Below are 72,089 nucleotides of genomic sequence, written 5' to 3'. Positions count from 1 at the left end.
ATCATGGCCCACAGAGTTTGCTCTTCACAGAGATTAGCGGGGTACATGGCACATGATGAATTATTCATCAATGTTCACTGGCTAACAAAGTTTGCCTTATATAATTACATATTTGCTCTCTACCGGATACAGCTGCTTCTTTAAGACTGAGGTGTAATTTACATGTGCTCTCCCCAAAAGTATTGCATTCAATAATAATCAGTGACAACTACTGATGTATCAAATAAGAAGCCACCACTGATTATATAATCTATTAATTACTTCTGCCCATTTTAAAATTTCTCTATTGCTCGAATCATGTAATATGTGCTTTCTGTTTTCCTCCCAGCTTCTTTCATTCTAACTAGAATTACCAAGATTTTTCCTTGTTGTTTCACAAATAGTATTTTTTCTCTTTATTACTTGCCAATATTTCATCTACAAATAAATCACAGCATCTTTACCCATTTTCTTATAGATGAACGTGCAGGCTATTTTTGAGTTTGGGCTGTTATTAATAAGGCCTCTGGATATTTGGGTACAAGTCTTTTTGGTGACATAGTTTTAAATTTTGATTTTGGAAATATTGGAATTTCTGTTTTTTGGTTTTTGAGGTAGGGTTTTACGCTAGTCCAGGTTGGCCTAGAATTGACTATGTAGTCTCAGGGTGGCCTCGAACTCATGGTGATCCTCCTACCTCTGCCTCCTAAGTGCGGGATTAAAGGCGTGCGCCACCATGCCCAGTGAGAAGTTAAGGTTTAAGAATCTGATAAACTGGGCCTAGCAAGATAGCTCAGTTGGTAAGGCACTTGCCTCACAAGCATAAGGGTCTGAGTTTCTCCCTTCAGTACCATGTAAATTTTGGGCATGGCGGTGCACTGTGGAGGAAGAGACAAGTGGATCTTTGAAGCTCACTGGCCAGCCAGTCTAGCTTAGTTGATGAGCTTTAGGCCAAAGAGAGACTCTTCCTCAAAATGAGGTGGATGGAGTATCTGAGGATAATAACATCTGAGGTTATCTTCTGATCTCTACACGTGTGCACACATGTATGTGCTTTCATACGCTTACCCACATGTGCAACCCCCACATATAAGCATGCACACACACATACGTGTAGGACACACATATACATGCAAAAATAACCTGACAAACCAATGAGTACACTTTCATTCCTACCAGCAATGTTGGAGAATTCATTTTCTTACCATATTCCTCAACTTTTGATATTATTACACTTTGTAATTTAACCATGTTTTTTTTTTTTTTTTACAGTTTGTGTGTGTGTGTGTGTGTGTGTGTGTATGGTTGTGTAGGATGTGTGTGCCAAGGTACATGTGATGGTCGAAAGACAATCTTGGGACATTTTCTCCCTTCTGCCTTCTTTTGGTGACAGTGTCTCAGAGTTGTTGTTGCCGCTTTGTGTGGACCAGTTCTGCTGTTCCTCAGGCTTCCAGATTCTCCTGGTTCCACCTCCCATTGACATATGCACACACGTTGGGATCACAGACACACGAGCCAATTTTCATCCGGGTTTACGTGGGTGTTGGAAACGAAAGTATGCTTGCAGGCAAGCAAGTGCCTTTAACCACTTACCCACCTCCCCAGTCCCTATTTAGATCACTTTCGTAGGTATAAAATAATACTTTGTCCTGACACGTATTTATACTTCGTGGTGCTTGGGACCGAATGTGAACCTTGCTCACGCTTGGCAAACCTTCTACCATTGAGCTACCTCCATCGCCCTTGCTGCAGCTTTGCTTTGCTTATCTGTGATGACTAACGATATTGAAAACAGATGTGCTCACTGGTTGTACTTATAGATTTCTTTTACGAAATAAGATTTCCTATCTTCTATTTAAAAAAAATTAGCTGATCTGTCTTATCATTGATTTGGAAGGATTCTTTGTATATCTTAGATACAAACCCATTATCGGAGGTATGCACTGGTTTGGCTATTCTTTCCTTTTTAAAACTTTTTATGAGCGTATAACGAATTGGGTTTCATTTTAGTGTTTTTCAAGCAAAATTTATTTTTTTGCTGTTTCTCTTCCTCTATCTTGTCTCCCATCCTCCTTCTCCCTTACACCCTCCCCCAATTGTAGCTTCCTTCCCACTTTCAAGTCACATGTGTCCTTCCTCCCACACTTTCTCAACTCCGCTTGTTCCCCTCTCTTGGGTTCATACCTAGTTTCGTAGTCTATGTCCATTCTCACAGCCTCTTATTTACACACGTGCACACATTGAGTTGGAAATAAAAGTTAGGGCCTGCATATGAGAGATAGCATGTGATTTTCATCTTTCCAGGCCTGTGTTACCTCGCTTAGTATACTTACCAGACCCATGCAAGGCAAGCACCTTAACCACTAAGTCATCTCTCCAGCCTCCCCACTTAGTTTTTTACAAAGGCATTAAAAACATATGTTGAAAATAGCATAGCCAGGCTGGAGAGATGGCTTAGTGGTTAAGGCATTTGCCTGCAAAGCCAAAGGACCTTTGTTCAATTCCCCAGGACCTACGTAAGCCAGATGCATAAGGTGGTGCATGCATCTGGAGTTTGTTTGCAGTGGCTGGAGGCCCTGGCATGCTCATTCTCTCTCTCTCTGCCTCTTTTTCTCTCATGCTCTCAAATAAAAAAATAAATTAAATTAAATTAAGGGCCAGGCGTGGTGGCATGTGCCTGTAATCCCAGTACTTGGGAGGCAGAGGTAGGATTTCAGAAAGTTCGAGGCCACCCTGATACTACATAGTGAATTCCAGGTCAGCCTGGGCTAAAGTGAGACCCTACCTCAAAAAAAAAAAAAAAAAAAAAAAACATAGCCTATTCAGAGGTAAAACTCGATATCCACCTACAGAAGAATGCAATTAGATCCATTAGATTCATTTTCTTAATTGAATCTTTTTAAAAATTGTATCCTTTGATATACAGAAAATTTTAAGATTCAAGTTGGACATTGTGGTACACATCTGTATTACTTATACTCAGGAGAAACAGTAGAATTGTAAGTTAGAAGCTAGCTTGGGCTACATAGTAAGACCCTGTCTCAAAAATTTTTTAACTTTATTTTAATGAACACCACATACCATTTTCTTGTTTTCTATTTATTATTTATTTTGCATGTGTGTGATGTGCATGCATGTGTGTGTATATTCTCACGTATGCTGGCACACCTGTGTATGCAAGTATATGTGCATGTGTGTGCCTGTGGAGGCAAGAGGTCACCACCATGTCTTCAATCTCTCTCCACCTTATTCTTTGAGCCTGGGTCTCTTATCAGACCCAGAGCTCATCAATTTTGCTAGCATAGGTAACCAGCAAAGCCCAGGGATCTTCCTGTCTCTGCCTTCCCAGTACTGGGGTTACAAATGTGCACCTCCATGGCAAGCTTTCATACGCGTTCTTGGGATTGGAACTCAGTCCTGATGTGTGCTCTGCAAGCACATTACCCAGCGAGCCCTCACACTGAGGACTGGCTAGAATACGTGCCTACCCTTGGGTTGCAAGCTTATTATTTTATATTTTCTACTAGAGATTTAATTGATATAGATTACATTTTGTTGTGTGAGGTTAAATAAGAGTCAAGTTTTTTCAATATGCATTTTTTATTGTTTTGTGTGGCTCTCCAGTTCTTCCATCCACTTATTAACAAGTCTTCCTTTATTTTCACATTTAATTAAAAAAATCACTTGACTCAAAATTAAAAAAAATATTTTTATTTATTTATTTGTAAGGATTGAGAGAAGAGAATCAGACAGAGAGAATGGGCACGCCAGGGCTTCTAGCCACTGCAAAAACTCCAGATTCATGCACCACTTTGTGCATCTGACTTTACATGGGTACTGGGGAGTGGAACCCTAGTTTAGGCTTAGCACATAAGCACCTTAACCCCTGCCCTTGAATCAAACTTTGATGTGAACCTAAAACTGTTTTAATAAATTCTACTAAGTAAGTTGCTTCTATAAATTAAGTCTAATTTGTGGATTCTGTGCATGTTGATTACTCTGGCTCAGTTTGGAATGAGGAATAAGTCTTTCAACCTTGATTCTTTCTCATGATTAGTTTGGAATTGCCAAGTCAATTTCAAGTTCAACTCACATATTCCTCTTGAAAGTTCTGCTGGAAATTTGAGAGAGCAGCAAAATTCCTCAGCAAGGTGACTGACAAATACTGTGAAATCTGAACGAAACTCTAACCTCGCAAGATGAGAGTAGGATGTTTTGTGAACAGTGGAGAGGCAGTGGCCAGGAGGGTCTGCTGTTACTGGGGAGAGAATGCTGCGCACACAACCCTTGGCTGAGGAAGCACCAGGAGGCCAGCGACAGTTAGTACATTGCTCCCAGTCTCCTAAAGTGCATGTAGCTTCATGATATCTCATTCCAGATAGAGATGACTTGATTTTGCCAGTGGAGCTAATAAAACCTGGGGAAGATTTGAACTAGCCTCCTCTACCAGAGGAGGAGATTGCACAATAGGGAATGCATTTGGGTCAGCGAACCCTGTCATTAGCTAGGGTTGGAGGAAGGCCAAGAGCCACCTGGTCCAAAGTGAGACATGTACGCGCATTTTGAAAATGGTGACTGGGCAGGGAGCATTAGGTACTAAACCTCTGGGCTCTTTAGTTCTGCTGTGCTGGGCACTCGGCGTCATTACCAAGGGACACGGGTGCAGAAGGCGACCTCAGTGCTGTAGCAGCCAGAACCACGTCTGCCAAAGCACGGGCAATTGCTCAGGTGGTCTTCCAGGGGGCAGCACAAGCTGGTCTAGAAGGTCCCTACATACCAGTCTCCACGCTCTATAACTAATGGGAGCTCATGGTAGCCGCTTCTTCCAACAGTTGCTCTGAAGACTTGGCCACCTCATGAACACAGGACCCTGAAGTAGTTGTCGACATCAAAGGACAAACCACTGTGGAGTTATTGCCCCTCCTGCCTAGAATAACTCTGAAAAAAAAAACCAAAGATCCTGACTTGCTTTGCTGAGGATCAAGTATGACTGGCCAGGACCACACTGCTTGCTGGTAGTGAGTTCAAGCCAAACCCTGAAGCCAAATCGTTCGGTGACTGCTGAGTAATGTGTTCTGCTGGTTCCAATTTGGAGATCATCCTGCCTGGCCCCTTCCACCCTCTGAACTGGAAAACTATTTAGTACCGGAATTAAGGTCGCATTTAATGTCAACACCTTACCACCAAATCTGTTCATTGAATGATCTGAATCTATAACATTTTCCCTGTATTCTAAATAAAGAGTGGAAGTAGAAAAAAGTTTGTAAATACTTGTAAAAACACTGATGTGGAAATCGAAGTTTGATATATATATATTTAAAAAAAAAAAAAAGAAACTGGGAGGGGGTTGGAAGTGAACAATGAGACTTGGATATTCCAAGAAGAGGCCAAAAATAGAGATCTTTTTTTTTTTTTCTTTTTTTGTATCTCACTAATTCTTAGGGAAACTGGAAGTATATATGAGGAGCTCGCTTCAGCTTTCTCTGAATGACATGTATATTATTCAACAGTGGAAGCTAAAGGGTTTCTATGATTTCTTTCTATTCATGCAGCAGTTTCCCACCTGTGTACATTCTCGCAGGTATGGATGAGGGTTTGGGTTTCTGGGGCACGGCTCCTTCAGGCAACAGTGTCTAGAGACAGAAAACACACCAGCAGTGGAGGGCTTGCACGAGGTAGCTGAAGCAAGGCTCCCTCCTTCCAGGTGTGCTACTTGATGCATTTTTACAAAGCAACTGCCCCAGAGCTCCTTCTTGTCCTGTAAGAAAGCAAGGCAAAGTCCCCCGTGGTAGCAACTGGTTCCAAAACAGAGTTCCCGCTAACAAAGAGGATCCTAGCAAACTGTGCAACCTCCATTTCCACAGAGGAGTCTTTGCAGGGAATCGAACCTGGGTCCTTTGGCTTTGTGGGCAAGCACCTTAATGGCTAAGGCATCCCTCCAGCTCACCTGTAAGGTTCTATCAATTGCATTAGCCTGTCACTTCTTGATGCATTTTTGAAGGAACTGTGTGACTTCGGAGCTGTGTGACTTTGGAGCTGCTGCTGCAACCCTTCAGAGATTCGAAAGCCTACTCCCTGGGTGAAAACAGCTCACAGACAACACCCACACTCCTGGCTGCAGAAGTGACAAGGCAGTGGGGCTCACACTAGTGGAGGCAGAACTCACTTTGGATTATATCCTTTAAGCCAAGAACAAAAATCTACAAAATGTGACAAACATCAAAATCTGGCAAAACCAAAAACAACAACAACAACAACAACAACAACAACAAACTCCTCAGCTGTACTGTGACCCCTTACAGTAAAGTAATTGTTCAAAGGAAAGTGGTAAAGGGTAGTCACCCGAATAGAAAGGTTGACCTCAGTGCCTCAGGCTGCTTGCTACAGAAACAGAACATGTTTCCCCTGGGAATTTTCTCTCGCTCTTGAGATTTTCCATGTCTTTCCTTTTGCCCTGATTATCCATAATTGACGGCTAGCTTGCAGAGAGAAAAAAATGTAGGAACCATCTGTCATTTCTCCCACTTTCTCTCATCGCTCTCTTGCTACCCACCCTCTTACCTGACACCGGCTCACCAGTTGTATTACAGTATACCCAAAGCCCCTTAGAGGAGAACATCCTGATGCTTGATGGTGTTTCCATTATGTTTGGCGACAGGCTAATGCAATTGGTAGAACCTTACAGGTGAGCTGGAGGGATGCCTTAGCGATTAAGGTGCTTGCCCACAAAGCCAAAGGACCCAGGTTTGATTCCCCAGGACCCATGTGGTTGGAGGCTCTGGAGTGCCTATTCTCTCTCTCTCTCTCCCTCTTTGATTATTTCTTAGATAAATAAATAATTAAAAAAATAATAAAAAACCTTACAGACAACCCTGGAAAGACTGCAGTGTTGCTATGACAAAATACTCTTTCTGTTAATTAAATAAATTTAAAAAGATTAAAAAAGCTCATGGATTTTAATGTTTTTCTGCTTGCTGTGTCATTTCCAAACCAACTAGGAATTACTTTCTAAAGGCTTAACACACCACTTGATTACCTTTGAGCTGCATATAATTTACAATATGATGAATATAATCTTTGGCTTTCACCTCAGTTCACTTCATTTTTGTCTGTTAAAAACCAGTGGATAAGAGGTAAGTTTCAAACATGGTTGTATTATTTTTACCTAAGGAGGATTCAGAAGCAAGGAGGGATTGCCCATTTTAATTCTGATATTTAGGGAAAAAATGAGCATTCAGAAAATAATATCTCAGTCATGTTGAGTTAATTAAATTTGCAGATGTAGTAGTATATTACAATGAAAAAAAAAGTCAAATGCCTTTTAAAGAAGCAAGCATTACATTACTAATAAGCATTTCAATTCAAGCCTGGGCTAGGGCCTTGCAAGGCTCTTGCAGGTTTCCATGGGGATAGTGGAAGAGGTGTGTATGAGCTGGTTATGATCAGATTGGTATGGGCATGAATTCCAGCTCTCTTGTTTACTCAGAATGCAGGCAAGCTTCTTATCCCCTCCTCCGAATTGGAGGTAAGAATCTCTGGTTGTAGGGTTCTGACAGCTGTTTCTGAGTTGTAAATGCATTAGTTTGTGAGCACCTGGCATGTGGTATGTCATATGTTGTCAGAGGACATAAAAATTATTTATTTTTTTATTTATTTGACAGAGAAAGGAGAGAGAGAGAGAGAGAGAGAGAGAGAAAATGGGCGCACTAAGGCCTCCAGCCACTGCAGACGAATTCCAGATGTGTGCACCCCCTTGTGCATTTGGCTAACGTGGGTCCTGGGGAATTGAACCTGGGTCCCTTGGCTTTGCAGACAAATGCCTTAACCACTAAGCCATCCCTCCAGCACTCAGAGGAAATTTCTAAGCGAAAGGTAACAGGGCTGGAGAGAGGACTCAGTGGACAGAGCATTTGCTGTGTGAGTGTGCGGATCCGAGTTTGGACTTCTGATGCCATGGAAGTGCTGGGCAGGTGTGGCAGGCTGCAGGCATTCCCAGTGCTCAGCAGGCAGAGATGGGATCCCTGCATCAAGCCGGCCAGCTAACCTAGCTATGTCAGTGAGCGCTGAGTTCAAGTGAGAGACCCTGCCTCCGTGTGGCGGAAAGTGACTGAGGAAGACACCCAACATCTATCTCTGGCCTCCAAAAGCCGTCATGTGCACACACACCTGCACACATGTGTGCCCACGCACACATGAAAAGACATGCACATTGCACACAACCTACGTGATAGACTCTACGATCCTTAAAATAAAATCCCTTAAAAACAGAGGACTTGGGCTGGAGGGATGGCTTAGTGGTTAAGGCATTTGCCTGCAAAGCCAAAGGACCCAGGTTCAATTCCACAGGAGCCACGTTAGCCAGATGCACAAGGGGGCACACAGATCGTTTGCAGTGGCTGGAGGCCCTGGTGCACCCATTCTCTCTCTCTCTCTCTCCTTCTCTGTCAAATAAATAAATAAATTAAATAAAAACTTTTTTTTAAAAAACAGAGGACTTCTGTTTCTACTTAGCAGAAAATAGGCCCTGGGATCATCCTTAATTGGAGGATTATGGTAGAGAAATGAGTGGGAGAAGTGGAATAGAGAGGAAACCAAACAGGAAGCACAAGGCATTCCCTAAGAGCTCTGATGTAGGTTGTCAAAGAACCCTTTCTCCAAATTCTGATGCAGAGCCAAGTAGACTTTCATGCTCACAGAAGGACACGTGCATCACCTTGTCACAAATCCATGATCATGATAACTGTTGCTAAGTAGGTACTCTGTGAAGAAACTCTTACGCAATAATGATTCCTGTCGAAAAAGCAAAAAGATCTTTGAACGGTTGTTAGCCACTGTGATCGCGAGGTGAGGGGATGTTGCCATTTGCTTGCAAAGTAACAATAAACATAATTTTTTCCTACTCATCTGTTTTGCATGTGCTAAACTGGCATCTGGGAATGTCATTTGGCACAAAATCATTGCACAACATTTCATATGGATTTATGAAAGTATATAAAAATGGATTGCAACACGTGTAGCCAAGGTTGGCATTGACCAGCTGGCCATTAACTAGTCATTATGTGAGAAGCGACAGCAGCTGGTGCCCACTTTGCTCTTCTGCCCTGCTTTCTTCATCTAGGGTTCATCACCAGGCATTTCTTCACCAAGAGAAGCAGCATTCTGACCAAACACATCCTTTAAAATCACTAAACTTGACATGCCCTTGACTCACTCTACTCTCTAGGACCACAACAAGATAACTGAGAGGGTGTATATATATATATATATTTTTTTTTTTTTCCAGGTGAGAAGCTGGAGTGGATGATGCGAACAAATCCATAAAAATATGCCCGCCATGTGTCTCCCCTGAGCATCTGATGTGGCCTGTGAGTGTGGGCACAAAAATAACTAGATACTTAATTACACTTCTAAACTTAGTCCATGAATTTGCATGTGTAAGTAATCAGTGAAGTATTTGCTCAGAAATGTGTTCCATTTCCTGTTTGCTCTAAATCAAATTACTGAGCAGCTAAGATATAGTTCTGAAATACTTTTAAAAAACTTGTTAAGAGCCTCACTATTTTAGCCTGGGATGTTTGTGGCATCTCATGACCCAACGAGGTTAGTTATCATTCTTTTGGAGAAGGCTGCCACTGGCAATCCAGGACATGGCCCAAAGTAGGCCAAGTGACTTGCAGCACAGTTCCTGCCCTGCCCTGCCCTGCCCTGCCCTGCCTTTTCCTTTCCTTTCCTTTCCTTTCCTTTCCTTTCCTTTCCTTTCCTTTCCTTTCCTTTCCTTTCCTTTCCTTTCCTTTCCTTTCCTTTCCTTTCCTTTCCTTTCCTTTCCTCTCCTCTCCTCTCCTCTCCTCTCCTCTCCTCTCCTCTCCTCTCCTCTCCTCTCCTCTCCTCTCCTCTCCTCTCCTCTCCTCTCCTCTCCTTTCTTCTCTTCTCCTCTCCTCTCCTCTCCTTTCCTTCGTCTTTCTTTCTTTCTTTCTTTCTTTCTTTCTTTCTTTCTTTCTTTCTTTCTTTCTTTCTTTCTTTCTTTCCTTCCTTCCTTCCTTCCTTCCTTCCTTCCTTCCTTCCTTCTTTCTTTCTCTCTTTCTTTCTTTTTCTCTCTCTCTCTCTTTCTTTCTCTCTCTCTCTCTCTCTCTCTCTTTCTTCCCTCCCTCACTTTCCACCCACATAGCAACCAGGTCTTACCCATGCTAGTTTTGCTGTCCTATTGCCGACTGCATTAAGTGCACCCTGTAAGGCACACGTGCAGTATGAAGGACTGGGAACAGAGCTTCACACAGCACTGCCTCCAGCTATTTAATCATCCGATCACTCATGCAGACATTTTCCAGTGTCTGTTACATATGCCAGATTGAAAATATGATGAAAACCCTGATTATAAGACGCTGGCAGGTAGACACTGATTAAAAATAAGTAAGACTCGAAGAATTTAAAAATCAAGGTAATGGCCTAGAGTAGGAGACTCATGCAGACACTGACAGAGTGCTGTGACAGGTGCTGCTAATATCAGCAGGCGAGACTTAATTACTGGTCTCAGTTCCTCTCTTGCCCATGCTATGGACTGCTCTTAGATACACACTCGCCCCACGGCCTCGACACCACTCAGACTTTCTCATCGCTATGAACACATTCCTGAGAGAACCAAGGGAGCAAAAATTTATTTAGGCTCATGGTTTCAGAGGTTTCAGTTGATTTTTGCAGAGATGGAATGGCAGAATAGATCAGCTCACATCTTGGTGGTCAGCAAGAATGCCCAACCTAAGGGATCCCTCCCTCTCCCCTTGATTCTATTCCGGACTCTCAGCCTCTGGCTCAGTGGTGCTCACACTCAGGGCAGGTCTTCCTGCTTAGTTGATCCACTCTGGAAACACCTTCACAGACGTATCTAGAAGGGCTGGACTATACTTCTCAATCCAATCAAGTTGACAATAAAAATTAACCATGATTTCTTTATAGAGGGTAGACTGTGACTTGCCTTGATCAGTGGGATACAAGCAGAGGCTTCGGTTCTTGAACCGATGAATCGCCATGCATGGAGTAGGCTCATCCTTGCTGTGCTGCAGTTGGGAGAGTGTGAAATAAATGCCTACTGCTGTATTTCACAGATATTTTATGACAATTTCTAAAACATGGGCTGATTAGTACACTAGGAATAAGGCAAGCAAATGTAGGTGGGGCTCCAAGGCCAAGCTTGAAAGATTTCAAGAAGCTCCTAAGAAATGGTAGTGGCTGCTGCAAGCCTTATAATTGGCCAGTCAGGCCAAATGAGCCAACGGGTGCAACAGTGGCACGTCTGTCATGGTGGAAACCAACTGCCCTCCAATTGGACTGGAGGCCCACTCCATGGGAGGGAATACATCCCTGATACTGAAAACTTAAAACAGGGGTAGTTATGAGCCCTAGGGATGTAACATCTGCTGATGTCTGTATAAGTGTATATACTATGCTTATCAAACTGCCCAGTAAGCACTTCTCTTAATATTTATATCCTTATATTACTGCTACTCTCACTTTGGGAAGAGAATCTTCTCTTTTCAGATGGCAGTGACCTTGGGATGACTCAGAAGGTATCATTGTGCTGGAAAGAAGTGACTAGAGTACCGAGTAACATCTCGATCACACCTTCCAAGGCTCAGGGTCTAATGTGGAAAAGGTGGTGGAAAGAATGTAAGAGACAAAGGAAGGGTAGGACTCCTTACAACGTGCTCCCTCCAGACATAAAATGGCCTGGATATCCGTGACCTCATAGTGCCTGACACTACCTACACAAGACCATCATAAGAGGAGGAAAAGACCATGACATCAAGGTAAAAGAGAGACTGATTGAGATGGGGAGGGGATATGATGGAGAACGGAATTTCAAAGGGGAAAGTGGTGGGTGGGGGGAGGGAGGGTATTACCATGGGATATTTTTTATAATCATGGAAAATGTTAATAAAAATTGAGGAATAAAAAAGAAATGGTAGTGTCTGAGCAGAGACCTGCAGGATCAAGAGGATAAGTTGTGTATGTGCGAGGTATGTTGTGGAGGTCAAGGGAAGAGCAGACAGCAGCAATGAAGATGACAGTGTACCTTGCTCTTTGAGCTCTGTGCAGTGCAGCTTAGCATGGGCAAGTGGAAGAGCTCACAACTGATCATGGGCTTCCGCTCGGAAGAGAGGAAAGCTGGGCTTAGCAGTGTATTGAGGTGGTTTTCACTGGACTCCGGACAACGACGGCTGTGGCCTCACTGAGGGTTTCTTTGTCAGGAGCTTCCCATGGAGAAAAACGACTCTGAGGAAAGCTTCATGTGCGACTTGCCCATTTTGAAAGAAAGCGCCAAGTTGACAAGGATCATATGTGCAAGTCAGGCATGTGGTGTCCATGAAGTTATCCTGTTGTATATGGTATGTTAACTGTACATCAGTGGGGGTGGATGCAACCCAACTTATTTATCAAATAGCATTGCTGGATTTCTTTCTTCTCTGTCATGTTGATGTTTATGTTTATGTGTTTGTAGTTTTGTTCTTCTTCATGATAGAAAACTTCTCTCTTTCTTTCTTTTTTGGTTTATCAAGGTAGGGTCTTGCTGTAGCCCAGGCTGACCTGGAATTCACTATGTAGTCTCAGGGTGGCCTCGAACTCATGGCGATCCTCCTACCTCTGCCTCCTGAGTCCTGGGATGAGACTTTCACTTTTTACAGCCAGAATTGAGACAGCCAGAGCATTTGTTCCTTGTGGGAGTGCGCCAGTCTCTTGTGGAAGAGTACTGTCCACTTCACATCATCCTTAACACACACACACACACACACACACACACACACACACACCCAGTAACAATCCCACGTCTTCTATTTTCATCTAAGATAATATCCTAAATGTTATTACGTGTTGTTTTCATCTTTTATTTTCTTAGTTAAAAAGGATTTTAAGTATAAATAATCAATATTTGTTTAAAAGGAAGGGAATTTTAATAGGGTTTAAATGACCTACTTCTTTTTCTCCTCCTCCTCCTCCTCCTTCTTTTGAGGTAGCTCACTGTAACCCAAGCTATATGAAACTCACTCTGTAGTCACAGGCTGGCCTCAAACTTACTGTCATCCTCCTATCTCTGCCTCCTGAGTGCTGGGAGTAAAGACATATGCTATTACACCTGGTGGCATTATTAAAAAAATAAAAAAGATAATCTGGGGCTGGAAAGATGGCTTAGTGTTTAAGGTGCTTGCCTGTAAAGCCTAAGAACCCAGGTTTGATTCCCCACAACCCATGTAAGCTAGATGTACGTGGTATCACATGTGTCTGGAGTTCATTTTCAGTGGCTAGAAGTCCCGCTGCACCCATGCTTTCTTTCTCCCTTTCTTTCCTCCCTCTCTCCTTCCTTCCCCCTCCCTTTTTCTCTCTCTCATAAATAAACAAATAAAATAAAATAATTTTTTTAAAAAGGAAGGATAATGAATTTAGCTATCCAGGACTTGTCACTTTCTTTGAAAATAGCTAAAAATTTATACAATCTGATGAGAAACCAGAGTATATTGTAATTTTCTTTGAATAACAAGATGGGAGAGAAAAGTTCTAGACTTAGCAAGAGTAGATCACCTCCCCTATATGTTTTTGTACTATATCTGAAATTTATATCATTTGAAATGGTAATAACAAGAGTCATTTCCACCTAGAGTTCATTTTAAAAGTTGAGTTGGTCATGATTCAGAAGCACATTGTTAACACGTAGTTAAGGATATATGCTTTTTCCTGATTGATTTTTTTTGTTCAATTTAGAACAATTTTAACTTCATGTGCTATATATGCTGTCCTAAAATTCGACTGATATTTTGATTCCATACACCTCTGACAAGATTTATAAATTTAAAATTCAGAAGTTCTCTTTTATTCTAACATGTACAAATTGTCAAAAATCACTTTAAAGGGCCAATCATTTTACTATATACTACTGAGCCAGTAATTAAACAAAGAAACCATTTAAATATTTGCCAAGAGCTTTCCCATAAAAAGTGTTCCAGAGTATAAGAAACTATTCAGATCACATAACTGGGAAGTTAAAATTAATGACCAGAAAAATGATTGGCTTTGCCTGCAGCATTTCTCTGGGATAAAAGCTGGTTTGGGGCAGTTTGTGGTCTGAGTTCTAGTCCCCAGTCTGCCGGAATTACACACGTGACCCCGAGGGTAAATCACATACACTTCTGAAGTCTTCAGGCTCCTCATTTGTCAAATTATAGGGTTGCGGTATGTAAGCTTGAAATTTCTGCCTCTTTCCACGTCTAGCGCTTCAAGTCATCATTCAGAAAGTGGTCGGTTGCCATTAGTTCTCTAAATCTACATAGAGGAGGACCAGCGGAAATGAGGCTGACACTTCAGCAAGCTGCTCACAGGTCGAATTGAAAGGAATTTGAACTGTGAGGTTAGCTGCGATGCTGTTACTCTGTCTCCTGCTAGAGGGTCTTGATGATATAAGGGGACAGGGGAGGGGGGACAGCCCAGGCATGAGACTAGAGCTTGGATCCCCAGCACCATGTAAAAGCCAGGTTGCATGTCTGTGATCTGCCCTGCGCACCGAGAGCGAGATGGGAAGTGGAGACAGGAGAATCAAGTCCCAGGCCAGCTAGCCTAGTGATTACAGCAGCAAACAACAAGAGGCTGCCTCAAACGAGGTGCAGGCAGGCAGGAACCAACACCTGAAAGTTGTCCTCTGACCTCCAAGTGCTTGCGATGGCATTCTGCCTGTCTCTTTGCCCTGTCTGTCTGTGCGCCTGGCTGTCTGTCTTTCTTTCTCTTCTCCTTCTCGCTCCCTCCCTGCCTCCTCTCTCTTCCTTTCCTTCTTTACTTCTCTCTCTGTTTCTCTCACACACACACAAAGAGAGAGGTAAAAATGAATTGATAGTATACAGCCTAGATTGGATGACATATAGACCCAGCTGGGTCTGGGGTGAGTTAAAAAGGAGGGCATATTGCTAGAAAAAAAAGTGCCAATTCTACCATTAGGGACCACTTTATGTATTGTCCTTGTTATGACTCCTAGGTTGCTGGGAACTCACTAATTCAAGTGAATTTTGGTGACATATTTTTATCTTAAGAATGAAGGTGTCTCACAGAACAGATATGAAATTGGCCCTCTGGAGAGAGGTTTGCTGTCAGGAAAAGGCAGGAATCTTGAAATGCTCTCTCTCTCTCTCTCTCTTTCTCTTACTTTCTTCTGGTTTTTCTTCTGCAGAATATGCAGCCTCTGGTGAAGTCCTTCTTACCTACCTACAGCCCAACACATAAATAATCTTCTTCAAAGGACTGAAGCATACTGTGTTTTTGTCTAAGGTAGAAGCCGAGATTCCTTGGACATTTTTCCATCTCAGTTTTAAGTTCTTATGAGAGATAACCTGGTTGGCTCATTATGGTCAATGGTTCATTGCTAGTGGGGTCAACTGCAGCCCCAGAGTTCAAGGTCATGTGACCTAGAGAAAGCTGTTGAGCAGGAATTTATACTGTCCGCCCCTGGGGGTAGGGCTCTAGTCATACATACGTGTGTGCAGGATGCTCCATGGAGCTGGGCAGTGATAGGTCTGGAAATAGTTCTTGGATAAGGTGAACCATTGTCAGGTGTAGCTAAAAGATGTTTACTATACCCAGCTAGTTGCTGGAAAACCAACTCCCTCTGCCAAATTCAAGTTCCATCTCATTAACCAGAACTTAGCATCCTTGTTTCCTCTATGAGGGCCAGAAATTCATATCTGACTAATCTGTTCAATCTAAAAGATAAGCCTCACTCTTGACCATTTTGTGTCTTTGTGCTAGGACTGAACATCTAGTGGTAGAAAGGCCAGTCAGTCTCCCATGTTTTCCTTCCTTAGAGATACTCTATGATATAATGGCTCTCAACATCCCTACAGACCTCTTCCCTTCTCTTCTCAATTAGAGGCAAAAATTCCAAGTCTGCATTCTCCTGAGGAGCTGTCGTTTAGAATTCCAGAATTTTCTTGTCTGTACCTCCACAAGCAGCCTCGAATTTGATTTCTGCTAGGGCTGGGGGATGGTTTTCAGAGCAACAATGAGCCACATAGTTCTTCTCCAAAGTACACAGATCCATTGAATGCAAACCAGTCTTACACATTTTTAATTTATTTTCTTTGATTCAGAACTTCTTCATGCAGATTTATGAACACTCAATGTGGAGATCATTTTAGACCGAATTCTGCCTTATTTAACTTGGCCATTCGAGGGACCAAGTCTTTACTCAAGTGGCTATAGTTAAGATATCAAATCTTTGGAAAGCTGAGCGGCCTTTGTTTGGTGCTTGGCATCTGGTGCATGTAAAATGTCCTGGATCGGGTATTTCCTTTCCTTCTAAGTGAGAACACATCTCTTGAGAAGGCTTGGTACAGTCTTGCCAAAGAAGGAAGCAGGAAACTCAAGCCAGCCTGGAGTTTTGTAAGCTATGGAAAACTGGCTAAGCTTACCATGAAAATAATTTGGAAGCATGAAGTGAGTACAGAGGGACCTCTTCCGAGCCTGATTTTTCATTCTAGTTTCAGGAATATGACACGTTAATGCATAGTTGCCAAAATACGACAGTTATGTTTGAATATTATTAAATTCATATGACTCAAGTTTAGAACTGTGATCATCTAAAAAATATTTTAAGTTGATCTTCGTGCTAACTTTGAAAAATAGTGTTTATTATAAAACTAATACTACAAGAAAATGTTAGATACACAGTTTACCTGAGAGATAACTAACAATTTGCTTATGGTAAGTGTATGCATTTCAAGTAGTCCTAGGTTCTTATAAACTAAGTCTAAAACTCACTTAAAAAAAAAACATTTTACAATAGAGTTTTATTGGTGCAAACAGTTATCTCATCCTTTAGTGGGAAGTAGTGAGGCTTACCTGTGTATAAAATAAAGGAAAATGTTGGTCTTATTCTCCAATGTACTTTGGTACTTTAAGCTCCAGAACTGTCAGTTTAGATTTAGTTATCTGGTGATAGCTAACTTTCCTTCTGTCATACCCACATTCTTCCCTTTTTTCAAAGGTTCTTTTATTTTTCAAGTAGAACCTAAGTGGGTCTTTTTATTAACTGGTGTGTGAGTGTGTGTGTGTGTGTGTGTGTGTGTGTGTGTGTGTGTGTTGGGGATTGAATCCAGGGTCCTGAACATGCCAAATAAGCTGCCATTTAGCTACATCTCCAGCCCTTATTACCTGTTTATAAGTGTGTAGTTTAGAAGGCCTCATAGCAGATATTGATGACAATGAGGGAGAAACGATTTGGTGGTGGGCAATAGGAAAATGGTCATCTACCTCAGAATGCCTACTTTGTGCCAAGAAAGCTGTGTCCTCCGTTAAGAATGTAAAAATTAGTAAGACCTTACTGCAGGCAGAGAGTCACAGTCACGGTGTCTTATAGAAGATTGCACTGGATTTTACTGGAACGAGGATTCCAAAATGAGAGGAGCACTAATGCAAATAAAACACCGCGTTACCCGTGGAAGGGGATCTACTGAGTCAGGTGACTTCGCGTGGAGCAGAAGGATCAGAAAGGGATTCTAAACCACAGGAAGCTGTACCAGAGGTTCGTCCTGAGACTCAGAGAGTTAAAGCAAAGACAACAAGAGAAATGACAGACAAAGCTCCCACACATTTGGGTCTGTCCATGGAAGGCCAGCCATGGATGATAAAGGATGCGGATTTCATCTTGTAGCTTGGTGATTGGTAGGTTTGGTTGTTTTATGATTGTTTATTTTAATCAGCATGTTTCCTTTTCATAGAAATCTTTTACCCAAGGGCCAAAGGATAAGAGAGATTGATTTGGGACAGGTCTTCTGAAATAGAAGGAGGGGCATCTGGAGTTCAGTCTTCTTGGCCCCCCAAGATTACCAAGGGAGGTCAACCTGAGGGCTGGGTGAGGAGCGAGATAATGGGGTCACAGAAGTGACTCAGTACTGACATTTCTGAACATCAATCTGTAGCACTGTAGAGCTGAAAAGGAAGAAAGGCTGGAATAAGACTTTTAGTTACTTTTCTCATCACTGTGACCAAATACCTGATAAGCAACTTCAAGGAGGAGAGGGCTGCTGCCTGCGGCTTATGGTTGGAGGGGATACGTGGTGGTGGGCTGCTCCAAGCTGTTGGGGCTTGTGCAGCTATTTCCTCACATCTCTGCCCATCAGGAAGTGGAGATCTGACAGGAAGGAGAACTCTGACAGGAAGTAAGCAAGGCTATGAACCTCAAGGCCTGCTCCCAGTGACCCGCCTCCTCCAGCCAGGCCCTACCTCCTCAAGGTTCCACAAGCTCCCCCAGAACAACGCTGTCAACTGGGACCAGCCAGTCAAACCCCTGAGCCGACAGGGGAAGTTCCATATTCAGACCGTCGTGGGAAGACCCACTTGCAACCTGAGGAACCCCTGGCAATGGTACTTGTAAGGAAGGATGATTTTATGTGTGTGTGTGGGGGGGGGGGGAAGGGAGTAGCCATTGAGGTTGTTTGACAGAGGAGCATCCAGATCCATTTGACAAGTTTCTTCAGATTCTGAGTGGCTTCCTTCTCGTTGAGGGTGGGTGGAAACTTTCTCTTGCCAAAAGGAAATGACACTGTGTTAGTTCCTTCCCTTGTGGCTGTGACAAAGCACCTGGTGGAAAAAAAAAAAAAAAAAAAAGCAACTTACCAGCAGAAGGATTGATTTCGGCTCATCATCTGGGGGGGCCACTCATCACGTGGGGAAGGGGTGGTGGTAAGGAACCTGACACGCCGGCTTGCCTTGTGTGTGCTGTCAGGAAGCAGAACGTGGAGAATGCTGGGGCTCAGTCAACTCTCTCTATCACCTCTTTCCTTGTTTACTTACTCCAGAAACCCTAGCGCATGGAACCATGCTGCCCAGAGTTAAGGTGGATCTTCTCACCTTGGTTTGCCCAATATAACCACCATTACAGGACTGACTTTCAAGCTCTTTCCTCATTTTGGATTTGGGGAAGTTTCTCAAAGGCAAGTTGTATTTTATTTTATTTTATTTTTGTTTATTTATTGAGAGCGACAGAGAGAGAGAGAGAGAGAGAGAGAGAGAGAGAGAGAGTGAAAGAGAGTGAGAGAATGGGTGCACCAAGGCCTCCAGCCACTGCAAACAAACTCCAGAAGCATGTGCCCCTTGTGCATCTGGCTTACGTGGGTTTGGGGAATCGAACCTGGGTCCGTTGGCTTCACAGGCAAACGCCTTAACTGCTAAGCCATTTCTCCAGCCCTCTCAGAGGCAAGTTTGATACGAAATGGGACCTTCTGGCAGTTTTAACTCTTCCATGGGGTCCTCTCTTTGAATCCTCATGTTTAACAAGTCATGAGCGGAAGACAAAACTCTAATGCTGTCACCAAATTTGAGCCACCTCTTTCAGCTGTGCCATACGTATTTCTCAAGAAGCACATATTAGTAAGATGGCTCCGTCACTGAAGTGCTTGTCATGGGAGCAGAAAGACTTGATTTCAGATCCCCAGAGCCCACATGAATTCCAGATTGGCGTGGTGGCCTGTGTGTAATGTCAGCACTTGGGAAACTGAGTCAGGGAATCCCTATAACAAAGACAATTAGCTAGATGAGCCAAATTAGGGAAATGTGGGTCCAACTGAGAACCTGCTTCAGTAAATAAAGCAGAGAGCTAACAAGCAAGGCGTCCAGCTTCAACCGCTGGCTTCCGCACACATGTGCACACACGTGCACACACGTGCATGTACGCCCACTCACACTCGTAGACCCACCCACATGAACACACATAGAAACACGAACACTGCCCACACACGTGTCCACAAAGGAGAGAAAGCCAGTACATAAAAGTAAACGCTATCCTTTTAAAACTATCTGAAAAACTTTCAAATACAGCTTATGAATATAAATTCAAATTTGGTGATAAAGATATGTCAGTAGCTTGACTTTTGGAGCCGCCAAGATAAAGTTCTTTGATGGAAAACATGCACTTAACGTTCACCAGTGAGTCCCTGGAACTCACATTCACAAGAAAATAGGGCCATGTTACTTCCAGAAAACACTGAGCGCTCGCCGTCTCTATTTCTCCTGAAGCATACACCCTTTGAGTTCGACAAGAAAAGGCCCACGTAGGGGCTGTAGAGATGGCTTAGCGGTTAAGTGCTTGCCTGTGAAGCCTAAGGACCTCGGTTCAAGGCTCAATTCCCCAGAACTCGTGTAAGTCAGATGCACAAGGCGCATGCCTCTGCAGTTCATTTACAGTGGCTGGAGACCCTGGAGTGCCCATTCTCTGTCTTGTTATCTGCTTCTTTCTCTCTCTGTCACTCTCAAAAAGTAAATAAAAACCAAAAAAAAAAAAAAAAAAAAAGGGAAAGACTCACATAAAGCAGCTTTTGTTTTCTTATTAGAGGAAGCAATTTTGAAATCATATAGAGGATATTCTGGCACTAAGGAATCCCACTACTTTTCAACAGCCCATTGCTGGTTGGCTGGAATGACTGCCAATGCTTGGGTTATCCTAGCGTGAACAAGGATGCTATTTTGGTCCGTCATAAAGCACTGTGGAATGCAGAGTTTGGACCATTTTATCACATCCACCAGTAACCATGAAATAAATGTTATTTCAGAATGAGGACTGTGGATGCAGAAATACTAAGAACTCACTAAAAAGGTAATTATAGAGATATCCTTAGAGTATAATGAGTGTGCTCACGACCAAAACCTTGCTTCCTCCCTTTTCCCTATAGTGTTGTTTGTGAAGTTTGATGAAAGCCAAGTTAGAGGAGGGAGTGAAGAATCTTACTGCTTTTCTCTTTCTCTCTTCAAACCATGGTGACCAGGGAGTACAGAATACTCCATCATGGGTAATGCTAAATAACCAACCAAACTTCCTTCCTTCCTTCCCTTTTCCCTCCCTCCCTTCCTTCCTTCTTTCCTTGCTTCTTTTCTTGCTTTTTCCCTCCCTCCCTCCCTCCCTTCCTTCTCCTTCCTTCCTCCCTCCCTCCCTCCCTTCTTCCCTCCCTCCCTGTCTCTCTCTTTATTCCTTTTTCTCTTTCCCCTCCCTCCCTTCTTCCCTTCCTCCCTCCCTCCCTCTCTCCCTTCTTTCTTTCTATTTTGAGAGAGAAAGAGAGAAAGAGGGAGGGAGGGAGAGAGAGAGAGAGAGAAAGAGAGAGAGAGAATGGGCACACCAGGGCCTTCAGCTTCTGTGATCGAACTCCAGATGCATGCATTCCCTTGTACCCATGTGTGACGTTGCATGCTTGCGTCACTGTGTCTGGCTTACATGGGACTTAGAGATACAAACAGGAGCTCTTAAGCTTTGCAGGCAAGCACCTTAACTGCTAAGCCATCTCTCCAGCCCAGAAACAACGTTTTTTTTTTTTTTTTTTTTTTTTTTTTTTTTAAGACAAAGTAAGAGCCTTGTTTACCCAGAAGAAGTCACCTGGAGAACTCCATGATTAAAGGTAATTAAATTCCTTCATGAGAGCTGAGCAAATATTTTACTTTTCTCTGGAGAACACAGCCATGTTAAAAGAATCAATTAAAATGCTTTTATCTGTGGCAGCACAGTCCCCAGAGAGGGAGGGACTTCCCAAGGCGACCCTCACAGCTACCTGATGCTGTGCATCTGGCTCAGGACATCCCTTTGTATGCACACTCAACCTTTGATCTTCCTCTGGACTTGAAGGAGCCTTTTTTTTTTTTTTTTTTTTTTTTGGCAAGAATCTCTAGGGTACTCTCCATTCATTCAGTCAAGTGCTTGTAAAATACTATAACTTACCCAACATTAAACTTTACTCTTATCTCATCGAACCATTAATCTTAGTGAGTGAGCCACTTTGCTGTACTTAAAAAAGTAGAAATATTCTAATGGCAAAGAGTATCGGACTAGGGCTGGAGAGACAGCTTTGTGGTTAAGGCACTTGCCTGAGGAGCCTAAGGAACCAGGTTCAATTCCCCAACACTCATGTAAGCCAGATGCACAAGGTGGTGCATGCACCTGGAGTTTGTTTGCAGTGGCTAGGGGTCCTGGTGTGCCCATTTTTTCTCTCTCCCACCTTCTCTATCTGCATCTATTTCAAATAAATAAAATAGTTTTTTTTTGTTTGTTTTTGTTTTTGTTTTTGTGAGGGGGAGATAAACTCCCCTGCTCCTGGTAGATCTGCCATACATTGTCAAACTATCTGAACTCCTACCATTAGAGACTCATTCCTTACATTTGACATTGTCCTTCCTCTTTCAACTGTGAATCATTCTGGAAGGCAGGGCACAGCAAATCCCTGCAGACCCTAGTTTAATCTTTAAAGAAATTATAAAGCCTGAAAACAGTAGAGTTGGTGAGGATGTGTGCAGTGTGGTTAAGAGTTTAAACTCATATAGATACTTTCTAAGACAGTGCAGGAAATTCTACTTCTGGCCAAGATAGAGAAATTAACTGCCTAAAGTAACAGAAAAGGCTGATAAATCAGATATAATTGTGTTTTAGGATGTGGAATATCAGATATTGGACAATAGAGAAGAAAAGCCTTCCATTTATCCCAAGAAGTAACTTCAGAGAGATTCCCAATAATAGCCCAGGAGGGTGTTGTGATATAGTTGCTGTATTCTGAGTCTTATAAGTTAGTGCTTAACTCATGATTCTCGAAACTCTGCTTTGACATCACTAGTGCCATCATGAGCTTTCTTGCATAATAAATACATCATGGAACTGAGCCCAGTGACTGGGGATCAAATTGACAACCATGTGCCAACATGCAAATGAGATCATTGATGGTTGGGACTCCCCCCACCCCAACTCAAAAATTTCACCTGGAAGATGAAATGATACGCCTCCAGCAACTATAATCACCTGTTCTTTTGTACCGCCATTTGAAATACATCTTGCCACAACTCTACTCTGGCGCATTCCCTACTAAAAGGCAGCAGCCTCCAGAAACCTCGCCAGAGTGAACCGTCCTTCGACAGAGTTCTGGACCCATTCAAGTGCACCTCAAAAGATTTCTCTCCTGGGCCTTTCGTGGTAGCTGCTAAGGTCACAAAGTGTTTGGTTTGTTAGGAGCACTCTGTGGCTAGGTATTTTTTGCCTATGTTTTAAAATATTCCTTTTGCTTATTTTTTACCTGTTCTGCATTATAAGAAGTCATTTCATTTGGAGACGTTTTTGCCTTACTTTTCTTGTTTTATTACTTTTCCTGTTGCTATGACAAAACACCCGGCAGAGACAAGAAAAAGGAAGGATTTATTTGGGCTCATTTTCAGAGGACAGCCCATCATGGCTGGGGGGCGGGGGTTTGGCAGCTACAGTGACCCTGTCCATAGCGGGGGAAGAGTGAAGTGGGAGCTCTTTATATCTCTGTCAACCAGGCAGCAGATATTGGGATCAGAAGCAGCGATGGGTTATAACTCCAAGGACTGCCGCCAGTGGCCTATGTCTATCACTTCCATCACTTAGACTTTGTGTCTGAAAGGTCCCATGACTTCCAAAAACGGTGCCACCAGATGAGAACCAAGTGTTCCAACGCATGAGACCGTGGGGATATGTCACATTCAAACCATAACATTCCACCCTGGTCTCCCACAGGCTCATGGCCATATCATAAGGCAAAATGCCCTCAGTCCAACTTCAAGAGTCTTCACAGTCTTGCCAGTCCCAACACTGTTCAAAAGGCCAATGTCCAAATTTTTATCTGAGTCTCGTGGAAAATTATTATCTGTGAAAACATTATTATATATTTTTTTACAAAACCATATATTTCTAGTATATAATGGCACAAAATCAAGATTTCTATTCCTAAGGAAGGAATAGGAATAGCAAGGAAGGATCAGATTAAAAAAAAAAAAAAAGACTAAAGTCCAGAAGGGCAAACATCAAACCACACCACAACTACATATCCAACATTTTTGGCCCATGGTGGTCTTGTCGTCGTTCCAGTAGGTCTGGGTAGCTTCATGGCCCGTCACCTTCATCACATATAGTCTCTCTTTTGAGCCAGCTCTGCTTAGTGTTTGCAGCTTTCCACAACAAATGCCCCATGAACTTTTCATCTCAGCAGCCTGAGTTTTCCATTGCAATGTGGATTTCACCCCAGCTAGAGACCAAGTGTTGAAACAGATGAGCCTGGGGGAAAAACAATTCACGTTCAAACCACGATGCTTGTCATTTGATTGAAGGAGGAAAGGACACACTTCTCTTGAAGGTTAAATTATCGCCAGATATTGAAAGCCATAGACCACGCTTGTGGATCCAGTGTGGCTCAAGGGGAAACCAGCGAGTGCCCAGTGAACCTCTGTCAACCCCTAAGGTTAAGGAAACAGGGTTGAAAGTGGGAAGAGGCTCGAGTTCATACGGCAGAGCACTGGAGAAGAGGAAGAAGAGACATGTAGAAACATGTAGAGACTCTTTTCCCATTCAGCAGAGCCTTCGTTAAGACCTAGGCATGAAACCACTTCATGCTATTTTGGGATGAACTCCCAGAAAGGTCTGGAAAGAAGTCTACTCCTATACACACTAGACCGGGAGAACCGCCTCTTGCTACCAGTCGCATTAGAAAACTCTGTAATTCATGGGATGTAGGGTAGATAATTTGGGAGAGTCTTAGCTCCCTTCAGTGTAGGGAATAATTCTCTGTACCACATCCTTCACTTGCCCTGCTGATGAACTTTTAAAGTAAGACCTCCCTGGAAGGATCAAATTGTGTTCAAACAACCAGAGAACAAATACCATGAATGTAGAAATATAAAAAAAAAATCCCACACCAAAACAAGATAAACTTAATCTGTTGGACATCCAAAGTTTACCAGCCATGCAAAGAAGCAGGGAAAGTAAGTGGCTGGACACGGTGACCACTTTCTGATGTGAGGAATGGTCGAGGACATATTTTAAAAACACCACGACTCTATCAGGCACAAAATTATGAAGGAAGTTAGAACTTGGTATATGATTCATCAGGCTAGAGCCAAAATTCAATTGTGGGTTCTAATCTTTGCTACTCCTTTCATTCAGGGGAGAGGGGGATTCTGTACGTGGTTAACTGGATGGCCACACATCTGACAGAACGATTCTTCTAACCCAGTGAGCAGAAGCTTCAGCTCCATGTTAAGTTGCGCATTCAGCACTGTTTTCATTTTGCTTTTCTTGTTGTTGTTGTTGCTCAGCAGTTGCGAAGTTACAAATATGTTCAGACCACCTCACTGCCCTCACAGCATCACTGAGGCTTACAGTGATGCCCAGTGCTCTGAGAAGTCTCTGAAATTTAATGACACCCATATTATGCCCTTGTTCTCAGGAGCCATCCTCCTAGTTAACTATACCAGGTTTCCAGTTGTTTCAAGGTGTACCTGGAGTTTGGGTTTTTTCACGTATGGTATGTCAAACCGATCATTGAAAAGATAGTTTCTTACCTAGAGCTCCCAAGATGGGAGGAGGCATACTATACTACCTAGGATCACAAGAGTAGCCCCAGACACATCTCTTGGGCAGGTCTGTGAGGGCATTTCCAGGAAGGATTAACTGAGGGTGGAAGACCAGCCCCCCGCCACCCCTGAGTGAGCAACTTTTCCTGTGACAGCGTGTATATAAGGAGGCTTCAGGAAAAAGGCAGTGCCTCCGGCCTGGCTGCCCTTGCTACTTGCTGGTGAGTGTGTCCACCCAGTTGGTGCCCTCCTTCACGGACATCAGAACCCAAGCCACTCTTCAACCTGCCAACATGGACTGAAGCCCGGCAGCTCTCCAGACCTTCAGTGTTAGATTGAGACGACTGAGGTCTCCAGCCTCATGGTCCGAGGAGCCACCAGCTTCTCAGGCATTCCATGCTGCAGACAGACAATGTTGAACTGCCCAGACCCCATCACGTAAGCCAATCTGATACATCCCCTTTATAGTATATCTTCACTCCATTGGTTCTGTTCCTCTGGAGGACCCTGACTAGTGCATAATGCAACGATCAGAGATGACTGCAGGGGTGTCCTTGATAAACGGAAGGAGCTCAAGTGGTAGACTTCATGGGCATCAACAGGTAGAACTGATGATTTTATTTCTCAGCACTGACCAGAAGTGTGGCTACAGCAAAAGGAGGAGAATGGCTAACCCCATATAGTAACTATAAGAATGTGTTTGGGCTGGAGAGATGGTTTAGTGGTTAAGCGCTTGCATGTGAAGCCTAAGGACCCCGGTTCAAGGCTTGATTCTCCAGGACCCACGTTAGCCAGATGCACAAGGGGGCGCATGTGTCTGGAGTTTGTTTGCAGTGGCTGGAGGCCCTGGCGCGCCCATATTCTCTCTCTGTCTATTGCTCTCAAATAAATAAATAAAAATTTAAAAAAAAAGAATGTGTTCATTCAGGAGTGATGTTTGGGATACCTGGAGTTCTTTTCAAGGGCCCGAGAGGAGCTAGAGAGCACAATGGTTAGCCAAAACAGCCTTACTCCCCTGTTCATACATCCAGTGGAAACAGGCCCAGAAACCCAAGTGCTTCCTGCTTCTCAACTAGTTCCAGGCATGCATGTAACCTTGAACATTTCTGCATTCTGCTTAGGAATGTATTGAGAGGGGTTATCATTTTGAGGGTAAACTTGAACAACTACCCAACCTGTACCTAATTATCAGCATACCTAATTTCAGTGCCTGCATTTACAATTTTATTTTCCGTTCATATTTGCATCTACAAAGGGCGATGGCCCAGTAAAGTGTTTGATTGACGCTTTTTTCCGTGGAACAAAGACAGAGTGGGGGAATTGGGTTAGCCCATGCCTGCAGGGGTGAGTCACGCACTCTCCTAGGTAGGGAGCAGTTAAGTGACGTATTCCCAGACTCCTTTTGTTCACACCAGCTTGCAGTGAGCGAGGAAGAAACACACAATGGAAACTGTTCTGTTTCTAATTCACACTATTGTAAGTTGTATCACGTTCCCATGAAGGGCAGTTTTCAAAATTTCCACATATGCGGCCTTATCTCTGTGAATAGAAGGCAGCTTTATGCGGTTATCGAGTGGGGAGATTGTCGAAATCGGCATTTGAGATTTGCTTGCTGGCAGAACTTTTTTGTTTTAATTAAACTTGAAGTCTGCTTATTCTGAAGGAGAAGACAGAACTGTGTTAGGGTTTCACAGGTTTAGTGTGTGTGTTCTGCATGCCTGTGTATATGTGCGTGGGTGCTCATGCGTGTGTGTTTATGTGTGCGTGATAGCCAGAGGTCAACGTCAGCTGTCCTCCTTAGTTGTTTTCCATTCTCTTTATTTTGAGTCAGAGTTGCTTACTGACCTTGGCGCTCATTGATTTAGCTAGACTCCCTAGGCAGTCAGCCCTGAGGACACTCCTGCCTCAGCTGCCAGCTCTGGGCTGTCCGGCACGCACCTTCACAACCAAAGTTTGTGTGGGTCCAGAGGATCCCAACCTGCAGGCTCACATGTTTTTCCTACTGGGCTATCTCTCTAGCCCTGCAGATGTCTTTGGTGTACTTGTCCAATAAATATTCACTGTGTAGGTCTTTGAGGTCAAAATTCTGAAACATATCTAAATGTAGAACTAAGTCTGATTCTTTCTAGTCTTTTTGTAAAGATTAATTTATTTTTTATTGACAACTTCTGTGGCTAAACAATATCCCGTGGTAATTCCCTCCCTCCCCCTCACTTTCCCCTTTGAAACTCCACTCCCCATCCTGTCCCCTCCAACTCTCAGTCAGTCTTTCTTTTATTTTGATGCCATCATCTTTTCCTCCTATTATGATGGTCTTGTGTAGGTAGTGTGAGGCACTGTGAGGCCATGGATATCCAGGCCATTTTGTGTCTGGAGGATAACGTTGTAAGGAGTCCTACCCTTCCTTTGGCTCTTACATTCTTTCTGCCACCTCTTCTACAATGGACCCTGAGCCTTGGAAGGTGTGATAGAGATATTGCAGTGCTGAGCACTCCTCTGTCACTTCTAAGCACTGTGATGCCTTCTGAGTCATCCCAAGGTCACTGCCATCTAAACAGAAGGGTCTCTAACCAAAAGTGAGAGTAGCATTAATATATGGGTATGAACATTAAGAGAAGATCCTCATTTTGGTCATTTAATTTTACCACATGACATAGTTGGTTATATTAAATTGCTTTATGTTTATTATATATACTTATAATTGTCTTTATGATTTTGTATGCATTGACATTGAAAATTCTTTGTGTTTTGGAGTACATAAAACTATAAGGATAAGGCATCTTACCTAGATTTATCTCTTATACATTTCGGTAATCCCTCTATAAAATATAACACTGAGAACCTCTAGGAATTTCCCTTTTTTAAAAATAAAGTCTAGGGCTGGAGAGATGGCTTAGCGGTTAAGCGCTTGCCTGTGAAGCCTAAGGACCCTGGTTCGAGGCTTGGTTCCCCAGGACCCACGTTAGCCAGATGCACAAGGGGGCGCACGCGTCTGGAGTTCGTTTGCAGAGGCTGGAAGCCCTGGCGCGCCCATTCTCTCTCTCTCCCTCTATCTGTCTTTCTCTCTGTGTCTGTCGCTCTCAAATAAATAAATAAATAAAAATTAAAAATAAAGTCTATTTCTTAAGTTTGAGGAAAGCTAGATGAGAAAATGAAGCGTGGCATCTACCACACATTGAGCTGGTTCTGGTGTTAGTGTTCAACAGCGAAATTTGTGTCAAGACCCCGAGATTTCTATCTTGATTTCTTTAACCTGTCACTTAATACTCTGTAGTGTGCCAAGCACCAGAGTACCACCATCTCCCCATTTCCAATGAGATAGCCTTCTTCTTTTGGTGTGTGTGGGGGGCATTCCCAGAGGCACGCCAACAATAAATACCCTTGTCATTGTCCTCAGCTTTTCTTTCTACCCACGTGTTTTCCCGAGCGCTGGTGGCTGACTCTGGCTGCTGTCATGAGCTCTGGCCTCTTTTCCAAATGTCCAAAGCACAGGTGGAAGGAGCCCGGAGTGGAGCTGGAAGCATGTGGATGGTCCCGTACAAATGGAGAGGAAGATTGTTCATAGCACAAGAAGGTGGGCCGGGCGGCTGCAGCAGTCACAGTCCGACGGCCGGGTTCCCTCTCAGCCACTTCCGCTCCCTGGCCTGTCACCAGAATCTCCCCTGGCCCATAGTCCTGGCCTCCTGGCCTCTCTCCACCGAGATGTCCTTTTTCCTTGGAGGAAGTTCCCACAATTACCCAGACAAGGAGCTCAGGCCTCCAAACACTAGGCCATCTGATCTGAAATAACTTATCATGTGCTATCTCAACCAAGTAACTCCCATCCATATTAAGAAATCTAAAATTTTGTCTTAATTCCATAAGGCTGTAGTCATCCTAAACATGCATTCCATTTATATTACAAAACATAACATGAGAAGACGGGCTGCGACATCTACATCCGCGTTTATGATCATTTCATTCTCTCCAAGAAAAACAAGAGCACATGTTTTATATTTGTGCAACCAAAGAGCCTTTTCTGATTCTTTCTTTCCAAGTACAGAAGTTCTGTTTCAAAGGTGGATAGAGAAGATATCTAAAATTCCTAACATAAGGGCAATAATAACTTTGAGAAGCTTTCATGGAGTTATGGGTTATGAGTTATGAGAGCAAGCAGTCAGTCGTTGTGGGGGGGGGGAGGGGAAGACTCTGGATATTCCTTCCCACCGCGTGGCTCTTAACAATGTTTCCGCTCCCTTTTCACAATGTTCCCTGACCCTTGGTGGGTATGTCATAAATCTACCGTAATGTTAAGCTTCCAGTAGCTTCTGGGTTTCTGCTTTGAGCATCCTCAGTGCCTATCACCATCTAGTCATTTAAATTTTGCATATTGGCCTGCATATTTTTAAACAAATAAATTATTTAGGATAAATATCTTAGGTTATTTTATTTATAGTTTTTCTTTATAAAGATGCAGAACATCTTTTTTTGTTTGTTTGTTTGGCTGGTTTGGGGTTTTCTGGGGAAGAGTTTCACTATGTAGCCCAGGCTGGCCTTGGATTTGTAGTGATCCTCCTTCCTTAACCTTCCAAGTGCTTGCCCAACATTTGTTGATTTTCAAACTACTTTAATTTTTTTTATTTATTTGAAAGTGACAGAGAGAGAAAGAGGCAGATAGATAGAGAGAGAATGGGGGCACCAGGACCTCTAGCCACTGCAAACGAACTCCAGATGCATGTACCACCTTGTGGCTTACGTGGGTCCTGGGGAATCAAACCATGAACAGGGGTCCTTAGGCTTCACAGGCAAGTGCTTAACCGCTAAGCCATCTCTCCAGCCCTCAAACTAATTTTTGATAATTACCAAACAAGAGTAGATAAGATTAACTAGAAGGCTCACAGATTTGTGAAACAATTATAGAGCAGAGAATGCTCACTTCCTTATCTTTTTCCCCAAATTGTTTTAAGCTATCTCTCAAAACTTCTAGATGTTCTGTGATATGGTGCCCCCCCACCCCACGGTGCCCAATCTCGAGGGTTCCTCCAGGAGACCCAGAGGCTCCAGTTTTTCTCTTTGAAACCTTCATTCTTATATTTCATTACTTATTGGAAAAAGGATAGTGGGATTAGTCTTTCTATTGCCTCTCCTTTTCTTCTCCCCTTCAACTTTCTAGGCTCAGGAAGATCTAACTGGGTTACATATTGTATAATTTTGTATAATTTTTACAAGAAAAAATTTGAAATCCCACAGTGTATCAACTAATCAGTCAGAACTGGAAGCTGCTATGGATATTTTGTTTCTTTTTCAAGTTTCTAGAAGTAGGGATAGCGTTTCTGGAGACGTATAGTGTACTTGTAGCCAATTGGTGAAGGAACCAGTTTTTATTTTAGGAAGCTCCTTTAGGCTTCATTAGAACTCTTGAGACCCAGTTTGAAATTCTCATTTTCACATAACACAGTGTAATATTTTCTGTCAGGTTTTTGAAATGAATTTCTGCAATGTTATTCAAGCTATTCATGTTGCGGCTTTCTTTTCTTTTTCTGATTTTTGTCTTCCTTCCTCTTCCTTCTTCCTCACTGTCTCCTTTTCTTTCTCTTCTTCCTAGTCTATTTTTTGTTAAAGATAGGTTCTTACTATGTAGCCCAGGCTGTGGTCTTCTGGCCTCACCCTCTGGAGTGCTAGGTTTATACATGTTAAATGTATTTGGCTCTTTTTTAAGTATAGTCTTGGTATTTCTTATTTTCTCATTTTTTGAGGTTAGCATAGAGAATAATGGATTTTTACCATGGTTTCTTCTTATATATGTGTCACAATACTTTATTCTCACTTTTTCCTTCCCTGCTAACCTTCATACACCTAGCTGGTACCCTTTTTTTCCCTCAGGTAGTCCCCTCTTCTGCTTTCTTATTATACATATCCAATTATCCTCCCTATTTCTTTTTTCTTTTTGTTAAATATTCTTGTAGTTGTGCATCATGACATTTGCTTTTATCTATTTATTTATTTGAGAGCGACAGACACAGAGAGAAAGACAGATAGAGGGAGAGGGAGAGAATGGGCGCGCCAGGGCTTCCAGCCTCTGCAAACGAACTCCAGACACGTGCGCCCCCTTGTGCATCTGGCTAACGTGGGACCTGGGGAACTGAGCCTCGAACCAGGGTCCTTAGGCTTCACAGGCAAGCGCTTAACCGCTAAGCCATCTCTCCAGCCCTATCCTCCCTATTTCTTACCTCCCTTAAGATCTGTTCTTCCCCTGTCATCTTTTCACAGTTCCCTTTCTCACACACACACACACACACACACACACACACACACACACACACACTTTTTTTGGGTTTGTTTTTGGAGGTAGAACTTCATTCTAGTCCAGGTTGACCTGTAATTCACTGTGTGTTCTCAGGCTGGCCTCAAACTCATGATGATTCTCCTACCTCTGCCTCCTGAGTGCTGGGATTAACTTTGGTAGATCTTCTGTTTATGAATTTCCCAGGTTTTTGGAATATAAGTTTTTGAAGTACTCCCTTTGTATTTCATTAGACTCTCTATCTTTTCATCTCTAATTTTATTAATTCGGGTCTTCTCTCTATTTCTTTTGGTTAGTTTGGCTAACCAAACCAGTCTTTCACCTGGCTTTCATGTGGCTTATTCTTTGAAAGCAGCTTGCGTCCACACAGACCTGAAAAGTGGACATTGAGGAGGCTTTGCTCAGCTTGCTTCGCTGGGCTGCTGGAGCTGCCCCCCTGCCAACACCTGCCCATTTCTGGTTCCTTTTAGTTCTTTCATGGATTTCACAGGTTCATCCTTTGTTTCTCTTTGGGATAGTTTCCTTTGCATTCTTCTCTCCTTCAGTGGACAGAGAGTCGCAAAGAGGCAGTCTCTAGTCTACCATCTTAATCTTTGGCTTCCCCTCCCTCATTTTCAAGTCAAAGGTTTTTTAATTCCCATGGGGTGGGGAAACTGGGCAAATAATGATGACTTACACCAATTCATACAACTAGCCCTATACCAACAGGAATATGTCTTCATGGGATTTCTTCACTTGTACCTTGACAGACCTTTAAGGTAGCTAGGATGTGCACTTTCATCCCACTGGGCATCTGAGAAAACTGACCATCAAAGAGGGAGCATGCTGCCCGAGATCTCCTGACAGTAAGGTGTGGATCGAGGCCACAGCTCATCTTCCTACCAAGGGAAATTAGTCTTAGGTTGTGAAGTAGCGCCTGCAGTACTTGTGTACTTCTTTTATAATGTGTAAAGTTAGTGAAGCCCCAGAAATCCAACTATTCAAAGTGGGTTGATCTGGGCTCGGCCCTCACAAACAGGGGACTATTTAAAAACTCAGGCTGAGGTGGTATCACTTAGTTTTTCTTTATAAGAGTGCCATAAATGTGCATGCTTTTATGTTTTTCAGAAAAGGATGTTTGGATGAAAGTAAGAAAACAACAAAATAAAGTCTTTCACTGTATCAAAAACCAACCAATCAACCAACCAACCAACAAACAAACAAAAAACCCCTAAAATCTCAGGCTGCATGCTCCCAACCCCCGAAGATACCCTTCCTGCTGGCTTCACCCTGATCCTATTATTTCCATGCGACAGTTTTAGGATGTAAAAGATACTTCAGGTCAAAGGCTCACTTGGGCTCTTGCAAGACAAACACTAATGTCGGGGGGCTGGGAAGACATCTCTGTGAGTAAAGTGCTTGTAGTAAAAGCATGAGAACCCAAGTCCAAGTTCCCAGAACCCACTTAGGATGGTAGGCATCATGGAATGTGTAACAGGACGGAACCAGCAAACTCTAGGTATAGCAAAACACCCCATCTCAAGGAAGAAAAGTGAACAGTGATTGAAGAAGATACCAGACATTGAACCTTGGCCCCCAGACACATATGTACACATATGCATGTGTGCCCCCCACACATGCAACCACACTCATAAGAGCATGCATAGTCACACACATACCACACACGCATACTCACATAAAATGAACAATAACTCTGCAAAAGGAGAGCATATTGAGCCGTCTGGTCCGTGATGTTATGGTAAGAACACAAATTCTGGCTCAGGCTGGTATCTTGGCTCTGCAGTGTGATGTGAGACAACCCATCCTATTTTGCCAGTCTCTGCTTCCTTCACTTGTAAAATAGAGATATGCGTCCCATGTGCTGAGAATAGCGAGCTGCTAGAGGAGGTTTAAAATTATTTTATTTATTTATTTATTTATTTATTTATTTATTTATTTTGAGAAAGGGACTGAGAGAAAGAGGGAGAGAGAGGGAGCGGGAGAAAGAAAAGGAATAGGCACACCAGGGCCACTAGACACTGCGAACAAACTCCAGATGCCATGTGCCACCTTGCGCAGCTGGCTGACATGGGTCCTGGGGAATTGAACCCGGGTTCTCCGGCTTTGCAGGCAAACGCCCTGACTGCTAAGCCATCTCTCCAGCCCTGGAGGAGATTTTATAGGAAAATGCTGACCAACAGGGACAGTAGTGCAGACTCTGTTCCACTTCCTCAGACCTGCCTGCTGGTCAGCTCATATCACCTGCCAAAGCCGAGCATAGAGCATGTGACTTGTCTTTCTTTCTGACCACCTTACCCGCCTGCGGTGCTCACTGGTACCTAAGGCCACCCACACAGGCCCAAAGAGAAGTCGGTGCCTCCTCTACCCCGAGCGCACCCAGCTGTGATGAGCAGACTTTCCAAAGCTGTGAGTGAACAATGAGCACCAGCAACCAGCCTGATCATTGACTCATGCCCAGGGCCCTCTCAAGAGAGCTCTGTCACGTGACATGATTCTCCTTTAACTGTCTGGTTAGCCACATGAAAGCAAACAAAGACCACACTGTCATCTAGGCTTCGCCAGGCTTAGGGGCCACCATGTCCCAGACACGTCCTGCTGCATGTTCAGTGGCCGCGTCACACGGCAGAAGGAAAGCAGATTCAGCCGGAGCCTTGGAGAAGTGCTAAGGAAGGAAGCAGAGGCAGGAATGACCCCTGCGAAGCCCTGCTCGGAGAAAAGGATGGCTGCGTTCTGTATTCAAGGCTGCCCTACCTCTTCCCCTCCTGCAGTGAGAACGATACTCCCAAAGGTTTTGCTTCTCAAAGCCAACCATGTTGTGCATTGCATGGTCCCTCTGCATGCTATCACAGCCCTCCTAATCCCAAAAGTGGTGGACAAAGAAGGAGGAAGGAGCAGGCGTGAACAGAACATGCAGAGGCGTCTGGCAACCACGCAAGGGAGAGACACACAGACGCTGAAGACATCAAGCAGGTATCAACTGAAGAACTGGGAGCCAATGAATGATTTGGATATTCACTGCAAGGAGAAGGAATAAACATAGGAGCAGTTAAACAGATCTTCAGGAAACCTTCCTTACCATAAGACCGGTCTGTGCCAAACCCCAAGCATTTGGAAAATAGCTTGAGAGGTTCAGCAAGTCTCAGACCCAAGCACCAGAGATGGTGTGTACTATCTTACTGGCCCTGTCTTCACGGAGTGACTTGACAGAGCGCTCACTTGCTGGCTTCCTTCCAGAGGAAGCGGTTCTGCCCGAACACAGTAAGAGCCTCTCCCTTCCTTTCCCTGTATCTGCTTCCCCCTTCTCTTCCCTGCAGACTGGCCGTCTTCTCGGGAGACTTCAGGCTCCCCTCAATGGAGGCTGTTTTTGTTATCAGGTTCGACGAGGAGGCACATTTCCATTCAGCCTGAATGTTTTCTTTAAGAAACAAAAAGTGCACTTTCCTTCTCCTAAATAAAGTAGCTGGCACGCGTACCGTAAATGCAAATGCATTAAGCATTTCCAGATCGGTTCCGCTGGAGTGTGGTCTACCTTTTGCTCAGGGATCAGGTTTTGCCTTCAGCAGGGAAGAGAGAAGCTTCTGGTTCAAGGTGCAGCGTAATGCATGCAGACTAAAGCTTCAACACTGCAGAGACACATTGGGGAGGCTGGGACACTTCTGGGTCCTCTTGACTGTCCCAGAGACTAAGCAGAGGCGCTGTCCTAGAGCTAGGGTGGCACTTGCCTTCTCAAAATTGCAAGGCAGCATGTAAGGAGTACGCCAGCACCCCACGTTTTCACACACCGTTCTCTCAGCACCTCTGGTGCCAGCGTAGCAGTGGCGGACCCCCGAACCCAAACGCAATCCTTCTGAGGGGCACGGTCACTAAGAAGAGGAACGTTCTGGCATCGGGGGTGCAGTTGGAGCACAGCCGGGTGGCCAAAGACAGAAGACTGGTCTTTTGAGCCTGTGTTGTTCAGGTCCGCAGGGTTAGGCGCGGCTGGCATTGACGTGGGTGCTGCGGATCCAAGCTCAGGTCACTAACGCGTGCAGGTCAAGCTCTTTCCCCGCTGAGCCGTCCCCAGCCCTTGGGTCCATCTTCACCGTCCTTCCTGAAGTGTGACCGGGGCTGGAAGCACAGCAGTCATACGTGAGGAGAAGAGCCAGATAGCCAGATAGCAGAGCAGGAAGAAGGAAGGAATCCGAGACTTGAGGTAGAGCCAGACCTAGAGTGCATTTTTTCTTTCGTTTTCTTTTTTTAAATTTATTTATTTATTTATTTGAAAGCGACAGACACAGAGAGAAAGACAGATAGAGGGAGAGAGAGGGAATGGGCGCGCCAGGGCCTCCAGCCTCTGCAAACGAACTCCAGATGCGTGCGCCCCCTTGTGCATCTGGCTAACGTGGGACCTGGGGAACCGAGCCTCGAACTGGGGTCCTTAGGCTTCACAGGCAAGTGCTTAACCACTAAGCCATCTCTCCAGCCCTAGAGTGCATTTTTTCTATAACTGCACTGGCCCTCCGTTCTCTCTCTCTCTCTCTCTCTCTCTCTCTCTCTCTCTCTCTCTCTCTCTCTCTCGAGTTTCTTCATCTCAGAAACTGGGACCCTCATCTTTGCCAGAGCTTTGGGACTCATCCTTAACCACCCTCTCTTATGTCTGTACATTTTTATATCAAGTTCTGTCAGTTCTACCAGCAAAATTTATCTCAAAATAGTCTCCCTTTTATCTCTGGGCCACCTCTGTAGTAAACTCACTGAAACTTGGAATGTAGCAAGTCTTTTCCACAGGCGCTTCCTTCCGGTCATCACTGCCACACCCCAACAGAAGTGCTTTTCCTCAACCCAGCCCAGGCCACACCATGCCTCTTGCTTCTAGAACCCACCGTGGTTTCCCCTGCCTCCAGCTCCTCAATAATATTTTTCATATCATTCTTATTAAATTAGTTTCCATGAATAATTCTTGTTTTAAATGGTAATATCAGTAAGACAATTTAATGTAAAAAATTCTGAAGTATTTCTTTGCAAACGACATAGAAGTTGTTAACAGATGTTTCCCTGGTTAACAGGATGGCCAAAATTAGACAAATTGTTTTCAAATTCAGCTTTTGCTGGTCCTTACTATCTGTGTAACACTGAGGAAACAAAGCCTTATTTACACCTCAACTTCCTGAATTGTGCCACCAGGAAATAAAAAAACAAAACAAAACATTGTAGAGAGTTGTGAAAAATGACTGTAAGTGCATATCATCTGGAATGCAGTGGACATCACCTAATTTTAGACAATAGTCTGAGTTTTCTACAGCTGTAGCAAAGTTCTGCCGACTAAGTGCCTGAAGCAAAACTTTCTTGTCTCACAGCTATGGAGGCAGGAAAGCTGAGGTCAGGTGTTAGCAGCACTGGCCATTCGAGGGTTCTCCTCCAGGCCAGCAGGTGGTCACCTCCTCCCCTTGCCCTGTCTTCACAGGCCTTCCCTCTCTGCCAGTGTCCTCACCTCTTCCTACGGGAGCACCAATTGTATTGGATTAGAGCCCACCCTAGTGGCTTTGATTGCACTTCTTTTTTTTTGAAGGTGGCTTCTTTTTTAAAACTTATTTATTTAAGAAGAGAAAGAGAGGGAAGGAGTTTGGAAGTGCCAGGACCTTTTGCCACTGCAAAGAAACTCCAGAAACATGATGCACTTTGTGCACCAGGCATTACATGGGTACTGGAGAATCAAACCCAGGCCAGGAGGCTTTGAAATTGCAAGCAAGGCCCATCTCCTGCTCCCCTAATAACTTCTCTAAAGCTCCTATCTTCAAATGCAGTCATACCCCGAGGTACTAAGAGTTAGGGCTTCACAGAATTACTCTGATACCAGAACCAGACAGACTCAACCAGAAAAGAAAATTATATTCAGACACCCCTGATGAATTTAGATGCAAAGACTCTCAATAAAATCCTTGCAAACCAAATACAAGGACACATCAAAGGCATTATCCACCTTAATTAAGTAGGCTTCATTCCAGGGATCCAGAGGTTGTTCAACATAGGGAAATCAATGAATGCAATGCACCACATAAATAAATGTAAACACTGGAACCACATGATCATTTCAATAGATGCAAAGAAGGCCTGTGACAAAATATTGTAGCACCACTTTATAATCAAAATATTGGAGAAGCTAGGATTGCAGGGACCATATCTCAACACGATAAAGGTAATTTATAAAGCACCCAGGGCCCAAATTATACTACACAAGGAAAAACTCGAGTTCCCGTTAAGATCAGGAACAAGACAGGGGAACCCACTGCCATCACTGCTCTTCAGTATAGGGTTAGAAATCCTGGCCCAGCAAGAAGAGAGGAGAACGACGTAAAAGGGATATATATTGTAAATAATTTGTAGTGATGACATGACGTTGGGCAAATGCTTAAATTTCATTAATTTCATTTTTTTTCTACGTGACAGGGCTTCACGCTTCAGAGAGGTTTACTGTCGTCCGCTTCCAAAAGGTGGTTGGATGAAATACGTGAATGTCGCCTTGGCCTTTAAAGTCCACATGGCTGGGCTTCCGGAACTTCAGCACAGGAGTCCCCCAGGGATCTTGTTGAAATCCATCATCGTATATGGTGGGCTGGGAATTCTGCCTTCTTGCAAGTTCCCAAGTTGTCAGATTCAAAAGTAAACTATTGTATGTACACACACACACACACACACACACACACACACACACACACACACACCTGGTTAAGCATTCCACATTTGCTGGTTCTGTGATGGAACCTGGGTCCTCTCTAACTTCTCATCCATCCTTAGTCCCATACGGGTTCTCTTTTTTCTATTGCACTCCTTGGGGCCCACAAATGCCATAGGGTTTCCAAGAACGGGACATTGCTCTGGCTGCTGCTTCAGGCTGGAGTGACTGTTCCTCAGTCACGGACATGGACTTTCTGTTCCAGGTAGATGCCTTCCCATTAAGCTTCCTAACTCCCCCATGAAAGCTTTCTCTTCCTCCTTAGAACCACACAGATGGCAAATGCCAGCAAGTCACTTTCTCCTTTTCCTTATACACCTGCCAGTGAAGGGAAGGAGGCCCTGGTAAGGGCAAGAGCAAGAGGTTGAGGCTAGTGAGATGGCACAGGCCTGTAATCCCAACACTTAGAAAGCTGTGGCAGGAGATCATGAGTTCAAGGCTAGCCTTGGCTATATAGTGAGTCTGAGAACCAGCCTGGACTACATAGTGGGATCCTGTCTCAAAAAAAAAATAAACAAATAAACAAAAAGATTGAATGGTTGACCATGTGGTAAGTACCTGTAAGACAGTGTGGTAAGTACCCAGAGGGCCAGTGAGGGTACGCTGCCAATGGCTCAGGTTCTGTAAATCACATTCTCCTGTATCCCTATTTCTTACTGGTTTATATAGTAGTTGAGGACACTCCCTACCAGTTTCCCAACTTTTATTCTCCTGGACTTTACTTACAACTTGCTTTTGGTAGCCATTCCAAATCAAGATTTCACGGAGATATTGGCAGGCCTATATTCATTACAGATTATTCACAATAACCAGGAAGAAACAGAATAGATGTTCATCAACGAGAAAGAGAGGTACAGATGCCCATTTGAATGCACTATTCAGCAAAATGGGTAAAAGGATGGATAAAATTATGCAAAGCTGGTCATAGAAAGGCCAGAAGACAAAATCAGGATGGTTTAGTTGAGTTTACAGAATCAAAATATAGAATGGGGCATGTTTTTTATACTTACAACTTATTAAAAGGCAACATCTCATGTTAACTGGTTTTGCCACAATAAAACATGAAAAACAACACGAATGTTGAAGAAAGTTTTTTTTTTAATTTTTTTAATTTTTATTTATTTATTTGAGAGCAACAGACAAAGGGAGAAAGAGGCAGAGAGAGACAGAGAGAGAATGGGCACTCCAGGGCCTCCAGCTACTGCAAACGAACTCCAGACGCGTGCGCCCCCTTGTGCATCTGGCTAATGTGGGTCCTGGGGAATCGAGCCTTGAACCAGGGTCCTTAACTTCCCAGGCAAGCGCTTAACCGCTAAGTCATCTCTCCAGCCCAGGAAAAAATTTTAAAAGAATAATTATAGGAATAATATCATATCAAACAAATAAAGTGACTATTAAACTCAAGTCATACTGACTGAGGGAAAAAAATGGAAGAAGGCAACATAGATTGTTCTTGGAAAGATATCTTGGACTGAGCAGAGAAAAACAGAGCTGTAACAACTGATGTTTAACATGTTTGGCTACATATGTTTGACACAAAGAAATACTATTCTTCCATTTTAAATGCTATTGTAAGTGAATATTTATGGCCATAGAAAGGCATCCACAATACACTAACTAAAATGACTATGCCACAAACCATTACAGACTGTCTAATTCTAGTACTGCTAATATAAAAAGAGGGAAAATGAAGGAATATGTGAATACCACTCAGCCTGTGGAATTACAAGGCTTTAAAAATTTTTTTGTTTATTTTTATTTATGTATTTGAAAGTGACAGACAGAGAAAAAGAAGCAGAAGGAGAGAGAGATAATGGGCACGCCAGGACTTCCAGCCACTGCAAATGAGCTCCAGACTTGTGCGCCCCCTTGTACATCTGGCTAATGTGGGTCCTGGGGAATCAAGTCTCAAACCTGGCTCCTTAGGCTTCACAGGCGAATGCCTTAACCACTAAGCCATCTCTCCAGCCCGTCTCCACTTTTTCTTTTTCTTTTTCTTTTCTTTTTTTTTTTTTGTTTTTAGAGGTAAGGTCTCACTCTAGCACAGGCTGACCTGGAATTCACTATGGAGTCTCAGGGTAGCCTCGAACTCACAGTGATCCTCCTACCTCTGCCTCCTGAGTGCTGGGATTAAAGGCATGCGCCACCACGCCCGGCTCTGTCTCCACTTTTTAAACAGGCATAAATAGTAGCCACTATGAACATAGCTACTATGAACATTTTATATCTAAGTTTTTCTATGAACATATGTTTTCAATTCTCTTGGATGTATACCTAGGAATGAAATTGCTAGGTCATACAATAACTCTATGTTTAAAAATATGAGAAAATGCCAAAATGTTTTCCAAAGCAGACATACCATTTTACATGCTCTTCAGCAACGTATGAGCATTCTAAACTTCCCCACATCCTTGCCAACACTTGTCACTTTCTGATTGTTTTTTATTATAGACATTCTAGTGGGGTTCAGAATGGTTTTAATTCGCATTTCCTTGAGGAGTAATGATGCTGAGCATCTTTTCATGTGTTTATTGACCACTTGTGTATTTTCTTCAGAAAAGCCTTTTGTCCATTTCCATATACTCATTTGTTTTGACAGTATCAAGTTGTAAGAGTTGTTTATGAATTCTAGATACAAGTTTCTTGTCAGAGTCAGTTTTTGAACTATTTTACCTTTTCCATAAATTGTCTTTCTAAGTTTCTTGATGTTATGCCTTGGAAGACATATTTGTTTTTGCTTTAAAAAAATTTAACTTGGGCCAGGAGTGGTGGCGCATGCCTTTAATCCCAACACGTGGGAGGCAGGGGTAGGAGGATCGCCATGAGTTCGAGGCCACCCTGAGACTCCATAGTTAATTCCAGGTCAGCCTGGACCAGAGTGAGACCCTACCTCGAAAAACAAAAACAACAACAAAAGAGAAATTTAACTTTTTTTTGCTATTGTTTTTGGTATTATATGCAACCCAACCATTCCTTAACCCAAAGTCACAAACACTCCCATTGTTTTCATCTAAACTCTATAGTTTGGGCTCTTCAATTTAGTTCTATGGTTCATTTTGAGTTAAGTTTTGTATACAGTGTGGCATCCTATATGAATATCTGCTTACCTCAAGCACTGTATGTTGGACAAACTTCTTTTCCTTTTCGGTTATGTTGTTATGACAGTTAAATTATGTATCAACGTGGCTATCTCCATCTTGATCCATCTGTGAAGATATTTTGTAGATGTGATTAACATCTATAATAGCTTGGCTTTAAGTAAAAACGATTCTTTTCAATAATATGGATAGTTCTCAAAAGGCCAAATGAAAGCCTTCAGAGCAAAATCATTTTCCAAAGACAAAGAAATTCTGCCCCAAAACTGTACTGCAGCTATGTCTGACTTATGGGCCTGCTCAACAGTATTCAGATTCAATACTCCGATATCAATACTTGCCCAACTTAAATGGTTTTATCATGTTTTCTTGCCTTATTTACCTGGCAAGGACTTCCTGAATAATATGGGATAGAAGTGGCCCGAGTAGATACGCTTGAAATCACTGTGAGTAAGCAAGTCCCAGACCCTCATGTTCCTCACACCACTGTTCCTGAGATCCAGATAAGGGATCAGCTGAGGTGTTCACCAGTGGATGGGTGTGCAAAAGAAAATGTGGTACACATACACAATGGAGTATCATTCAGTCATAAAAACTAATGAAATTCTATCATTTGCAGCAATGTGAACGAATCTAGAGGCACAATGTTATGTGAAATAAGCTAGATGCAGAAAGATAAATATTTCACATTCTCACTCATGTGTAGAAGCTGAAAATGTTGATGTTGTAGAGGTAGAAAGTAAAATAGCAACGGTCAGAGGCCAGGAAGGGGAAATGAGAAGTGGTTAACGGTACAAAACTGCAACTAGATTGGAGTAATTTCAATAACACAGTAGGGAGGTCATAGTTAAAAACTTACTGGATATTTCAAAATAGTCCAGAGGGAAGAACTTGAATATCTCTAACTCAAAGACATGATCCATATTTACGTGATGGATATGACAGTCATCATGACATGGTTATTGCACATTGTTGCATCTATCAGAATACCTACTGAAATATCTATATCTATATCTCTATCTATCTATCTATCTATCTATCTATCTATTATACACACTATTGTTACGTGCTAATTAAAATGATGGGAAAATTTAGTTTCATGGTCAAGTGTCTAATTTTAGAAGATAGCCTTTTAAGTTTTCACCATTACAAATAACCTACCTGGTTTAAAAGTATTTATTTATTAGGGAGACAAAGAAAGAAGAGAGAAAGAGAGTGAGGCAGGGGGAGAAAGAAAAATGGGTACACCAAGGACCTCCAGCCACTGTTAAAGAACTCCAGATACATGCACCACTTTGTGCATCTACCTCATGTGGGTACTGGAGAATTGAACCCAGGCCAGTGGGCTTTGCAAGCAAGCTCCTTTAGCCACTGAGTCATCTCTCCAGCCCCCTGACTTTTTTGTAGATTGCCTTTATCAAGTTGAATTTACATTGTCTTCTTCATTGTGGAGTGTTTGAACTATAAGAACATGTTGTGATTTGTCAATTGTTCTCTCTGCATCTATTGAGATAGTCATATGGGATTTTTTTCCTTATTAATTTGGGATATAATTTAGACAAATTTTTGTGTGTTGAACCACTCGAAGTTCTTTGATGCATACTTCTTTGATATACTGCTACACAACATACTTAAAAATCATTGTATTAGAAGAATTCATCAACACAAGGAAAAATACATAAAACAACCAGCCAAGTCAAAGAGAAGCAAAGAAAAATCCCCCAGACCACTTTGTAAGTTGAAGATGCTTATATTACTTTTTCAGAACTATCCTCTCTGGAACATTGTCCAATAAAGTTTATTTGGATGACCCCAATCTCCCGAATGACAGCAATTCTGATGTATCAAACTTCATTACATATGCAGAATTTCACATGGTTTATAGTGTGACTTTGAATTCCTCTCATAATTTCAGATATCGTATCCTTTCCTCATTTTCTATACTTCCCTTCACGGCCTCCAGATTGTTGAGGGAGGAGCAGTGGGTGATGGTGCAAGGTGGGTGGGCGAGGCATGAACTCTGGTCTCCACTCACAAACGATATGTGTTAGGGAAGGCGGGCCAGTAATCAAGACAAGATGACCCAGATATGAAGTACGTCTGGGGAACTCAATTGTTAGCCTATGGGGTCAGAGATCCTCTCGATCACTCAGCTTCTGACCTTAACCAAACTACAGTGCACAGGAATGGATGCTCCTTTCTCCCTGTTTTGCCATTTGCTAATTAGCTTTTACAACTGTCTGTAGAGAACATTTGTGCTCATATGGCTATTTTGTAAGAAGCTCCATTTATGGAGAACTGAATAGATACTGAGAAGTACCGAGAAGTGGACAGCTGTGATAAAATCAGTGAGGTGCACTGGACTTCAAGATCACATAAAATTCAGAATCTATGCTCTTTAAATGTCTGTCAGAGGAGATGACTTCTTGACATTTCCACATTCCTCATTGTCTGTTAGTATCAGTATAGAATGCATGCCAAGAAGACTTTCTTACCTCCGATCACTTTTCTTCTGTTCTCTCATCAATAGAGATGAAAAACAGCTGCTCTGTTTTATGTCCTCACTTACTTTAATTTATATCTTCTGTAAACACGATCACTCAAACCTTAACAGAACATTTCAGTTTGGCATGAAGAAGGGGTCTTCCTTCTTACCCCAGTCATTCCCAATAGATGTGTTTTATTGCTTTGATTTATGTTTTTGTTTCTGTTGTTGCTTTATTTTTTTAATGGGATTTTGGTTTTATGACTAGCTCTTCCCAGGAATTCTCTGGGCATGCGACATTCCAAAATCGTATTTAATGGCCCGTTCCAAAGACAGACAGATGCTGTTGATAAGGCAGTGCAATGAATGTTCACAGCATACCACATGATCTCAACGTTGGCAGACTCGCGCACCATCACGGTGGCTCCTCAGAAGGGGTTTGGGCAGAACTCATAGACAATGGGCCTATCGTCCACCCATGTTTACGCCCACGATCACTGTTGGCATTCCATATAAGTGAAAATATCTAAGAAGGAAAAGGTGGCATGGAATGAAATTCCTCTCTCTCTCATATGAAGACAGTGAAATGCAGCCAAAGGATGGGGAGAGAAGTTTCTTTTCCTCCTCCTCCTCTTCTTTCTTCTTCTTTTTGCAAAGACTGACTAGTAGCTTCTACTCACTGGTTGGCTCTGACCCATGACCTATAGGTCAAGCATGAAGAATTTAGAGGGCTGGAGAGATGGCTTAGTGGTTAGGCACTTGCCTGTGAAGCCTAAGGACCCCGGTTCAAGGCTCGATTCCCCAGGACCTATGTTAGCCAGATGCACAAGGGAGTGCACGCATCTGGAGTTTGTGTGCAGTGGCTAGAGGCCCTGGCGTGCCCATTCTTTCTCTCTCTCTCTCTGTCATTCTCAAATAAATAAATTAAAAAAGAATCTAGAAATAAGTGTGTGATGCTTCCAAGGGAAGTTGCATAAAGTTTAAGAAACGTTTTCCTGCCTCGTGGATTTATGGCCTCACATGTGGATGGAAGAATGAGATAACAGATCTCTATCTGCCCATGTTCTCCATGACAATATCTTTTCCTTTAACTGATGCAAGTCCGTTTGTTTCCTTGGCTACTTCCATAGTGTCCTGGTCCTAGCTGGGTTTAGAGACTTCACTTCTGTGGGCAATCCCAAAGTTGACCAGAATTGTCTTCAGGGATTTCATGACTAAGGAAGAAAGCTTAGGTATCAAAGCCAAGTGTTAATTCAACAATGGAAAATTTGATTTTCTTCCATTTTCTTTCTTCCTTCCTGGAAGTAACATCCATTACATACTCAGCAAAATCAAGTACATAAAAATAAGGTCAGGTGATTAGGATATTTCTTGGGGATTTCTCTTTTCTGTTACCAAACCTTTTGGCAAACATAAATTCTTCTGGCTGTCTTCTATTTAACAAAGGAACTCTCAAGAATTGGCCACATTTGGTAGCAGATTTGTACTTTTGCCAATAATTGTGCCTGTGTGCTTTGCTCTACTACCTAGGTTATAATCTGGGCTCTACTTCTCCTGCTTGTGTAACTCTTCACAAATTACTTACTTCTGTAGACGCCAGGTGAACAATATCAACCTAAATGCATGTGTCTCTCAGAACAGTGTCCTGCACGTGGGGAATGTCAAACTAACTCGGGCCATGATGACAATTATGACAGAAGTGACAGGCTAGGCACTTTTGCCGGCTCTTTAGAAATCTTAGTCCCCACAAGTATCCATTTTTTGACTGATGAAAAAGGAAGTCTTAAAGAACGAATAACCATCACCAAGTCACAGAGTTCGTAGATAACAGGGCACAGGATCAACCCCCAGTCCTTCCAAGCCATTTCTTGAGCCCCTTTATTTCCTTTCCCTTTGTTCTTCTTGGAATAGATTATCAGCAACATGCGTGAGAAAACTTATTTATAGTTTATTAATATTTTCACAAATATTACTTGCAATTGCTTAGCCTTTACATAAATTTACAGGCCTGCCTTACCAGCATAATGCTGATGAAAAATGGATTCAGACAGGATGAAACTGACCAGAGTTTATACAGCTAATGAGCAGGAACAGGAAGCACAGCGTCTCTTTGTCTATCTCACTGCTGAATTGTGGATGAATGTCTCTCAAAAGCCTACTATGTTAAAGGCTTGTTAGCCGCAGGGTGACACTATTGGAAGGTGGTGAAACCTTTGCAGGTGGGAACCTATATAAGATGTTTAGGTTCATTGGAGGTGTGATAGCCCCGTGTTTGCGATTCATCATCATACATCATCCCCAGTTGGTGGAGCCTTTTGGGAGATGGGGCCTTGCTGGAAGAGGTATAGTTCGGCTCTACTTGCCAGGCCTAGCAAGTTCGCTCTCTCCTTACTAGTGTGTGGAGAGGTGGCCCCTAGATGTCTGCTTCTGCCATGGTTTCCCCGTCATGACAAAACGCCCCCTGGAAACTGTACATTGGAAACAAACCCTGCTATTCTATAAGCTGCTTCTGATTGGGTGTTTTTCCAAGCCACCAGAAGATAACTGATACTGAAGGTATGCTCTCAAAGTAGGACCCTGTGTTAATTACTATTACTGTTGCTATGAGAAAAGACCTAACAAAAGCAAGATAAGGAAGGAGGGTTATATTTGAGCTTAGAGTTTGAGGGTATAATTTGGCATTATGGCATGGAGACACAGTGCTAGGATCATGAGGTGGCTGATCACATTTGTGTGTATAGACAAGAGGCAGAGAGGAATGTCAGTAGTCTACTTTCTACTTTTTTTTTTTTCTTCTTTTTATTCAGCTTGGGAGCCCAGGCCATGGAATGGCACTATCCACATTCAGGAGACCTATTTCTTTTTAACAAATTCTTTACATATTTTTTTGTCTTTACATAATTTTCCTCTTTTTCTTTTCATGGTAGGGTCCCACGCAAGCCCAGGCTGACCTGGAACCCACTCTGTAGTCCCAGGCTGGCCTCGAGCTCACAGTGATCTTCCTACCTCTGCCTCTCAAGTGCTGAGATTAAAGGTGTACACTACCCACGCCCCACCAGGGTAGATCTTCCTACCTCAGTTAAACCTCTCTTAAGTCAGTTTCACAGACATGCACAGAGATGTTTCTTAGATGATTCTACATCAAGTCAAGTCGGCGATCAAGACTGACCACTCCAGGGGCTGGGGAGACGGTTCATCGGATACGTTGTTCACTCATCAAGCCGGAGCGCCCGAGTTTGTTTCTTCACTCCCAGGTAAAGAGCCCAAAGTCATAAAAGGCTTCTGTAGTTCCAACACGTTGATGGCAATATGGGAAGCAGAGTCAAGAGAGCTTCCTGGAACCTCTCAGCAAGTGCAGCAGAGAGAGCAACAGCAGAGTGAGAACCAGAGAAACCTGACTCAGACGGGGTGAAACGAGGAAGGACTCTACAGTAGTCCCCCGACTTCCACATGTGCACCGTAGCATGCACACACCCGTACTCACACATATATAAACATAGATATCCACATGAATAAATAGATAAAATCTTTATAAAAAAAATGATTAGCTGGGCTGGAGAGATGGCTTAGCAGTTAAGCGCTTGCCTGTGAAGCCTAAGAACCCTGGTTCGAGGCTCGGTTCCCCAGGTCCCACGTTAGCCAGATGCACAAGGGGGCGCACGCATCTGGAGTTCGTTTGCAGAGGCTGGAAGCCCTGGCGCACCCATTCTCTCTCTCTGCCTCTATCTGTCTTTCTCTCTGTCTGTCGCTCTCAAATAAATAAATAAAAATTTAAAAAAAAAATGATTAGCCACCATAGACTCCAATCTCTTCCTTGCTCTCTTTGCTTCCTACATAAGGTGAGAGGCTTTGCTGGGCCACACATTACCGTCATGATGTGCTGATGTAGACCCAAAGCAAGGGTCTCAGGTGGTCATGGATTACAGCACAGACTCCATACTGTGAACCAAGATGACCTTTCTTTTTTATCCGTTCCCTCAGGCATTTTGTTATGGTGACAGAAAGATGACTAACAGTCACTGTGACTGAGGAATAGGTCTTTTCTGAAGGAAAAGCGTTCATGATTTGTTCTCAATGTGAATTCCATTCCTTGGCCACTCAGGATGGCGCGGCAGCTGAGCTGAGACTTGGGACACAGACTGCCACCTGCCCCTTCAGCTCGTACTTTGATGTTCTTTACGACTGCCAAGCAGAGTACCTTCTAGGAAGCATCCTCCAGTTCTTCACCAGGTGCACTACAGAGACCCTTCGCGTAACTGCAGTTCACATGGTCTTGACTCAGTTTTCCTCACAAATGCACTTGTGAAGGTCACCACGGTCACAGAGATGTGACTCAATGCAATCTGGGTCCAGGGACCCTGTTCCCATTCATGTCCCATACCGTTCTGTGCCCAGGGCTACTGTTTCCTTAGCCTTGAAGCATCAGTCTGTGAAAGGCCAGTTCAGTGGCTATAAGATCATCTAAAGGGAAAAGGGTCATTTCTGAAGATAACCCGTATCTTCTTGAAGGAATGGTTATGCAATTAGAATTCATGGACACTCTCTTCAAAGCCATCCAAAAGGCAGATGTGGGCAGTTGTGAGAACAGATATAAAAGTCAGTTCAGTTTTGAAGAAAGGTGGACTGACTGAGGACCTCATGGGCTGAGTTATATATGGTAAGCTGGAAATTATACAGCTAAGAATCTAGCTCTACTTTATAGAATGTATCCAATGAATATTTATTGACTATATCTATCAAATCCTTTTTGAGTACCATCTAAATGTCAAATTCTCAATATGTTGGGCTCTATATATTCAGTGGTGAATAAGACAAAATCCTATTTTCCAGAAAATAAAGCATGGTGAAGAGATAGAGATTGATTGGAGGAGGAGGGGCCACAGTGACTATTTTTTTTTAATTAAAAAATATTTTATTTATTTATGAAAGAGAAAGAGACAGATAGAAAGAGAGAACAGGCACACCAGGGCCTCTAGCTACTGCATAGGAATTCCAGACACATGTATCCCTTGTGCATCTGGCTAATGTGGGTCCTGGGGAATTGAACCAGGGTCCTTAGACTTCTCAGGCAAATGCCTTAACCACTAAGCCATTTCCCCAGTCCCCCACAGCGACTGGTTTAATGGGAAGTACAAGAAAGCTTGTCAGAGGAGAGGATTTGAGTAGAATTCTGTAGGGTAAGAACATACTGGCAACACACCCATCTGGGTGAAATGTTCTTGATTTCAATCCTAGGAAGAGAAAATACCCTGAGCAGAATGACATGGGCATGTTTGCTTGATATTACAAGACATCATTCCATATGACAGCTATCCTAAAGCAACTTGTCTATCTTCTCTGAGTCTCTTACCTATGTTAAACCCAATGCCAACTGCGGTCTCTCTCTTGGGGTGGAAGAAAAATTAACTTGCTGCATTCCCCTGTTTCCATCCCTGCCACAATCCTACGGCTGATATAGGTCCAAAGCCCTCCACTCAAGGATCCATCCCGGGATTCTGTCTCCAAGCACCTTCTGCAGCCCATGTCACTGATCACATGTTAAATCGTGTCTCCTGCAATCTTGACTTACATAAGGATCACAAAAGCCCTGCCCTGTGCAAGCAGCTGACTGGATTGGGGCATGGAAGAGAGTGACCAGAGGAGAGCCATCCTGTGCACGGAAGTCAGAGTTGGCACTGCACATGGGCCGGTCGCAGATGTATCACTGTCTCTGCACTAACCTCTGGCATGGTGCCCCTTTCATTCCTCTCCTCTTATCCTTCCAATTGTAAAGCAATTTTCTCCTTTTTCTCTTGCCCTGCCACATTCTCTCATATCACAGAATCCTAATCACCCCAAGAGTACCTTTCAAAGCATTTTTAAAGTATTTATTTATTTAAGAAAGAGGCAGATCAGAGAGTGAGAGAATGGGCATACCAGGGCCTCTAGGCCCTGTGAGTGAATGCCAGATGCACGTGCCACCTTATGCATCTGGCTTACATGGGTACTGGGGAATGGAACCTGGATCCTTAGGCTTTGCAGGCAAGTGCCTTAACTGCTAAGCCGCCCGTCCAGCTCCTCAAAGCATTTTCTTGAACAGGCACAGTGGCATCTCTGGCCATAAATCAGGAGGTGATTTGAAGAAAATGTTACTATTTCATATCCTTACATTTAAATAACAGGTAATAAATCTAACGAGTTATGTTACTTTTATTAGGCTATTGAAAAAATTACATGGGATAATGCATATCATGGCTTTAGGGGCATTACTGGCCCAACACAAAGTGCTCAATGTAAGAAGCCATGACGGGTATGAATGTTAGGGTGCTGCTGGTTGTGGTTGACAACTGACTATCAGTTTGAGACCAGATGACTTTGAGGCTAAACTCAGAGAAACTAAAGAATCCAAGGTCTAAGCAAGCTCTGGCCACAAGAGAGAAAAAAAGAAGATTAAGAAACGATAAAGCCAAAACAGACACCTAGAGTTTTGAATGTGAGGCAAAGGACATAGAATACAAAGTTATACAGAAATTTAATTTCATGAGAATTCAGATCTGAATTCAGAACCTGGGAGATAAATGGTGCTTATGTCCTGCCTGACTTTGTATCATAGAAATTTGCAGAATGCAATTGAGAGAGCTCAATATGAGTTCAGGTTAAGATCAGGATGTGTAAATATTAATTCTCTCTCTCCTTGTCTTCAGAATATCTCAAAAAGAACCAAAAATAGAGAACACATTTTAGTTCCCAATGAAATAAAGATGTGACTACGGTTTAAGCCACAAGCCATGTAGCAGACCTGGCGAATGTTGTGAAATCTGGACCAAAATGAGGAAGACAGTCTTCTGAGCAATGCAGGATCCAGGGCCCAGAGAGCCATGGCAGAAAAGGAGTCGCTCTGCAGGGAGCCAATTTGACAACATAGAATAGAACCAGTAGGGAAGAAGAGAAACCCAGGTGACATCTGATTTTTAGCCATTATTCTGATCATAGAGATGACCACAGGTGAGAAGCAAGATGAAGAAAGTAGAAAATAGCATTTTCCAAATTATCAGCCTCTTCAATGCCAGAAGCTGGCTGGTGTCCCAGGGTCAGAAAAATGATGGATTTGGTGAGAGGCTATAGGACCTAATGTACTCTGAGCTTCTAAATGCCTGTTCCCCAAAGTTTATGTGCTGAAAATGTAATCCCCAAATGCAATAGTGTTGAGAAGTGGGGCTGATAAAGAAGTGGTTAGGTCACGATAGCTCTGAGCTTTTGAATGAGTTATTCTTCTTGCAGGAGTGGATTAGCTGTCATGAGCATGAGTTATTATGAAAGTGATGTCAGCCCCTCTCTTGCTCTTCTAATCTTGCCTTTCTCCTTTCTTCCATGGGATGATGCCCTTGAAGGGATTTACCAAATGCCACTACCATATTCACGGATTTATAGCCTCAAGAATCAAAGCAAAATAAGCTGCGGTCCATTACAAATGCCCAGTCTCATATATTCTGTTATTGCTTCAGAAGATAAGTTAAAGATATCACAGATTTCCTTCTCCCTTCCCTCTCCCCTTCCCTTCTTTCCTTTCTTTCTCCCTCCTTTCCCCCTTGACTTCCTTCCTTCCTCCCTCCCTCTCTCCTTCCCTTCTTTTATTTTCCATTTACTATGTAACTCAACCTGGGCTTGAACTTGTGAACCTCCTATTTCTACCTCCTGAGTGATAAGATGATAGGTGTGCACTGCCATACCCAGCCATAGACCACTTTTCCACATATATGTAAAAGGAATAATCAGAACAAAACATCCCATAAACTTGCTTTGAAATAAGAGAGAAAACAAAAGAATGCAACATAAAGAAATACAATATAAATTATCCAAATAAACAGAGGAAGAGCTCAGATAATGAATTCTCTGTACTCTCCCCCCCCCAAAAAAAAAACTACAGGAAATAACTGTAAGTGAAAATATTGAACAGAAGAAAGTCATACACTTAAAAAAAATAAGCTTAATTCAGGCTAAGAATATGCACAGAGGTAGAGCTGACAAGAATGGTGTCCTGGTTTTAATCTTCAGTATGGAAAGAAACAAAAAACACTAAATAAACCAAAGAACTTTTAAAAGTACCAAAATTGGCTAGAAAAATGGCTCAGCAGCTAAGGTGTTTACTTGCAAAGCCTAACGACCTGCGTTTTATTGTCCAGTACCTACATAAAGCCAGAAAGCTCAAAGTGGCAAATGCACCGGGAGTTGATTTGCAGTGGCTGGAAGCCCCGGAGTGGCCATTCTCTCTGTCTCCCTTCTTTCTAGCACTCTCTGCTTGTAAATATACAAATAAACATGTTTTTGTAAGAGTACCAAACTTAACACGAACAGGACTCTCATCCATTGATTCAAAATCATGCTAGGAATGCCCTAAAAGCTGATGCTTTGGCAGCATCTAAACTGGGCATGTAGTTTTTTAAGCCAGAGCAGGCAGGAAAAGATTGGCAGAAAAAAATATCGAATAAAATTTGCTATGCCTATGAAAAAAGTAGGAGTATATAATAGTGTGGAAAAAAAAAAAAACAAACAAACAATTGAGTAACCAGGAAAAGTCTCTCTCAGGTCAAATGCAAACAAATATTTGGGGAAATCTTCAATTTAATATCTATCTATCTATCTAACTAACTAACTATCTATCTATTTACTTTACCTAGGAATGAAAGCAATAGTCATTCAGTAGAAACCATACCTTGGAATTTGAACCTTTCCTAGGCCGGTTATTACTGTGTGGCCCTACAGCACTCTCTCTTACTAGGCAATGGTGGATAGCTGCAGCTCCCAGTCAGGCCCATGATCATGAGGGAGAGCAGTCAACACCAGCTCTACATTTCTAAGCACTCGTGTTTCTGGGGAAGTGTACAAAATACACTTCACCATAGTTTCAATTCATGATGGTTCATCAGGATATAATCCCATCCTAATTCAAGGAGCAGCTGAGTAACTGTAGGTATTCCAGACTGGCCGCACATTCACTATGCAGCTGAGGATGACCTGGAACCTCTTTAAAAAAAATTTATCTATTTTTATGAGAGAGAAAGAGAGAATGGGCATGCCAGGGCCTCCAGCCACTGCATACGAACTCCAGACACATGCGCCCCCTTGTGCATCTGACTTACATGGGTCCTAGGGAATTAAACCCAGGTCCTTAGGCTTAGCAGGCAAGGGCCTTAACCACTAAGCTATTTCCCCAGCCCCCAACCTTGAATTTCTGATCCTCCTGTTTCTACTTTCTTCTTGCTGAGATTACAGGAATGCATCACCACACCCAGTTTATATGGTACTCAGGTTCAAACCAGGGCCCTCTGCATGCTGGGTAAACACTCCACCAATTGAGCAATACCAGTAGCCAAAGACTCAAATAACAGATAAAGGTATATATATATATATATAGAGAGAGAGAGAGAGAGAGAGAGACACATATATATATATATATATATATATATATATATATATATATATATATATATATATATACATACACATACATACATATATGCACACACATATGTACATTGGTTGTTTTCAAAGAAGAAAAGAGTTACAGGGACAGAAAATTAAAACATGGAAAAATCTATTCCAAAATGAATGCTTAAAGTTTCATATCTAAAAAATAACACAGCTAGAGCCGGGGAACAGCTTAGAGGGTAAAGGTTAAAGCTCCACAAGCTTGCCTGCGGGAGTTCAAGTCCTCCCAGGGTGCCTAAGGCAATGGGAGGCTGAGTCAGAGAGACTCCTGAAGCTTATAGGCCAGCTAGTCTAGCCTTCCTCATGACAAAGCAAGAAAGACCCTCTCTCAAAAATAAGGTGGAAGGGGTGGAGGGATGGCTTAGTGGTTAAGACGTTTGCCTGTAAAGCCAAAGGGACCCAGGTTCGATTCCCCAGGACCCACATTAGCCAGATGCACAAGGGGGTGCATGTGTCTGGAGTTTGTTTGCAATGGCTGGAGGCCCTGGCATGCTCGTTCTCTCTCTCTCTCTCTCTCTCTCTCTCTCCCTCTTTTTCTGTCAAATAAATAAATAAATAAGATATTTAAAAAATAAACTTCTTTGAAAATGTGATTTAAAACAAAAGGTGGAGGGAGAGGAGCAACACCTGGAGATTGCTTCCTGACCTCCACATGTGAGCTGCGGCATGTGTGCATCCCCCAGCATGCATCACACACACGCATGCATACACACTGCAATAAATAAAATGAAAAATGAGAGTACTGCACTAATTTGATATCTGGATGCTCAACATCAGTGCATGACATAACTTGTGTGACCAGCCCTCTGGAGGGTTCTGTGGTTTGGGCAGCAGCACATGATGGAAGTAATGTTGTTTCGGCTCTGAGGCTAAGCCTGAAGAGACCTTGCATAAGTCACTTTTCCTCTCATACCCTGTCCCCAGACTGTGAGCAAGCCTCAGGTGCCCTGCGAGAGCACAGAGATCACATGCCCTTGTCACTCCATGGCCATTGTCAAGACATGATCAACTACCATATGGGCAAATGAAGTATATGTAGGCCAAGCAGGATCCTGCTGCTGCACGGTCTGACCCACTCACTTGAGATTAACCAAGCCAGTTAGCAGAGCCTTTCCTCACAGACCTGGAAACCATCAGCAGCCGTGTTTGCGTTCAGCCACATTATCTTCAGGTGATTTAGTAGGCAAACAAAAGCTGATAAGTGTCTAAGTGTTTTTCAAAATCTTTTTCTTACCTTTAGAAAGCTAATTTAGAAACAATATTTCTCATAATGAAATGTTTACCTGGATTTCAGCAATCCAATTATTATTATTATCCCTCAATATCCATGGAGAAATCTTTCCAGAACCATCTATGACTATAAAAATATGTGATATGCAAGTCCTTTTATGAATGGTATAATATTTACATATAGCTTAGGCAATCTTCTCATGTGCCCTCAGTCATTTTAGGTAAATTATAATAGCTAACTTATTGCATATGCTATGTAACTAGGTATATTGTATTACTTAGATAATAATGGCAGGAAAAATGTCTGTATATGTTCAGTTCAAGCACCTTTTTTCAAATATTTTCAATCCATGAAAGGCTGAATTCACAGAGTATGTGGAAAATCAACTGTTCAGTTTTTAAATAAAAAATTTTATTTGTTTATTTTGAAAGAGATAGAAAGTAGGAAAGAGAGAGAATGGGCATGCCAGGGCCTCCTGCCACTGCAAATGAACTCCAGACATATGTACCACCTTGTTCATCTGCATTACAAGGGTCCTGGGGAATCAAACCTGGGTCCTGAGGCTTCACAGACAAGCACCTTAACCATGAAGCCATCTCTGAAGCCCCATTTGTTTTAATATCTTTTCATTCTATTAAAGTGGAATCACATTTAATTCTTTTGTTAAAATAACATTGAACACTTATTAATACTTTCAATTTGAAAACTGCATCTTTATCATAAAGTTCTACCAATTTATGATTAGCTGCATACATTTTCACCAAATGTTAAAAATTGTTCTTTCCCAGTGTCAAGATTTTGTATGCTTTTTGTGTGCTTTCTGCATTTTTTTTTTTTTTGTAGTTTTCTGTGTTGGGTTAATGGGTATGTACCAACATTTATAAAAAAAAAAAACAAACAATTGAATCACTCTTTTGACAAACAATTAGGAAAAACTCATAAAAGGATGAGGGAGTTGGGAAGATGAGTCAGTTGGTAAGTTGCTTGTCATGCAGCCACGAGGTCCTGAGCTTGGGTCTCCATCACCCAAGTCAATGGTTGGGCACACCTTCACCCTCATGCTGGGAGGCGGAGCTAGACGGATCCTGAGGTCTTGCTGACCAGCTGGACTAGCTGATCCAGTTAAGTCAGGTTCAGAGAGATACCAGAACTTGTCTCAAAAATAAGGTGGAAAGCCATCGAGGAAGATACCTGATATCAACGTCTGGCTCTCATGAACACCATGCACCCTCAAACACATGCACACATGCACTCACATGTGCACACACACCAAAAAGACTGGGGTGCATTGAGAGGACATAGGAGCAATATGAGATCTGAACTGGTTTCTCCACCAAGATGGACATTCATGAAAAAAGCTGCTGAAATTTAAATATGGCCTTCAGATTAATTACTAGAACTAAATCAATGTTAGTTAACCAAATTGATCACACTGCACTGTGATTACGTAAGGTGTTAACAATACAGAAGTTGGATTAGGGGCAAAAACAACTTCACATACTATTTTTGCAGCCAATTCTAAAATTATTTAAAAGCAGAAAATAGTATGAAATTGTATTAATCTGTGTAAAGGAAAAGTTGGACTTTCATCTTTCTTATCTTTGGAATGTAATATCTACTATTCCTGGTGAAATAAATTAGGAATACTTTAAAATAACCAATAAATAACATATAAACATATATGAATTGCTCTAGGTATATGCTGTGTTTTTTTTAAATATTGAATTTTGGGGTAGTGAGGATTGAATCAGGACCTTGCATATACTAGGCAAATGCTCTGTATGAGCTATGCTTCCCAGCCCTGTTTTGTTTTACAGCTTTAGAGTTTAGGATATTTAGGGAAGGAAGTTTGTTCATTTAAGTGTTAAATGTTTGGTCTGCCAAGGACCAAGTCAATTCTGTATAGTACACAGAAGAAATCTATATATGTTGTACATTTTTAAGCAATTATGAGTATATTTTCCAGCTTAATTTTAAGATCCTGTTTACTTTAATCAGAGGAATAATTAAGCAGTCAGGACATTATTATATCTCCAAATTAGCAAAAGATGACATCAGCTCGTGTTCATAGTACACAGGTTCAATGAGCAGTTTCCTGAGATGGGTGGCACTCTACTTTTTATTACTTATACTATTCTTTACTTCAATAATTTTTTTTGTTTATTTATTTGAGAGCAACGGAGAGAGAAAGAGGCAGAGAGAGAGAGAGAAAGAGAGAGAGAGAATGGACGAGCCAGGACCTCCAGCCACTGCAAACGAACTCCAGATGTGTGCGCCCTTGTGCATCTGGCTAACGTGGGTCCTGGGGAATCGAGCCTCGAACTGGGGTCCTTAGGCTTCACAGGCAAACGCTTAACCACTAAGCCACCTCTCTTGCCCGAGTTATACTATTCTTCACATCCACTTGGACACCATCACTGAACAGTATCCATACCCTACACCAATGCCAAAGCCCTCCAAATGTATAAGCAATGTCAGTGCATCCAAAATGTTTCATAAGATAGCTATTTTAAGAAAGAGAATCATTTCATCTCATTGTAGAGGAATCCCCTGGTGGATTTTGACACAAATAGAAAGACAACAACAAAACCTTTGGAAATTTGTAGCTAACAAAATAAAATTCCTTTTCTTTCTTTCATTTGCAACAAGTACTGACTTGGTTCTTTTTTTTTTTTCTTAAAAAAAAGCAATAATTCACACCATGAATATTATATTATATTTGTTTACAAAAGTTGTGTCTGAGCTGTCTTAAATACTAGCTCCAAGCCAAAATTTCAAGAATGTTAATTAACAGGAGGATGGGGAGGAGTGGACAGGGATGGCTATGAGACAGGCCATCAGGCCAGCTTGCTGTGTAAACAGCCCTGAGCCTCGAATTCCATAGCAACTACATGGAGGCATTCTCTGGACACAGGACTTAACAAATGACAAGGCTTTTAATACAGAAGATATGAAAAGCTGCGGCTCCAAACCTGTTTATTGAGCAAATACATACTTCTTAAAAACTGCCAAATTTTCAGGTGTCAGTAATCTGATTAATTAAAAAGCAAACTTGCTTTGGCTATCTGACTTAACAGTGTGTATTTACTATTGGAGTTTGCTTTCAGCTTTCCCATTACGGTCATTCTTCTTTTGGATTAGTTCATGGTCTCTAATAGGACGATTTCCCCAAAGAAGATTATAAAATGCAGAGATATTTGTAAAGATCTCCTATTCTAAATATTCTGCTATTTAACCATCAGTCTGTCAGCTCAGGCATAAAATAGGCTCTTTATAAATGTCCTTCTGCCATACTACATGAAAATCGACATATGTAGGTTAGGATTCTTTTTCCCCCAATTTAATCCTAGAGTTTAACCAAAGCTTCACCTCTTCCTTTGTGTGGTGTTATCCCAAATCCAACAGAGTGGGATTTACTGGTCATGTCAATGCTATGTCTTGTGTTCACCAATGGCATGAATAGCTTCAAAGTTGAAAAGGAATTTTACAGTCTCATAGGTCACACCATTTGACCCACTTAAAATGATGCCCAGGTAATAATTTAAAATTGAGACGGGCATGGTGGCTCATGCCTTTGAATCCTGGCACATGAGAGGAAGCTGAGGGAGGAGGACTATATAGAGTTTAAGGTCAGCCTGGGCTACAGGGTGAGTTTCAGGTCAGCCAGGGCTAGAATGAAACCCTGACTGAAGCCAAAAAAAAAAAAAAAAGCAAATGAAAAATTTAAATAACACAAATCAAACAAGTTAAAAAAATAATATGCCCTACACATACAATATTCTTAATCAGCTTTGCCTAAGGAATAAAAAGAAAACAAAAAATGTTATATTTTTCAGAAAAAAAAAAGAATGCAATAGCTACTATGAACTTCTGTTGTAGATAAACAAAACTCTCCAATATATTAGTAATAAGTATTAAGAATGAACACATAAGACTGAGTACTGGCGAGGTAGCTCAGTTAGTAAAGTTCCAGCCTTGTATGCTTGCCTAACAAGCATAAGGACTTTAGCTCAGTTCCCAGTTCCTACATTAAATGTTTAGCCTGGTGATACATGCCTGTAATCCCTCCTCTGGGAAGAAGGGGACAGGAGATTCTTCCAGACTCCCTGGTCAGCCAATTTAGCCTAATTGGAAAGATCTAGGACAATAAAAGACCCTGTTTCAAAAATAGGTGTTTTTTTTTTTTTTTTTTGGTTTTTCTAGGTAGCGTTTCACTCTAGCCCAGGCTGACCTGGGATTCAGTATGGAATCTCAGGGTGTCCTCGAACTCACAGCAATCCTCCTACCTCTGCCTCCCGAGTGCTGGGATTAAAGGATGTGCCACCACACCTGGCATGTGGACCACATTCTTGAAGATGAACCTACAGTTGTCCTCTGGCTTTTCTCTCTCTCTCTCTCTCTCTCTCTCTCTCTCTCTCTCTCTCTCTCTCTCTCTTTCTCACTCACACACACACACACACACACACACACACATCTATACACTAGTGTACCTCACACATGCATATACATATACGCACATTTTTTTAAAAGAAAAAGAAGAATAAATGCAGTCAAGCATGATGGTATACCACTATCAGGCCAGCACTTAGAAAGTTGAGGCAGGACGATTGTGAGGTTGAGGCTAATCTGCGCTACATATGAGATTCTGAATAAATAAATGAGGACAAAAGTTTTCCCCAATGCTGCAATTAGTCCCATGTTCACTAGGCAAATCTTATTTATTTTTATTTTTATTTTTGTTCATATTCATTTATTTATTTGAGAGCGATAGACAGAGAAAGAGGCAGATAGAGAGAGGGAGACAGAATGGGCATGCCAGGGCCTCCAGCCACTGCAAACGAACTCCAGATGCGTGCACCCCCTTGTGCATCTGGCTAACGTGGGTCCTGGGGAAACGAGCCTCGAACCAGGGTCCTTAGGCTTCACAGGCAAGTGCTTAACCACCAAGCCATCTCTCTAGCCCTCACTAGGCAAATCTTGAGTGAGAACATTGGCCTCCAAGTCTAGGAGACAGCCATGAATCAATTCCTTCTCTGCTCATCTCTGGCATTTCTCCCGGACTCACGTAAGATTGCTGGTGGTTTAGGGGTGTGCAAGTGGTAAAGTCAAAGCCAGATCTGACATATTATTTTTTACACTTTTGATAAAGGTAGGGTTGGGAGGTGTTTTCCTTTCTTCTACCCATCCTGGCAAGGAACAAAAACAGGGCTGAGGGGGCCCTGTCTTGGGAGCAGGGTTCCCATTCACAGAGCAAGCATGGACAACGGAAGGAGGAGTTGAGGAGCATGCCAGCATGAGAGAGAAGAGGAGACTCAGGGGCCTGATGCCAGCTTTTTCTCTGAGACTCTGGAGGAAAAAACAAATCCACGTTTTCATCAATAATGAAAAGTATTACATACACCCTAAAACAAAAACAGCTACTCCATTCAAGAGAGATTTGACCAATGGCGACTTTCTTTCGGCAGCACTCCGCTCTTGAGCATGTAAACATGAGAAACAGAAGAGACTCCAGGGTCTGTTTTGCCTTCTACGCTAAAGCCAATGGTCTGATTTTTCAAGGCCAATGTTTAAAACGTATCTGATCTGCACTGTGTGGCCAGCACTTGATGCAAAGCTCAGCACCTACTTCAAGGGATGGGTGGGCACTGAGGCCTCTAAGCTAAACCTCTCCTCTGAGCAGAGCCAACCCCCCTGCCAAATAAGTGGAAGAATCAAAGTACATAGTGTTTGAAATGGGCATCAGTAGTAGTGTGTTCAGTGAGGGCCAGGGTCACTGTGGGATCTACCATCCAAACTATACTCTTTGCAAGAGGGCACACTTAGAAATTATGCCAGGGTGTGCTGGAGAGATGGATCAGCTAAGGTGCTTGCCTGCAAAGACCAAGGACCCAGGTTAGATTCCCCAGGACCCACATAAAGCCAGATGCAAAGACAGCGCATGTCTCTACAGTTTGTTTGTAGAAGTTAGAGATTAGAGATCCTGGAGTACCCATCCTCTCTCTCTCCTTCTGCCTCTCTCATAAAATAAATAAAATTTTAAAAAAGAAATGATGCCAGATCATGGTGTTTTGAAAGGGAAAACAAGGTTGCGGTTGGTGGGGGAGGGGGTGGTGGTGTCTTGCCTGCATTTTCTTTTTAGTAGGTGTGCAATTAACTGTGCACTTGAGACATTTATAGTTTCCACAAGGATCCACCTCCAGAACTACACTGCCTGGAAATGATTTCAAGGGTATATTTTGGGGCAAAGCAGATGTGTTGAAGAAAATGTCCTTATAAATGTGTAGCAATAACTACAGAAGAAGTCACATGCCCACCCTCCTTCCCAACATGGTTAGAGAAGGTTCTAGAATTAGAAAAGAAACCAAAAACAAAAATTGGCTCCAAGGGTTTAATTTTTTCCCTTCACAAAACAAGCATTCACAGTGGCACTCATGGAATCTTCAGAAATGCTCCTCACCAGCCATGTTTTACATCTTGTTCATTTTGTCTGCATTCAACTGTTGGGGGAATTTATCTCCAGCTTAGAAACTGATCATTTGTCAATACGAAGGATGACTGTTATATGACAATTGCATTCTCTTTGCCAGAGTACAGCTTACTGTTCGGTGGGCATCATTTTATGCTTGTGTCTTTCTGTATCGGAAATGCCTTTGATGAATCATCTCAAATAGAAATATAGTTGCTCTATAGCTCAGGCGAGTGCCTGGGCTATCACGGGAAGAGACAAGGCTGGGGCTGGGGAGCCTAGGGAGCGTAAATAAAGGCCTGGGCAGAGCTACAAGGAATATTTAGCATTCCTGGCTTCCCACAAAGGGTAGGTCAAGGAGAGGGGACTGAGCCGTTGGGATGGAGTGTGCACCGCAACTATCCCTTTCTGGGCCTAGCCCAGTCAACTGCATCACATCAGTGTCCCCAGTGGGAAGACTTTGTGTTTATTCTGCTGTGGGGCAAATGCTCAGGGTAATTATAGAGGGTAATTATGCCTGTCTATCTGCAGGACAGGGTCGGCCTCTGTGACAAACAGCCGCTGGTTTCACGGCTGTGTGTTAAATGCACTTCTGCCAACAATCGTCAAAGCCAGATTCAGAGCACTCTGTGTTTAAGGGATTGGGCACTAAAAGTCTTAAGTCCCCAGGCCCCAGTCAAAACAAAGCCCGCTTCTTTTTGCTGTGCCCGCAGGCAGTCTCTTTCTGAACCTGATGTCAGCTCTTTGGATGAGGATTTTTGGAAGAGGAGCCATGCTCACTCTTTCTTGCCTGGCTAGCAAGATGACAATGTATTCCCACTTTTCTCTGAGACTCTGGAGGAAAAGTTCACTTCACCAATAATGAAAACTATCGCATATACCCCAAGGTAAAACCAGCTGCTTGATTCGACCAAGAGCGGCTTTCTTTCTGTACCACTCTGGTCTTTTTGGGTTAATTTAGCCTGTGCTGTCGGGCCTATAAAATGCTATATTGAGATGTTTCACAAGGTTTCCAGCAGTGGGAATTTCCAGCTGCTGGAAATACCCAGGGCCAGTATAAGCTCATTTGTTTTTCTTAATTTGAGTCTCTGGTTATAGAGTAAATAGCAGAACCTACCTGTTGTTGGGTGCTAACTGACTTGGTCCTCCTTAGGAAATCTGCAAGAGAGGAGTTGGGCAGAAGTGGTATCCATGGATCAGCAGATGGGCAGGTGTCCCATATACCTTCTCTGGGCAAACTTGGGGTGCAAAAGTTGGGAAACTGTCCCCGTTCCTTGCCCTAGCCCTAGCAGTAAGAGGTCTTCATGGCCCACTGTCAGCCCTGTTTTTTATGGACCAAACTGAAGTAGAGACTTGGTCACTATGTGCAGTTTGATGTTTAGCAATAATTAATTTAATGTACTTTGTTTTTAAAGTTTTTGTGTAATTTAAATGAATAAGTATCTTTGACACAGTGGACAACTGTCTTGGATTGCTTCTTGTGGCAGCCCTGATTTCAAATATTGAAGTAATCTTTATTTTTTCCTAAAAACACCAGAGCCATGTTCCATCCATGCTGGGTTCAGGAAATGTAGTTGTAGAAATCTTGGAGCATACATATATTTTGTGGGAATAACAGAGGAGTAGAAGAGAAGGGAAGTATGGGCATTGTCTATTTTTCAACAGGTAACATGCCAGGAAGTTGCATGGCTAGTATATTTAATTCTCACACTGGTGGGCATTACAACCCTTATTTTATAAAGGAGAATGCTGTTGCTCAGAGGGGTTCATACCATGTCCAAAGTGCCTGCATTAAGTAGTGTTCTACAGAGAAGTTGAACCAACCGAGGATGACAAACAGGTTAGTAGGTAGGTAGACAGATAAATAGATAATAGACAGATACATTTATTATAAGGAATTGTCTCACACAATCACGGAAGCTCTCAACTCTGAAGATCTGTATGACGAGTCAGCAAACTGGTTATCCAGCATGAGCTCTGGTCCCAGGGCTGACAGGCTTGAAACCCAGGAAGTGGGTATGTTTCAGTTCAACTCCCAAGGTGGGAGAAAGCTAGTATTTTGCCTGGGAAGCCATGGATTAAGAAGGGTCCTCTCAGGCTGGAGAGATGGCTTAGAAGTTAAGTGCTTGCCTGTGAAGCCTAAGGACCCTGGTTCGAGGCTCGATTCCCCAGGACCCACGTTAGCCAGATGCACAAGGGGGTGCACACATCTGGAATTCGTCTGCAGTGGCTGGAGGCCCTGGCATGCCCATTCTTTCTCTCTGTCTGCCTCTTTCTCTGTCTGTCACTCTTAAGTAAATAAATAAAAATAAACCAAAAAAAAAAATTAAAAAAAAAAGAAGGGTCCTCTCAGCCCAGCGTGGTGGTGCATGCCTTTAATCCCAGCACTCAGGAGGCAGAGGTAAGAGGATTGCCATGAGTTCAAGGCCACCCTGAGACTACAGAGTGAATTCCAGGTCAGCCTGGACTAGAGTGAGACCCTACCTCATAAAAAGAAGGGGGGTGCTCTCTTACTTGTGGAAAAACCAGTCTCTTTGTTTTATTCAGGCCTTCATTTGATTAGATGGGCAAAGCCTATATTAGAGAGGGTATCTGTTTTATTTAAATGTTAAATCTCATCCAAAAATATCTTTACTGAAATATTCAGGACAATGTTTGACCAAAGATCTGGGGACCCTGTCATCCAGTCAAATGATGGATAATTTTAACCATCACAGTGTCTGGTCATGAAGTGATGAAACTAAGCTTCAATCTCAGGACCTCTGACTCCAAAGTGCATGTCCTTTCTACTACTATATAAGTTACTGTCTTTGTTCTCAGGAAACATAGTTATTCTTAAGCATATTACATTCATAACAAGGCCGGGGAAATAGCTCAGCGCCCGAGTTCAGATTCCAGACCTCATGTGAGAGCCGGAAGCTGTGGCTAGCTTCTGCAATCTCATTGTGCCCACAGAGAGAAGGGAGGTGGGGCGAGGAAAATTTCCTGGAAGCTCATAGGCAACAATGAGGAGGCCAATGAGACCCTCTGCCACAGAGGGATGGAGACTATGAGGAGGAGGTTGCAAATGAACTCTCTGGACGCATGCGCCTCGGTTGCAAAGGAGAGAGGAGCAGGAAAGAGGGGAGGGAAACAAAGCAATTGTTTGAAAAAACACCATAATGTAAACGAATTCTTTATATACTAAATTTAAAAAAAAAAAAAAAAGTTGTCCTCTGATCTCTACACGTGTGCCATGGCTTGAGCACACCCACACTTACATGTGTGAAGACGTGCACACACTTACACACCAAATATAGAACTCACAAAAGCAAAAACTCTACCTTATAAAGATGAGAGGGACGGAGGGATGGCTGAGGAGTTAAGGCGCTTGCCTGCATATCCAAAGGACCCAGGTTCGAATCCCCAGGATTCATGTAAGCCAGATGCACGAGGTGGCACATGCGTCCAGAGAGTTCATTTGCATCAGCTAAAGACCTTGGTGTGCCCATTCTCTCTCACTCTCTCTCTATATCTGCCTCTTTCTCTCTCAAATAAATGAAATGAATTGTTTAAAAAAATGAGAAATAATGTTACGACAAGTGATCAATTCTTTTAATCAACTTACCCATTTGTTGCAAAAATTTTGGCCACACATACACTCAAGTTTTGCTCTCAGTGAAGTAAATTTATTTTTGGCCACTATGTCTTGAGGACCATCCTCAAGTGAAACACAGACTGGATTATCTTTCCATCCCACACGGAGGCCAAAATTCAAGAGTGAAGAGCCTCCAGCTCCATGCCTGGCGACAGCAGAAAAGGAAAGGCACCAAGGATTGTGCCCAGCTGGAGACAGCCATGTTTCACAAGTGCCGTCAGCCCAGAATTGTTTCATCCTATAAGCATTTATTGGGTAACTGCTACATATAAACACAGCACAATGTTGAAACATGCTACAGCCCAAGGGAAGTGAAGACCCAGTCTGTGCAGTCCGTGTGCCCACAATAGACAGGGTAAGAAACGTAACTGTGTTAGGAAAACAACAGATGATAGAGCCAAGAAAGACTCCGGCAGTTCCCAAGGGGAGCCATATCGCCACGTCTGTCAGGGAGATCGGGCGTATTTGACATGGGCCTTGAAGTATGTGTGGGAGTCTAGCAGACAGAGGTGGGGAAGGGGGATAAAAGGGGCTCATGCATGAAGGAAGAGAAGATTCGTCTCAATAGCAGTGAGTCACTCATTTTGTCTAGTAGGAATAAGACTTATGTCCCTGCCTTGCAGTTCACCTTGAACTTCAATCATAGATAAGATTCATCACTCTTGGCTTGTCCTCCTAGCAGGGCGAGTCTCCCCCAGACAAGGAGCAGTACTTGTCTAGCAGTCAGCCAGCCAGGCATATCGTGGTCCTGTGTGTGTACCTGAGAGGACGGTGATGCAGGAAACCCTGCGGATTGCTCCCCTGGAAACTCAGCCTGGTGCGTCTGAGAGCTCCCTAGCGTGGGTTATTGGATTCGCTCCCTTCCTGATGTCTCGCTTTATCTGTTCCTGATCCAAGTTGACCAATCTGTCTGGAGCCTTAGAACCCCTATGCAGAGGCTGGATCAGGTAGGCTTGCAGAGGACGCACGAGAAGTTACCTTTTTCTGGACCCCTTGTCCTCTTAGGTCCCCAAAGCCCTGAGTGAAAGTGGACACCCAGCTGGAGGTGATCGCTGAGGCTGGTGGCCAACCTGTTAACTGAACTGCAAGATTAAGCTGCCTTTGCATGTGGATGGGGAGTCAGTCTGAGGTTTAAAACAAAACAGACCAAGGCATCCTTAAAGATTTTTATTTATTTATTTAAGACAGAGAGAGGGCGGTGGGGGAGAGAATGGGCATGCCAGGGCCTCTAGCCACTGCAAATGAACTCCACATTCATGCGCCCCCTTGTGCATCTGGCTTATGTGGGACCTGGAGGCATGCGCCTTAACCTTTAAGCTGTCTCTCCAGCCCAAGGCATCTTAAATTGTTGATTTCTAGTGATGTTCTGAAAACATGCCTGGGACCATCATGCAGAAGCCAAATCCCATGTACAGAAGTGAGCATGTGGCAAACTGCCTTGTGGAAGGATCTGGTTCTAAACTTGACCTGGCCTTCTCTGACAGGACCCTTGCTGCCTGGAATGTTCTTAGAAGTGTAAGTGCCAGGACCCACCTCAGCCGGGGTCAATCATAATGCCCAGGCTGAGGATGCAGGTCTGCGGGGGGTTGCTTTTACATTGTTTATCCACTGCACTCTAGAATTTCAAGAGTTAGCGTATCAACTGATCCAGCATTTTCCAAATGTATGAGGCAAGGCAGCTGGGAAATCTAAGAGCAGGAGATCATGTGGAGAGTACTGCCTAGTTCATATGACTGGAAACATCTGGTGTCAGACTGGAAGCTGGCATCTCCCTGCTTAGGGAACAAAGGAGGAAAACACTGTCCTAGTTCAACTCCACCCAAGAACACATGAACCTTCAGCCTTCTGCTTCCCGTCTGCACCACTTCTGGGTGAGCCCTTCACCCCCAGCATGGGGCGCAGATTGCATGCGCCAGCAGGTGACACACTCATGGGAAAATTAGGTGCTAGAATCCTGAGAAGTGAGGCATGCCATAGGTCAGGAGACTCTGCCCAGGGTATCTTAGAGCCATTGGCAAAGGCTGGGGTTGTAGCTCAGAGGCGGAGTGCTCGCCTATCATGTATGATGTCCTGGATTTAATCCCCAGTGTCCCTAGAACTGGGTGTGGTGGCACATGATTGGAACCCTAGCACTTAGGAGGTAGAGGCAGGAGGATAAAGAGTTCAAGATCGTCTTCAGCTATAAATCGAGTTCAACATCAGCCTGGGCTACATGAGACCTTGTCTAATGAAAGATTGAAGGAGGGAAGAAAGGAAGGGGGAAAAGAGTAGCTAAGGAGTCATTGAAAAAAAAAAAAGTCTTTCCCTTTCCCTATAATAAATCCAGATCGTGAGACTTGGAAACCCAGAACCGTATCCTTTCATGGTCTCCTCCCTTGCTGGATCCCACAGGCCTAGAATAGGATTATAGAATTAATTAATTAATTAATTCGATTATAGATTAATAGAATAGAATAGGATAGGATTCCACCTCCAGCTCTAGGGGCTGAATCTATGCTGAATCCCAACCAATGCAGAGGGGAGGGCGTGGAGCCTGGGGACAGGAGAGCGGAGAGCAGGAGGAAGCTGAGAGGGCGGCGGGTGGACAGACATCTGGGCCCTTCTCAAAGCTGGCCCAAGGCTGTGGTGGCATGTAACCTCCCCGTTACCTAGCACCGTGGCATCAGGCGAATGGACCCTTTATCTAACGATGCATCGAGTGTATAGTGAGGTTTCATGTCCTCAGAAAATCCAGACTGGGGCTGGAGAGATGGCTTAGCGGTTAAGCGCTTGCCTGTGAAGCCTAAGGACCCTGGTTTGAGGCTCGATTCCCCAGGACCCGCGTTAGCCAGATGCACAAGGGGGCGCACGCAGCTGGAGTTTGTTTGCAGTGGCTGGAAGCCCTGGCGCGCCCATTCTTTCTCTCTTTCTCTCTCTCTGCCTGTATCTCTCAAATAAGTAAATAAAAATAAAATAACAAAAAAAATTTTTTTAAAAAAAGAAAATCCAGACTGTCCTCATTCACATGAAATACCAGCTATCATACAAATAATGATGGAAAAAGTACCTTCATTGACTCTTCGTCATCGCCACGAGCACACTCCCACACTCCCTTGTAGGGGAAAAGCTTTCTAGCTGGTGGGGGGTGACCCCTGGCCCTCCTCCGCTCCTGAGTGAACAGCAGAACTGTTCCGTGACCTCCATGTTCCACTATACAATGCACTCTTAATCCATGGACTCCCAGGTCCCTGCACACGTGGGCCAGGCCATGGCTCCTCAGATCCAAGAGCCTTGCAGCAAGAAAAGTCATCCTAACCCGCAACTTTCAATAGCAAAGAAGTAAAGTTATCCAGGCTCCCAGTGGTCCAGGTAAGGCCACCACACATGACATGCAGCTGGGACTATCACAATAGATGACTGTTTGAAGTGTTTTAATCAGTCTCAAAACTTCCTACAGAAGATCAGCCTCCACTCCAGTCCTCCCTGCAGGCTCCCAGTAAATAACATGAATTGACAGGAACAAATAGCTTGCTCAGGAGCACTTGAGTGGGGTTAGAATGAACAGAGAAGAAAGAAAAATTGGCACTTTGGTCACAAGGAACTTTTTGTTAGCAACGCCCTGGGGGATTCGGTGGGATGTGGTCCCGCTGACTAATCACCAGTATAGAAAGTTTACAGTCTCCCCACCATGCCAGCATCTCTAATAAGTTGCAAAGCACAAGAGGTGGCTGTTAATTTCAAAGACAGTTATATGAAGCTTTTATTGAGTGTGGTGCAGAGTATATACTTAGCAGCCTGCGAGATAATGAACCCTTGAAATAGGGCTTTCAGAAAGCAATTTTATTTTTGTTTGAGCCAAAAGAACAGGCATTTTCTTCTGTTATTTTAAGACAGAGAAAAAAATGCATGTGAAATAGGAGCTCCATCTTTCACAGAAGATGGGCCATTTTCTTCAGCAAGCCCAGCTGCTACGCTGCCAAGCCGTGACGGCTCTGGTGGATGGGCTTGGAGAGCCTCGTGCCACCTTGCCCAGGAAGAGGGAAGGCTGGTGAGGAAGGGCCATACAGGTGGGCACTGTCTTAGCTCTCCTGTAAACACTGGCTCTGGGACCTTCTCTTCCCACCCATGAATAATACTACGTAGGGGTGGGTGCTCTTCATGGGAAGTAATGGCGTAGTGTGGAGAAGAGAAACCAGAGCTTGTACCAGTGGGTTCCTTGAGTTAGAGAAATCGCTTGCAGGGGGCCTGGGGGTCCGGAGGTCACACGGAAGGAACAAAGTGGGTACCCCTTGTCCTCGACCTCTAGAACCCCAGGAATCATCCCTCCCTCATTAATCTCCATGTGAGGAATGGGTGAGATAGGCATTTGATGGGCCTGGAAGTTCTTAGCTAGGGTGCAGGAGGATGGAACCTCTTTTTACCTCCAGGCACCCATCTATGGCTCACTCATAAAGTCCATGATTCCCCTTATGCCCCCCCCACCCTGCATTAATATACTTGACTTCTACAGATTTTTTTTTTTTTTTTTTTTTTGCTTCCTGTAGCCTTCCAAGGATCAGTTTCCTGTCCTTAAGATACAGAGGCTACCTCTGGATTCTTTGTACATGCTAGGCCAGCATGACTCTTCAGGACAATGTGGATAGCAAATCGTTTTCCTATGGCCTGGTTAAGTATCCAGAAAATGCCTGGGCAAGTATCTGAGAGTGAGTGGATTAAGAATGTGCTGCAGGAATGGGAGGTGGGACCGTGGAACGCTTCTGTCCCTCACTGATGATCTGAGGAGGGTTGAGGTTTGGCTCCAATACCCAAAGAGCTTTGGCCCTGAAAGGATGAGGAAGGGGTTTGGAAAAAAGAGTGGGAGTAAGAGACAGGGAGAGAGAAGAGGGAGATGGAGAAGGAGGGATGGAGAGAAAGAGAGATGGAGGAAGGGGGTGAGGGGGAGAGAGAACTGCTTTGCACACCTTAGCACTCACTCACTCACTTACTCTCCCACTTCTGTGTTCAGTATTCATCAAGCACTTTGCTAAGAAGTGATGGAAGCAAGAAAGCAAGGCCTGATCACCTCCTTCCTCCTGTTGACAGTGACACCCAGGGCAGCTATAGGGCTCAGCCTGCAGGAGAGCGGGTGCATACCAGCTGGGGACACTGGCTTCGCCATTCATGCCAGTCTTCTGTGACTCCTGGCAGAGGCTTCAGCCATGGGGCTCCGTGTTCTACGCCTCAATGGGACCAAATGCTACCGGCCAAGAAGTGCAAAAACCAAAACAAAACGTAACAGAAAACAGACCTTCTTTAAGCCAGTCCTGGGGAGGGAAGGGAATAATGTAAACAACGAGATTAGTTAAATGAAAATGAATGATTTCCTGGCTCAGCACTGGCAATACACATAGTTTTTCTCATTACCTAATTCCGTCTCGTTGGCAACATGCAACCTCACTTCACTCCGAGTTGTTTTAAAGACATATTTCTGCCCTTCACATGATACGGGAAAGTTAGTAGTTTCCAGGGATTAACCCTCAGTATGTATCAAGCTTTCTTCTCTCATTTGCTGTGTGTGACAGCCTAGCAAAACCCCTTGCAGAAGTCTGAGACCTGGTGAACTTTGGTTGAAATCTCACCAGCCTCACCCATCCCCAGCAGTCTGGAACATGCTCAGAGCTGCATCTGTGGTCTGTGGGAGTCTGGAATGCCTAGGCAGGCGCTTTGCAGCCCACATTGTATTAAAGATGCTCCAAGACTCTTGCTGGCTTAGCATACACAAAGAACCCACAGGGAACCCATGTTTTAAGGAAAGTGGGATCTGATTCTTGGAAGGCTACAGGAAGCAAAAACGATCTTAGGAAGTCAAATATAAGTCAAAGGCCTTAAAGATGGGGAGATTTCAATGCATTAAAAATATATTTATTTAAGAGAGAGCGAGAAAGAGGAAGATAAGAGAGAGAGGGAGGGAGAGAGAGAGAGGGAGAGAGGGAGAAAGTAGGTGTGCCAGGGCCTCTAGCCATTATAAATAAACTCCAGATGCATGCACCACCTTGTGTTTCTGGCTCTATGTGGGTTCTGGGGAATCGAGGCTGGGTGTTTGCACTTTGTAGGGAAGCACCTCCAGCCCTGTTAATGCACTTTTTAAGAAATATCTGATTTAAATATATATTTGAGAGAGATAGAGAAAGAGCCAGAGAGATAGAGAGAATGGGTGCTCCAGGGCCTCCAGCCACTGCATACGAACTCCAGACGCGTGCGCCACCTTGTGCATGTGGCTTACGTGAGTCCTGGGGAATTGAGCCTGGGTCCTATGGCTTTGCAGCCAAGCACCTTAACCGCTAAGCCATCTCTCCAGCACTCCTTTAGTGCATGTTTAATGCATTATACTCCATGCTAGCAGTACCCGAGACCTATCTGGGAAAAGCATTTGACTGAAGATTGCTCTTTCCTGCTTCCCAGCCTACACCCAGGGAATGCCACGATCAAGGCCCAGGAACCTGAATTTTTAACAAAGCATTATTATGTTTTCCTCGATAGGCCCAGCGTCAGCACAAACGAGTCATGGTGGTCCTACCACTCAAGGCTGCTGATGAAATAAGAACGCAGCGGGACTTAAGCATCAGACATTTGGGAGAAGCTCTTGTCTTTCTTTCTTCACTTTATAATTGATATTTTTCATACATGTGCATGACATATTTTGATCACCATTCCCTCCTCTTACCTTCTTTTATACCCCTTCCATGTTCCCCTGCCACTGAACACCTTCTTTCCGACTAGTTCCTCTTCTATTTCAATGTTTTTTTTCCTTCTCCCACTGCACATAACTGAGTGTTGATGGATGCCATATGGTGCAGGTAATGATAGTTGCTATGAGGCCATTAGTGCAAAGGTCTCTTCATGTCCAGAAGACAGTGTCCCAAAGCACCCTTCTCCATCACTTGTCTGTTACAGTGTGTCTGCTCCCTCTTTGGCCATAGTCTCTGTGGCCTTGGAGGGGTAATATAGATGTCTGCACTGACTGACCACTCAGCTGCCGTTTATTCTCAGCACTTTAACAAGTTCTGAGTCTCCCCAGTATTCACTGCCAACTGCAAAAAGAAGCTTCTCTGATCAAAGATGAGAGTAGGACTAACCTACAGGCACACCACACACACACACACACACACACGCATGCACGCACGCACACACGCATGCACGCACACACAAATACTTAGGGCAGGTGAGCTGGCTTAGCAGTTAAGGTGCTTGCTGGCGAAGCCTAAGGACCCAGGTTCGATTCTCCAGGTCCCACACATGGTGGTACATGCATCTGGAGTTTATTTGCAGTGGCTAGAGGCCCTGGCATGCCTATTCTCTCTGTCTCTTTCTCTTTCTGTAATAAATAAATAAAAATTAGAAAAAAAAATTTAG

This window comes from Jaculus jaculus, chromosome 18 (assembly GCF_020740685.1).
Source record: "Jaculus jaculus isolate mJacJac1 chromosome 18, mJacJac1.mat.Y.cur, whole genome shotgun sequence".
Classification (NCBI taxonomy): domain Eukaryota; kingdom Metazoa; phylum Chordata; class Mammalia; order Rodentia; family Dipodidae; genus Jaculus; species Jaculus jaculus.
The sequence above is the reverse complement of the archived record's forward strand: the minus strand, read 5'-3'. Positions refer to the sequence as shown.